Source organism: Cornus florida, unplaced genomic scaffold, assembly GCF_030987335.1.
Source record: "Cornus florida cultivar Cherokee Brave unplaced genomic scaffold, ASM3098733v1 CherokeeBrave_3.0.0_Hap2_Chr09, whole genome shotgun sequence".
Taxonomy (NCBI): Eukaryota; Viridiplantae; Streptophyta; class Magnoliopsida; order Cornales; family Cornaceae; genus Cornus; species Cornus florida.
The window spans coordinates 15,920,006-15,992,094 of record NW_026775579.1 but is presented as its reverse complement, the minus strand read 5'-3'; the positions used below and the strand labels follow the sequence as shown (position 1 = coordinate 15,992,094).

The window sequence follows — 72,089 nt, the reverse complement described above, 5'->3', positions numbered from 1 at the left end:
ATGTATAAAAATCCCCGCTCCCACTCAATTTTTAACAATAACTAGGGTTTTCAATTCATAATTTAATGCATGCAAAATGCCTTGATTTTAATCCATTTAAATTTAGAAAATATATGGATTTTAAATGATTCACTAATATTTAATTTGGAACAAAAATAATTTACAAAAATAATTTTTTCATTTCCCAATAAATGCCCTCAAATTAATTAACAATCTAATCCAATATATCTTTATAATTTAATTAATATAAATCAAGCTATTTAGATAAAAAAATCATGGATCCAATGCATGAACAATTATAATTAAATCACAGACAAAAGCAATTTAAATGGCCAAAGGACTCAGCTTTTAACATTTAAAAACTATTTTTGCTGTACGGGCGTCCTTCAATAGTCTGTAAACACCCATAGGAAGCTTGTACGCGTTAGGAGAAGCAAAACGCCGTTTAAAACGCGCCTAGAGGGCCCCACACGCCCTCGCACGCGCCTAGGGCAGGCTGTAGGGCAAGGCATGCTCCCCCACGCGCTGGCACGCCCTTGGGGCACGTGGGACGAGCTCCCACGCTCCTGGGGCGCGTGGGATGCGTCTCCATGCGCCTTCACGCGCATGGAGGACAAACAACCTTGGCTGGCGCGTGCAATGCACACGCCACCTCCTGGCGTGTGAGGAACACGCGCTAGGCTCACTCTACCTGCACCACATCTGATCCGTGCCTCCTCCAACACCCCTTCTCGCCGCCGGCAAAGCTTCGGCCACCGGAAAAACGCTGGAAAAATTTCAGAAAATCCGAAAAATTCCCAGAAAATTAAATTAAGCCTAAAAAAATTCCAGAAAAATTCGAAAAAATTCCAGAAAATTACTGAAGCATAATTTAACCCTTTCGGACCCTCTTGAACCTTCATAGCATCCTTTGATGAATATTACATGTCTTTAATAAATACTTATAATTTGAAATACAATGGAAAAAATTAAATTACATCATTGAATTTTCAAACGGCTAAAACAAAGCCTTAATTACATTCATCCAAAAATAAAATTACATTCTATATACCTATAAGTTTCATCCATGGCCCAAACATACATTGTCATCCATTCACAATTATACATACATCATCATGTATTAATATATATCAACATAATAAATCATACATCAACATATATCAATAATTCTATATATGTATATATAATTTGGATCCATGAATATGATTTTTATAAACATATGATCTCTAGTAATGAATCAAACCATGCGCTCTGATACCACTGTTGGGAAACGTGCAAGTTTTTAAAACTTTTGAGGGATTTGCAATCATGGATCTTGATTCATCACATAGAGACAAGTTTTATGTAAAAACAAATAAAAGATGATGTATAATTCAATAAACAAATTGAATACTTACATCAAAAGTTTGAGTAAACCTTTTAATCTTTCATTTAAAGTGAATGTTCTCACTTATTGTAGATCCCTTTAGCAAGATCATTTCTCCTTCTTTTTTATTATAATCTTCCCTTTAGGAATCACCAATATGCCTTGATGAATGACCTTAGAATCTAGGCTTATGGTAGCCTCCTTTTAGAAGAGAAAACAAACCCTAAAATCTAGAGAGAGAAAATGTATTCCTTTTTCTTGAAATAAAAGTCACCCCTAAAATATGCATGGACCCATGTATATATAGGCAAAATAAAAATAAGAATAAGGAAACAATAAATCATTCTCCATCTCTAATTCAACTTTCTCAATTCTAACAGGACTTCAATATCAACTTAGGCTATTGGTGAGAATCCTTTTGGGCTTACTATTTTCTTAGCTCCTATAAATTAATAATTGGTCCGGTCCATTAAACCATAGACCCAATTCAATTAATTCATAAATTAATTTCTACTCCACTAAAAGAAATTTATTGCACTCCAATTAAATAGTAAATAACCTCTAAGTCAATGTTGTACTTTGACCTTTGTATGCTTAATTATTTATCGGATAATTAAAGCCATCAATCCGACAAATAATTAATATAATTATTTTGTTACCTTTGATTACTTCTGGCTTGATCACAATAAAATATTTATTTGACAAAAATAATAATTTACTAAATAAATATATATAGAAAACATTTGTCTAAAATATATGAAGGCCTTCGAATTTAATTTGTGATCAACCATAATCAAAACAAAATAAATACAAATAGCACTGATGCAAATATTGAGAATATAGACCTCTAACTATTAATTACATAACTCCCAAAGTGTCAATCTAAGGATCCCGAGGTATTCGCCGAGCAAATTAAAGTAATTATTAATTAATAAAAGAGTCTATACTTTTCTCATGCTTGAAAGTCAAAAACCATGACCGTGATAGAGAACAATTGCATACGACAACTCTCGCAATATATCTCGATCTATCGTGGACTCGGTTCAAGTCTTAACTAATTAAATGTCCATCCATAATTACCGACTTTGAACCATTTATGATTACTAATTTATAACTCAGTATTAATTGCCATTACATATATATATAAATTTATCTTGTAATCAAGTGGACACAATCAATTCCATAATGAATCGAAAAATAATACATTCCATTCACCAATTGTATAATGCTTTAATAATAATATTCAGATAAGGAACCATGACTTTTACAATCCAAAATAAGAATTTGCTATGCTAGGGCACACATATCCCAACAAGCTTATCAACCCACACATCAACTAGGTAAGAGTTGGACAATATCAACAAAAATACAGACTAGCAAAAACTCTCTCAAATTTCTGGAAGAACAAGAATTTATTATTATTTTAAAAATAAAAATAAAGAAAAAGAAAAAGAAAAAACATGTCTCCTAGCCTATTCAATCTGTAACCTGATTTGGGAATGAAGATGAGTCATTTAAGAATTGCGAACTTCATGTTATTGTTGATGTACTTTCCTTTAGTATGAGAAGATATTAAACCCCTTAATTTAGAAATTCAGAAAATAAAAATCATTGTAGTCAAACCATACCTTATAAACAAACAAGATGCCCTTCCTGTTGTGCTTTTAATAATGGTAGCAGGCCTGATGGTAGAGATGATGGCCACCAAATCCAGAGGAAAAAGAACCAAAGGCTCAAAAAGGCTTTCGAATGTTTGATTTAATATCAAATTTATTGCCTTTTAATTAGGTTAAGTCATCTGAAGCTTCAATCTAATTATATTGATTTTATTTTGATTTTCTTGATTTCCCATTCAAGAATTTGTTAGAACCATTTCATGAGACTTAATTAATCATAAAAATATTGAATTAGACATTCAAGTTCAAGAATTTTTAAGATTATCTTGATTAAAAGATGTGGGGGTTCGTTTTTGTAACACAATAAAATACATATAAACGGTGATATCATACACAAATTTGAGTGATCCAGACAACATATTAGAATCCGAAGTGGACTAAGAGAGGTGGAAGCACAGGCAAAATTGAGAGAGAGGGTGAAGATAGCAGTGTCATAGCAAACCATTGACTCCCTTAATGAAGATGTATGGAGAAAGCATGAGAGGTTATCTCCTCCTCCCTTTTTTGCTCTACTCCTGCTTGGTCTTGGAGCACGTCCTTATATAGGCCAAGTGAGAGGTTGGATGATGTCATATGATATCATATGCGGGGCCCATTAACATTATAAAATAATGTTAATTAAAATGGGTCTAAAATATATGGGAATCAAAATGGTATCTCTCTCTACGAGTCAGGTCGAGTGTCAACTCGATAAGCCCTGAACTTCATCCACCAAACCAAGAACCTCCTCGGATCCCAAGTAATCCTGAGTCCTGCTCCCAACTCAGTTTTTCAAGTCTTCGATCTTGTGTTCGAAATATATTGACGTGGTAAGTGTCACGCAAATTAGACCGTTTGACTGTTTGACTTGTGGGCCATCATTTCTGATGTGGCGTCGCATGTTGACCATTTGACCAAGTTTTGTGGGTCATTGTTAATGATGTGGCATAGTCCATTAACCGTTTGACTAAGAAATGTGGGCCATTTAAAGTGAGATATATTCAACACCTACAAAAAAGAACTTGAATCTTAGGAGCAAAGTTACAGTACAGATCACATGCTTCCAAAGCTTGAGAAAACAGTCAAAATTGAGCTCAATTCTCTTTCAAAGTTCTTTCTTCGCTAGTGTGATGTGATCTCATACACTTTTAACGATGAGAATCCAATAAACCTTTTTCAATAATTGGCAAAACTATACTCCTTGATAAACAAAATAAGAAGGAAATCTCCATTCATTGTCTTCTTATATATCCAATCTTACTTTCTTGAATCTTGTGTGTTCTTTTGTTTCCCGAAATGCATTGCCACCCACAAATTATACCAAACAATTTTCTTTAGTTTGATAAATTACTAACACTAAATAATGCCTCGCCTAACCATACTGTAGAACACCCTAGTTGAGAAATAGGTAATTTCAATTTATAGACCATTTAAATCAGTAAATGCATCACTTCTCTTCTTGATGTTGGAGAAGAAACCAAGTGAGAGAATTCTTAAGCCACCACCCACTATGAGCTTCTCTTCAATGCACTAACCTGTTAGAAAATTATAATATGCCATTAAAACAATATGGTCATCAATTTTTTATGCAACAAGAATGATTAAAACCCAGATGTTCATTGAACAAGAAAAATACTGGGATAAGGATCAAAGGTCCTGAACTGAACCACAATGTTAATAAAGTTGTTAGGAAATTGTGTCGTGTCATATTACCACAAACCCAGCCAACTAAGAACAAAACAAGAATTGCAAGAATATAAAGATTTAAGTGGTTTGGCGTAAAATAGGAGAAAGTTTCAGCCCCAAAACCCTAGCACTCGTGCGCGCTCTCTCTCTCTTTCTCTCTCCCGCGATTTTCAGTGTTCTAACGTCACCCACGCTAAATCCTAAACGCCCTTATATACTGGGCTACAAGAGAGTCTTAAATAGGGTCCAAGACCTGTAAATGGAAAATGGGTCATATTTTTTTTTCTGAGGCGCTGCCCCCAGGCTCTCGTGCCTTTGTTGGCTTTTAACCCATACAAAGCCCATTTTCTAACCACGTTGAAATGTGACCCAAGCTGAAACACAATTTGGGCCACAACATCACATGTTGTCATATTCCATGAGGAAAAGTTGTGTCATGGCCAACTGTAAATTGAACTATCCATGTGTCAATCGATTAAAAATTGGTGATCTTGGCTCAATCGATCGAACTAGCTGAATTCAGTTTCCAAATAAAATTAAGGCCTTGCTTGGATTGCATTTCTAAAAACAGTTCTTGAGAATCAGAATAGAGAACAGTTTTCAGTTTTTTCATATTTCAAACCTGGTTGGTTAAAAGAATTTATAAAACAATTTTCAGAAAACAAAAATTCATAAAACTATTAAAATAGTTTTTGAAAATATTTATAAAACATTAAAGAATTGGTTATATGAGTTTTTGAAAATAGTTTTCTGAACTAATAAAATAAATAAAAATATTATTGTACCTCACTCTTTTATTTATTTAATTTATGAAATTAACTATTAATGTAAATATATATATATATATATATATATATATATATATATATATATATATATATATATAAAAATTATGGTATCAGAGCCATCTGGTGGTGATTAAGCCCATTTAACCTTTCTTCATTTCTGTTTCCGGACCTGGATCCCGTTTAGGCTAGGTGTGCCACTTTGGGTTGGTCGGTCGGACGAATGGTCATTTAGGCAAGGTTCAATGAGTTTTTTGAACCGCAGCATGTCTTCGACATCGTCAGCTCCTCTCGGAGGAAGAGTGATAGTTAACCAAGAAGAACAGCATATTGATAGTGGTCAGAATGATCAGTGAGATACTTGGAATATACCCAAGGTTCCCATTAGGGATATTTACAAATCTTCGACTTTCAATCTCAAAATAGGATACTCCATCAAAACTGTTGAACAAACTATTTCTCTCAAAAACCCTTTTGAAGTTATCCAACTTTTGCAAAGAAGAGCCATAGTTGAACACAAAAAGAAGTACAAATTCCTACATATAGGGCTTGTCCAAGTTGCAGTTAAACCTCTTACATCAAGAGGACTTAACACTGCTATCATGCTTACCCTAAGGGATTGTAGGCATCTCGATTTTGAAACCTCTCTGTTAGGAGTTTGCCAAACTAGTCTTTTTGATGGCCCACAATACTTCAATTGTTTTCCAAATTATTTAGTAGCTCTTGATGACCCAACAATCCTCCATACTTTAACCCTCAATGTTTCAAGTAGTGGTTACAAAATGATGGATAGAGCCATACCCGTCAATGTTGTCTACAGAATTCACTACAAAGTCTATACAACCCAAGTCAGCCCCCATGCTCTTCGTGAGTCTCCTAAAGGAGAAACCCTTCTTCTTCATGCTAGTGACGAAAATTCACAAACTTATGTTCCGAGGACCATCACTTGGAATGAAACTTATGTTCCGAGGACCATCACTTGGAATGAAGTCACCTTCCCGACAAAGTGGACTCTCGAGCATGCAGCCCCTCCTTCAAAGATCGAGCATAAAAGGTTGGAACAAATATCTCAATTTTCAGATGGCACGGTAAAGGTTAGATTTAACTCCAATAGGCCCAATAGACTTACTATCCAAGAAATAGAAAGATCTAGACCTTCTATCCAAGAAATAGAAAGTTCTAGATCCTCTTTCTCTCATGCTACTCCCTCAAACTATTCAAAAGCCCCTTCCCGAAAATCATTTTCAGGAATGCCTACAAGGTATCCAAACCTCGTTGGTGTCAAAAACAAAGAAGTTGCTAACCCGATTTACCAAGACAATATTAGCATACAGACTGAGGAAGAAGACATCCATCCTCTTCGCAGCACCCCTTTACCTACACAAATTAGTTCTCAAAACAAAGGTCTGCAAAACCCTCCCCTAAATGAAGATCATCATGATTCCCCTCCATCCCCAAATGATTCTCAATTTGAAGATCCTGATCATCAGGTTCATCAGCTCTACATGATAGAAAAGGTTTATGAGATCGATAAAGTTTTTTTACGCAAAGATTTCTACTCTGCGACTAATGATTCGAAAAGACAATGGTATTTCCAAACCTTTTCAGCTCAAAAAACCATCCTTATTAGAGAAAAGTGGTATACTTTCTGCATACAACACAAGTTCTCAGCCCCTTTCTTCACATGGTTTGAAAAATATTGTCTCGACAACAATATTGATTTTCCTTTCTCCACAATCAAATCCCTAAATGTCACAACCAAATCCACCATTACCTGGCAAACATCACGTGGTGAGGCTCTTGAAGCCATCCATCCCCCAGCCGAGGCAATCGAATTCAAGACAAAGGCATCAGGAACAGTCACACTTACTGCTTTTCCTTTCAAGACAAAGGCCACGTCCCGTGATGTCAAAAGCATCATGGAACAAAATAACTACACAGACCAACACCTCTAGACACTTGGCGATCAGCTTTCTCGTGTAGAAACCTTGCTTCAGAAAGAACAAATTATCCCCATTCAATCTGATAATGCTCCCCCTTTCATACCCCATGAAATCCCATTACACTTGTCCAAACAACTATCAAAACATAGTGCCATTAAAGAAGCATAGGACAGGATTAAGCATATCGAATCCCTTATGACCTCCACAACTACGATTCCTGATACGCCAGACAGGCCTCTTAGAGCCATCAATACTCTTGACCAAGAAATTGGTACTGATACTGAAATTGATGAAATTACTGAGGTCTTCCAGAACCAACACGTCAATACTTTAGAGCCAACTTCTTCCCGAAATTATTATCCCAGGCCAACTTTCCCTGACCTCCAGATTGAAGAACGAGGCCAATTTTCCCAAGCTGCTTATCATGGTGGTACCATTTATGAATGGAACATAAATGGCAAAACTGAGTATCACATTCTCAATACACTTCAAGAGATGACAATGGTCAGCACTGCTTACAAAACCAAGAATGACTCTTCTGATCATGCTATAGCACAACTCCTTGTAGGAGGATTCACAGGTCAACTCAAAGGATGGTGGGACAACATCCTCACTCCAGATAAACGCCAAGCCATTCTTAACTCTGTCAAAATAACTCCTGAAGGAACAATTATCAAAACAGAAGAAGGTGCAGATATAGAAGATGCAGTTGCTACTCTCATCTTCTCTATCGCCAAACAATTCCTCAGTGACCTCTCAATCGTTAGAGACAAGACCTCAGAAATTCTAGCCAACCTTCGATGTCGTAAACTTCAGGATTTCAGATGGTACAAGGATGTCTTCCTCTCAAAGGTCCTCACCAGGACTGATTGTAACCAAGCCTTTTGGAAAGAAAAGTTCATTGCTGGACTCCCCAATCTTTTCGCTGAGAGAATTCGCAAGCATTTCAGATCAAAACACAATGGCCATATTCCTTATGACTCCCTCACCTATGGTGACATCATTAGTACCATCACAGCTGAAGGAATTGCTCTCTGCACCGACTTCAAACTCCAACAGCAAATCCAGCATGAGAATGCCACTAGCCGAAAAGAATTAGGAACTTTCTGCCAACAATTCGGCTTCGAAAACCTAACCCCTCCTTCCAAACGAAAAAGTCACACCTGCTACCGCAAGCCTTTTCCCAAAAGATACGAAAACAGGTCCCGATATAACAAGGGCAAACCCTCATTTGCAGATAAATATCTCTCCTCTGAGAAAAATAGATAGAAAAATGCCCCTCCTCCAAAACATTTTCAAAAGAAACCTCCCACCTCAAAAGCAAATATAAAATGCTTCAAGTGTGGCAAGATGGGCCATTACAAACGCGATTGTAGAGCCAAACAGAAGATCAATGAGCTCGATCTCCCTGAAACCGTCAGGAGCCAACTGATGCAAATTCTTTTAAACTCCTTTGATGATGAATCCGACCATGATATCAATGGTATTCAAGAAGATGACTATCATGCTGATACAGATTATGATTCTGATTCTTCCAACCCATCTTTGGATGACCAACCTATCAAAACCAAATGCATCTGTATGATTACTAAAGATCAAGAGTTCATGTTGGAACTCATTGACAAAATAGAAGATCTTAATCAACGCAAGGAATGCTTGATTAAATTCACCAACAGCATTGGCCAAAGAAATGACAAAGCTCCCCGTTGTTATACCAAATACTTACAACCTTACTGATATCTTTGAAAGATTTGGTACATAACCCCAGATGCCGATTACGATTCAAGATCTCCATAAAGAAATCAAACAAACCAAGCAAGAGATTTCACTCCTAAAGCAAGAGGGCAAGGTTTTGAAAGATTCTACTGCTCATGATATTCTTACCCTCAGAAGCCAAATCCTTCTTCAACAATCCCAGATAGATGCCTTACTACCTAAGTCCTCTGCAAAACTTGAACAACAAGTTTCTGAAAATCCCACCAAGGACAATGAAACTTACATCAACCTTCTAACCCAGATAACATTCCAGAAATGGCATGTTAATCTAAAAATTGTCATCAACAAAGACTATACCATTCATACAGTGGCTCTCATTGACTCCGGTGCTGATCTCAATTGTATCAATGAAGGACTTGTCCCTACGAAATACTTTGAGAAAACCAAAGAACGGCTTCAAGGTGCTAATGGTTCAAGACTCACTGTTCAGTACAAGTTAACCAAAGCCCATGTTTGTAATCAGGGTCTTTGTATTAAAACACCTTTCATCCTTGTCAAAGACCTCAATACTCCTGTTATTTTGGGAACTCCATTTATTTCTCTTCTTTACCCGTTTAAAGTTGATAGCCAAGGCCTTTCAACAAGTCTAGTGGGACAAGAAATTTGCTTTCCTTTTGCTCATCCTATAGACACCAAGGATCTCAATACCATTAAGGATTCCTATGTTACTCAAATCCCTGCTGTCAACAGAATTGAAAGCAAAACAAAGCATTTAGACTTTCTCAAACAAGAACTAATCTTCAAACAGATTGATGAACGACTCAGTCAAAAAAGTCTCCAAGACTCTATTCAAAGGTTCCGATTAAGACTTGAAAGTCAGGTTTGCTCTAAGCTACCAAACGCCTTTTGGCACAGAAGACAACACATTGTTGAATTACCTTATGAAAAATCTTTCAATGAAAAGGATATCCCTACCAAAGCCCGTCCTAGCCAAATGAGTCAAGAACTTCTTAATTACTGTATGAAGGAAGTACAGGAATTATTAAACAAATCCCTCATCCGAAAAAGCCGTTCCCCATGGAGCTGTGCCGCTTTCTATGTCCAAAAGAATGCTGAAATAGAAAGAGGTGTTCCCAGATTAGTTATCAATTACAAGCCCCTCAATGAAGTTCTTAAATGGATCAGGTATCCCCTGCCCAATAAAAAGGACCTAATCCAACGTCTCGTTCATGCAACCGTTTTTTCAAAGTTTGATCTCAAGTCAGGATTTTGGCAAATCCAAATTGCTGAAAAGGATAGATACAAAACAGCTTTCATGGTTCCTTTTGGCCATTACGAATGGAATGTGATGCCTTTCAGATTAAAAAATGCCCCTTCAAAATTCCAAAAAATTATGAATGATATTTTTATTCATCTTACGAATTTTTCAGTTGTTTATATTGATGATATACTAATATTTTCTTCTTCTATAGATGCTCATTGGAAACATCTCAATGTCTTTGCTCAAACCATCAAGCATAATGGATTAGTCCTTTCTTTATCAAAGTTAACTTTGTTTCAGACCAAGATTAGGTTTTTAGGTTTCCAGATCCACCAAGGAACTGTCATCCCAATCAACAGATCCATCCAATTTGCTGATAAATTTCCTGATGAAATTAAAGACAAAACCCAGCTTCAAAGATTTTTAGGGTGCCTAAATTATCTCTCTGAGTTTTTTAAGGATCTTTCCCTTCTTTGTGCTCCACTACGCCAAAGATTAAAAAAGTCCCCTCCCCCATGGTCCGATGAGCATACAAAAACAGTCAGAATCCTTAAAAGCAAAGCAAAAAACCTTCCTTGCCTATCTATTGCTGATCCAGAAGCCTTCAAAATTGTGGAAACTGATGCATCTGAATTAGGATATGGAGGTATCCTAAAACAAAAAATAGGTGATAAGGAACAACTAGTTCAGTTCGCCTCTGGCACATGGAACCAAGCACAACAAAATTACTCTACAGTCAAAAAGGAAATTTTATCTATAGTTTTATGCATTTCAAAATTTCAAAGTGACTTACTAAATCAAAAATTTTTGGTTCGTGTTGATTGCCAATCTGCAAAAACTGTTTTAAAGAAAGATGTTCATAACATAGCCTCAAAACAAATTTTCATCAAATGGCAAGCTATTCTTTCTGTATTTGACTTTGATATTGAATATATAAAAGGCGAAAACAATTCTCTTCCTGATTTTCTCACCAGGGAATTTTTGTAGGGAAAAGCAGGAGCTTAGGGGTGGTTACTATGCCTCCCAAGACAGGTAGAGGAGCCTCAGTTGCGAGCACAAAACCCCACAAAACAAAAGATGCATATGCTCAATCATCCTCTTCTCAGAACCCTTCCAAAAAAACCTGGTATGATAAAGTCAAGGAAGATGAAGAAGTTATGTGTGCTAGTCCACCTCCATTAATTACAAACCAGTTTTCAGCCCTAACCACAATTCCCCAACATGTCATAGACATATCCCCAATCCAGTATAACCCCATCCAAGCATACTTACAATCCCAACAACCAGTTTTTCCTCCCCTTCAAAAAACTTATGTTGCAATTTCTTCAGCATCAGATAAACAAATTTCCTCAAGATCTGTTTCACAGCAAGTGGTGGTCAACAACCCCACTCTCAAAAAATCTCGTTATTTTCAAAAACCAAATACATCAACCATTTGTGTGGTTGAAAAAGAGCTTTTTAACCAAAACCCAGTTTTACATTCTCAAAATCATTTTGTCAAAGGTTTTCATTATCCAACATCAGATTTTCGGAAAACACAAAATTTTTATGAGTTTATTTAAGTGGACACTGATTCCATCAAAATTCGAACTCATTCAAAACCAGGTGATAAGTCTTTCATTTCTCACACCACATGTACCATTCAAAAAGTCCTTACTCTAGCAGCCTGGGGTAAAAACATCAATGCTCCGAGGCAATTTTCTCAGCCTCGCAACCCTCAAACTTTCAATTACTGGGACTATCAAGATGCCTAGTATAATACCTTTTATTTCTAAAATCAGGATTATAGTCATTCCTGGCTTATCCTTTTCCAAAAGAATTTCAATCTAAATGTCCCCAGATGGTTCATTGACTAGTGGCATATGTTTGGTCCCTGCCAAGAAATCATCCCTGAAACGGTGTCCAAGGGATTTTCAATTTTCAATGAAAAATTCCATGCTCCTCCTGAGCTTTCCGAATTTCCCAAATCATTCTTATTTTTTGCAAATTTCGCATTGTCATGGATAGTTCTATGGCAATTCCAAATCCTCAAAACCCCTTCTAATCTTCCTCTTCTAGGAAGGATTTTCAAAGTCAAATGGTGGGACTAATTCTCTATCAAAGATGTTACTCCAGAAGCAATTTCTGAATGGTTCTCAAAGCACCCTGCAATATCATGTTCTGGCTTAGGAGAGTCTTCGGCTTTCCTCCTATCCAAAAGTCAGGCCCAAGCAAAGCTTTCTTCAGCAAAATCCCAAGATGAGTATGAAGCCTTCCTCATGGAAGCTCTAGCCCAAGTCAATCCCATAGCCTTCTCAAAGTTGGGCTCCAACAGAAGTGAAGGCTCAGGTTCTTTCCATGGTTCCCAAACAGATCTGGCCCAACCCAATGAAGATGACTGTTTTGGTATTTTCACCCAACAGCTCTAGTGAACATTATTCTCAAAAATCATCATTTCAAAAAAAGCTTCTGACCTCAGTCATTCAATGCCGCTGTATAGCGACAAAAAAAAAAAAAAAAAAAAAAAAAAAAAAAAAAAGGAGTTAAAAACTACAGTTTAAAATTTTATTCAACAATTCTCCATTTTTAGGCTTTTAGCACCTTTCGGTGTTCATAACAGACAAGCTTTTCAAAAAAGGAATCCAAGGCAAGACAGTGACCATCACCTCAATTCAGCCTTTCAGACTTTGCACATGGCTTCCAGCATCATTCAGAAGATATCACCTCAATTCAGCCTTTCAGGCTCAGCACATGGCCTCCTGCTGCATCCTTATCTCCAAGGAATCCAAAGCTCCCCAAGGCTCCTTCGAGGCCCTATAAATAACAGCTCCTCTAGACATTGGAGGCAGGCTCAATTTCAAGTTTAGATTTTAGTTTCCGTTTCAAAAGTTCTCAGATCAAATTGTAATTTTTAAGTTTAAGTTTTTAGTTTTACTTCATCCAAGGAGCTCGGCTCAGAACAAAAGTGTTGTATTCAAAGATCAAAGTTGTAAGTTCCATATTTTAATCAAAGTTCTTCAAAGTTATTCATGTTCTGTTGTTAACTTGCATATTTCAATATATATATATATATATATATATATATATATATATATAAGTGCATTCAGTACCCCAATATTTAGTATTAAGACGTGTGTATCATGCATGGATTGAAATAGAGACATTTAATAAGATGTGTGTATCAAAAGACCCATTCATTCGTAAATTGCATCATAAAAAAATAATAATAAATAAATAAATAAAAAATAAACTTTCTATAAAAGAAATTGAATCCAATATCTTGATATTCAAATACAATTTTTTTTTTTTCATTAATGAAGATGTTATATTGAACCAAAGAAGAGAACAACATTTTCTAAACTTCTTGTTTGATATTATTATCAAATTATATCACCAAATCATGAAGAGTTGAAAAGGAAGGTCAGGCCCAATGAAGCAACTAACAGAACTAAACCCAATTGACAATAGCCTCCCCACAATTGACACAAATGGATGCCAGTTGTAAAATACTCCATCATAGTTACAAGCACATGCATGCCTAGCTGCAAAAGAAAATAAAAAATAAAATTAAACAAAATCATGGAAGTCCAGCAATAAATTGAACATAACACATTGATAACAGATGATAAAACATTCCTAAATTGAAAACTACAAACTCAATCCTCAACTCTATCCCCCGAACTAAACCAGATCACTTAATCCAAAATGAATGAAAACTCTTATGGTAAACAACATCCTCAATCTTCATCTTTAAAAAATTGAACTGAATAAAATTCATTGAATTAAGATGACTAAATGTAAAAGCATAGTTAGATGTACCAAATCAAAGCAATCAAAAAGAGGGATGTGTTTCCTTTTAAATAAGATCAAATAGAAAAAATGCTAACATATCATACTATCATGTAATGAGTTACCTATACAAAGTCCAAAATTTTATATGAAACAATAAGAACACATTTCTATAAACAACAAGAATGCACAGTACATGACCAAACAATCTAACATACCAATCAATGGGTTAGGATACTCAAATTGAATATTTCTACATTCTCATAACTAAAGTTATAACCATAAAATATTGTGAGTTTGATCCATTCAATGGTTTAGGATATGGGAACCATAAAGTACTGTGAGTTTGATCCATTCAATGGTTTTGGATATGGGGAGGAAGAAATTAGAAAATTCCAAACTAAAAAATAATTGACACATTCCAATCCAGTAAAAAATTTCAAAAAATACCTAGAAAAAAGTTAATCGGAAGTAAAATCTTTTAAATACAAACAAGGCAAGACCAATTTTCAAGTGGTGATGACAAATTTGTATTTTATTAAGTCCTGAAAATGTCAAATGTAGATAATAGGAATCACCAACAGAACATATAAGGTTTATTTGTCAAAAATAAAAGTCTAAACAAGGTATCATATTCAGTACTCCTAATACACATCAATGTGCCAAACAAAGGGAGCCATCATATTCAATCCTAATACACATCAATGTGCCAAACAAAGGGAGAGAAAGAAGCACTTAGAATAAACTCAACCAAAAACAAGTGATGCCCTCTATAATGAATTTAGATATTTAGAATCAATTTTCCAAAGAGAGAAAAGATTCAGTACTAAACAAAATGGGATCTAACCAAATTTGTCATTTAAAAAGTGGTGTAACCAAAAAAAAGTCCTTCTGACAACATAGAACGGAACACTAGTTTAAGTTTCATTCTCCAGAATAGCAAGAGGACCACAACAACTATGTAGAAAGATCAAATAAAAATTGCTCATCAAATTAACAGGGAAAAAAAAAAAAAAAAGAATTTCGAGTCCAAGATTGAACAAATAGAAAATAACAGGGAAATCAAAAGCCAATAAACGATGTAAATTAATTATAAAAAAATAATAAATAAATAAAAAGAACATTATCCAATTCACATTCAACAGAGAACCCAAATTTGAATAATCAGATACCAATATCAAGAGAGATTGGGGAGAGTTCAAATCCTTAATGGGTTTTTAGTGTTGTTTATTATCTAACCCTAATTAAATAAGATTAGAAATTGTAAACAATCAAACCAAATTGAAAGTCTTAAAAACCAAAGTAAATAATCAAACCTCAACCTAACACAACCAAATCCAACAGGTCAAATAATCAACCCTTAACCAAAGCGCAAAACATCGGAAGTGTAAACAACCACAAAATCCAACACAACCAAAGAAAATCATAAACCCTCAACCAAAATCGGAAGTGTGAACAACCACGGAATATCAATGAATCTGTGAGAGAGTTTTACCCGAACAAAGAGAGACAACTGCAGGCAGAAAAGCGTAGATCGAACATCATTAGACGAGTTTCAAGAAACTGAAAGATGGGTTGAAGAGAGACTGTAACCAAGAAATCTGAGAGAAAATGTTTGAAGAGAGACTGTATGGAGGGCTTGCATGGCTGAGGTTATAAACGAGAAGGGTCCGTCATTTTTTTTAAGCGAACAAAGTGTTCTCTGCATTTTCCCTCAACTGAGAATAGGTTTTAGAAAATTTAGAAAACAGCCCAAAGTTGTCCTCCAAAAACCTTAACTCATTTATCTCAGTTTTTGAAAAATAGTTTTTAAAAACAGAACCAAGTAGACCAATTTAGGAGTTTTCAGTTTTTTGCAACTATGAAAACAAAAAAACTGTTTTGGGAGAATCAATCCAAGCAGGGCCTAAATCTCTTTCTAACCGAGTCTCTATAGGCTTTTAAACTCTATAAAAAGGTCCACATATGTTCAGAAAACCTAAGCAACAAAAAGAAAGCAATCTCTAAGCATAAATAGAGCATATTTGAGTGCATTCTAGCAAAGTGTTTGTGGAGAAAAATATGCTTGTGAAGAAGTGAATATCTTGACGAGCAAATCGGTAGACAAAACAGCTAGCTGCCTAGAGACTCGAGTGGAGTAGCATAAGTATGTGGCAATAAGTGTTCGAGTTTGTGAGAGAGAGAGAAAGAGAGAGCAAAATCTGTATTTGTATATTTCTCACACACTTACCCTTAAGCCTATAGTAGCTTATATAAAGAGAAAACAAATAACTTAATTATACAAGGTTACCTAATTACACAGTGATCCTAACAACTATGGGTATTTACATAATGACCCAACATGAATATATATATACATAAACATTCTAACACTCCCCTCAAGCTGGAGAATATATATCAAATAATCCCAGCTTGGAATAAATAGTCCTTAACCGGTTATAACCCAGTGCTTTGGTAATCATATCAGCTAGTTGATCTTCAGACTTCATAAATGGAGTAGAGATACTCCCACCTAATATTTTTTCCTGAATGAAGTGACAATCAACCTTAATATGTTTGGTCCTCTCATGAAACACAGGGTTTGATGCAATGTGAACAGCTGCTTGGTTATCACAAAACAATGGAGTAGGAGCTTCAACTGTCAACCCAAGTTCTTTTAAAAAATTTTGTATCCATGTCAACTCATTAGTGGTATGGGCCATTACCCTGTACTCAGCTTCAGCACTAGATCGAGCTACCATCGTTTGCTTTTTACTTTTCCACGTAACAAGATTTCTGCCTACAAATATACAGTAACCTGTAGTAGATCTCCTATCTGAAGGAGAACCAGCCCAGTCAGCATCTGTAAAACCTTCCACCCTGAGATGACCATTTGATTTGTATAGTAACCTAAAACCTGGAGCTTGCTTGAGATATCGGATAATCCAAAGAACGGCAATCCAATGTGGCATTCTAGGAGCTCCCATAAACTGACTTACAACACTAACTACATATGAAATATCAGGTCGAGTGATAGTGAGATAAATTAATTTCCCAACAAGGCGACGAAATCTGCCCGGGTCATTATATAGATCACCCTCATCAGACACAAGTTTTGTATTTGAATCCATAGGAGCATCAACTGGACAACCACCTAACATACCCATTTCTTCTAGCAAGTCTAACACATATTTTCGTTGAGATAAACTTATACCTTCCTTGGATCTAGCAACTTCAATACCCAAGAGTACCTAAGTTTACCCAAGTCTTTAGTGTGGAATCGATTTTGCAAAAACAACTTCAACTTAGCAATGCCTGCAGAATCATCACCTGTGATCACAATATCATCTACATACACCACAAGAAAAATGAAGCCAACTTTAGTGCGCAAGTGAAATACCAAATGATCGGTCTGGCATCTGTTAAGACTAAATTCTAATACCGCCTCAGAGAATTTTCCAAACCAAGCCCTTGGAGATTGTTACAATCCATACAGGGCCTTTTTTAAGACGACAAACAGTGTGACGATACTCCCCCTGAGCAACAAACCCAGGTGGTTGCTCCATATAAACTTCTTCAACCAGGTCACCATGTAAGAAGGCATTTTTGACATCCAATTGAAACAACGGCTAGTTACAATTGACAGCAATAGAAATAAGAACCCGAATAGAAGAAATCTTAGCAACAGGGAAAAAAGTCTCATCATAATCAACACCATAAGTCTGAGTGTACCCCTTTGCCACTAGATAAGCCTTCAACCGCTCAATAGATCCATCGTGAAGGTATTTAACTGTGTAGACCCACTTACAACCAACTGTTTTGGAGCCCGAAGGTAAGGGAACAAGATCCCATGTTCCATTACGGTGAAGGGCATCCATTTCATCCACCATGGCTTGTTGCCAACCCAAATTAGAAAGAGCATCCTGCACAGTCTTAGGAACAAAAGTAGCAGATACTTTAGATAAAAAAACAAGATAAAGAGGATGAAATATGATGGTAGGAGATAAAGTTAGAAATGGGATATGCAGTAACACATGACCCAATACTTTTACGGAGAGCAATAGGTAAATCATCAGGTAAAGGCGTTGGATCCGAAGACTCTGAAGGAGATGGAGGAAGCGAAGTAGGAGGTCGAGGTCGTCGAGTATAAGCTTGCAATGGGACAGCAGAGCGAGGAGGTGCGGAAGCAGGAAGCGGAGATGCAACCATTGGCAAGGGTGGCTTAGAAGTAATATCGAAAGGAGTAGAATCAGTAAAATATGGCAGAGACTCAGAAAATGTTACATCAGCACTAGTGAAATAGCGTTGAAAATGAGGACTGTAACAACGATAGCCCTTCTGAGTGCGAGAATACCCAAGAAAAACACACTTAGTGGCACGAGGATCGAGTTTATCAAGACCGGGTCCAAGGTTATGGACATAACACACCCAACCAAAGACTCGCGGAGTCAGATTAAATGATACGGAGTCGGGAAATAGAACAGAATGAGGAGATTTACCTTTTACCACTGACGAGGGCATCCGATTAATAAGATGACATGTCGTAAGAACAACATCACTCCAAAATCATTTGGGAACATCCATATGGAATAAAAGGGCACGACAGACTTCCAGGAGATGACGATTTTTACGTTCAGCTACTCCATGTTGTTGCGGAGTATAAGTACAAGAGGATTGATGAATGATGCCTTCGGCATAAAAATAAGTCTCAAAATGATCCGAGAAATATTCCTTGGCATTGTCAGAACGTAAAAATTGAATGGAACGCCCAAATTGAGTTTTGATTTCTTTGTGAAATAGTTAGAAAATAGAAAACAACTCAGAAAATTTTTTCATTAACAACAACCAAGTCATCCGAGAATGATCATCCATAAAAGTCACAAAATAACGAAATTCATTAATAGAAATATGTTTTGTTGGTCCCCATACATCTAAATGAACTAATTGAAAAGGACTAGCAACACGATTATTAGCTCTCGGTCTAAAAGATACACGACAATGCTTACTAAGCTGAAATGTTTCACAAGACATGGACTCAATACGACTAAGACCGGGGACTTGATGCTGTAGAAAGGATAGTGATGGATGGCCGAGACGACAATGCCACTGAAAAGAAGACAGAGATTATTGAAGAGCTGTGGGAGATGGTGCAAGATCGAAGTAATACAAGCCACCTACTCCATGTCCCGTACCAATCCTCTTCTTCGTCTTGAGATCCTGAAAAAGACAATATGTGGGATAAAATGTAATGAAATAGTTAAGAGATTTAGTAATTTTGCTAATGGACAATAAATTGAAAGGGAATTGAGAAACATATAACACAAAGGAAAGGGACATAGAAGAGGTAAGATGAATAGTTCCCAAACCCAAAACTTTAGTTAATGATCCATTAGGAAGAGTGGCATTTTGAGAGGAAGGAACAGACTGAAAATTAGAGAAGAGATGAGAACTACCAGTCATGTGATCGGATGCGCCAGAATCAAGAATCCAGGGACTCTGACTAGAGGACAAAAGACATGTAGGGGCACTACCTGATTGGGCCAAGGACCCCATGGAAGATGAGGTGGAAGGCTGTTGTTGAGACAGAAACTGAGCATACTCATCGCGGGGAATCGTGACCATAGCAGTCTCAACAGCCACATGTGGAGCAGTGGGTGTGGCAGAGAGAGGAGAATCTCTATCATTAGAAGTCACTTGATGTGCATAGGAAGAAGGTGGCGGTTTCCCATGAAGATCCCAATAGTAATTGACAGTGTGATTAGTAAGACTGCAATAAGTGCAAAGCTTGGAGTCTCTGCCTCTACCTCAACCACTGCCCAGGGTAAAATGACCACCACTGCCACGAGAAAACTGAAAGCCACCCTAGTTCACAACTAAGGTAGAACGTTCACTACTAGGAGGAGCAGTGACACCACTTGAAGCACCCCCTGAAGCACCACTAGATAAGGTGGCACTCCGAAGTCTAGATAACATATCAGGTAAAGAGGGAAGTGCAGGGCTACCCAAAATCTGTGCACGAATAGGTTTATACTCTTGTGACAATCCTGTGAGAACCTGAACAACATTAAAATCCTCACGTTACTGTTGCATGCTTTTCACATCAAAGGTAATGGGTTGATACATATTCATTTCTTCACAAAGTCTCATTGCCCGTGAGAGGTACTCTTCTAAACTGTGAGTCCCTTGCTGGAGGTCAAAAAATTGTCTACACACCTCATAGATTCTGATTATATTACCAGCACCGAAATATAACTGTTGGAGTCGGGTCCATATCTCCTTGGCAGTGTCTAGATATAACAAGTTAGAGCTAATATGAGGTTCAATACAATTCAGCATTAAGGAGATGATCTGAGCATACCTTTGTTCCCATGAACTGAAATCAGTATCACTGCTTTCGGGTTTATCCTTAACCAAATGAGAGCCAAAGCCTTTGGCTTTCAGAAAAATGGCCATTGACTTGGCCCATAAAATGTAATTTTTGCCATTAAGCTTGACTAAAGTCATGGGAGGATTGAAGGAGGCAGAAGATAACAGGTCTGAACTAGAAGCCATGGAAAAGGTAAAAAAAAAAAAAAATGAACCTAGGAAAAAATTGCAAAATCGTAACCGAGTCGAGTCTGTAACCGGGTCGGGTTTGTAACCAGGTCGGATCTGGGACATCCTGGTTTTAGTAAACCAGTGTTGGAATAGCTATCCCAGTTTGAGTAATCCAGGGTTGGAATAACATAACCATGTAGCCAAACACGGTTCTTCTTCTTCACACCTTCACGGACGCCGGGAAACAACACAACGGAGGCTTCGGTGACTCAGTTACAAGCAACAGAAGAATCGACCACACTGAATCAAAACCTCTACAACATCCGGCCAAGAAGGAACCACGAATCGATGAACTCACCGCTGCAAATGACAACGGTAGGTGTTGGCGAGCTCGCTGACAACTAAAACGGCAACGACACGAGCAGTAAAACAAGCTTCAGGTCTGACGACAACTAATGAGGCTTTAGATTTGAGGACGACGAATGAGGAGCTCTCAATCAGACCGGTGACCAAACTTCCAGCAGAGAGAACAACACCACAATCGCAATTCTGATCTTATACAAGAACAACACACTTGACGTTTCCCACACCCATGAATTCATATTGCTCTGATACCATGTTCGAGTTTGTGAGAGAGAGAGAGAGAAACAGCGAAATCTATATTTGTATATTTCTCACACACTTAGCCCTTAAGGCTAGAGTGGCTTATATAAAGGGAAAACAAATTACCTAATTATACAAGGTTACCTAATTACATAGTGATCCTAACAACTATGGGTATTTACATAATGACCCAACATGAATATATATATAAATAAACATTCTAACAAGAAACAACTAGGGATTTCTATGGTTTGGGAAACTGGTCAACCTAGTTGTAATACTTAGTGGATTTGATCAGCCTGGACTAGGTCCTACGATTTGTCCCCTTGAGTTTTCCATGTAAAAATTCGCTGTGTTTTTTGTGTGATTGCTTAACTGTACATAATTTATATGCTTTAGAACATGATGAATGAATTGATTTATATGCTTGTTAGTTGGTATAAGTTTTGAATTGTCATTATTATAGTTAAAATTTTAAGAAAATAGTTAAAGTTAATTGAAGCGATTGAGATATGTTCACCCACTCAAAGACTAGATCATGGCCTTATGCTTCTCTATATCAAAACCAAGACAGTATAGTAACAACCGATTATAGTCACGCACAGGTCATTCTGATCACGTTCACCTCTAATAGACCTACATTGAGGGAAGGGGTAGGGGGTGAATAGGTCTAGGAAGGAAACTTTAACAATTTAAATCAATCTTAAATTCCAATTAAAATTAATCTAAAATTCAATAATTATCTAAAAATTGCTTAATAAAAAAATAAAATAAAGATATGACAAGGATGTCAACTAAGAGATAAATCATAAGCAATGTAAAGTGCAATAAAAGTGATGAGATTAAGTAAATGATCACCAGAATTTTAACGTGGAAAAACCCTCCTTTCGATGAGTTACAAAATCATAGGACAGCAAACTAATCCACTATGAAGAAAGAGATGTACAACTTAAATTTTTTTATACCCTCGAACACTTAATTGATCACTAGACATAGCAAGATACCAAACCTTCAGTCCTTTAAAGATCTTTAGGTCATCCTTCTGATCTGTATACAACATTCAGTACACTCAAACACTGCCTCTCCACTGATTGATCTCCAGCACTAGTCATCCAAACTTGAGAATCTGGTTGATTGCTCTATACAGTATTGAGTCTATTGACTTTAACTTTATAACAAAGCACATTAGTATCAATACTTGATAAGTGCCGAATATTACATATTCAAGTGCCCTTTCTTGCATTAGTTAAGTCCATTATTAGAAGATAATGTACAGTTTCAATTCATTTGTGTATTTCTTTCTGATTTCAGGTATTTTGGCTGAGAATGATTAAAGAAGTGGTTTTAACATCATTTGTGTTGAAATATGTGCGCCGTGTCAAGGAGTCGTCTTTTGGATCAAACCTTTTCTGTTGCCGTTATTGTGAAGACATGGCATAGTGTTTCAGAGTGGAAGTGTGTCTTTGCTCCAGCCTGAAGAGGCTTGCAACAAAATAAAGCCTTGATGAAGTGCAGCTGCAAGCTCCCGCGTGCGCCCGCCAAAGCACCGCGGGAGCCCGCCGAATTCCACACCTCACTGCCAGGTTTCGCTGATCCTTGCTGAGCTCTCGCAGAAGCCCGGGCGCCCGCCAAACACACCAGTAGCATCCTCGCAAGGCCAAGCCACCGCGGGCGCCCACCAGCGCCTCGCGAGTGCCCGCGGAACTGCAGAAGGCAGTTCAGCTGCCCCTGATTTCCAGCTTTTTGGTCCCCTTATCTTTCTTTTGTGTGGTCTAGCTTCATGCAGAGGGGGGAGCTCGGGATTGTGAGTATGGGGATTAGGTTTTGGATGGATAAAGGAGGGAAGGTGATCTCATATCATATATCTAACATTTTTGGGGAGATCTAGAGATGAGAAAGAAGTGTTCTTGGAGCAAAGGTGCAGAAATGGAGGGATATTCTTCTTCCTCTTCATTCCTTGTAGCATTAATGGGTAACTAAACCTCCATCTAGGGAGGTGATGAAACCCTTCCTTGTAAGCATGTTTAATTTTTGATTTATTTTGGGGAATGAAATGTATGTATGGCTAAGTTCCATAATCTAGAGCATATTACAATTTGTAATGAATGTTTTTAATTATAAATGATCATGTTGAATCAAATGTTCATGTCTTAGATTATTTATTCTCATGGTTGTATGGCTAGTATTTTCATAGTGACAATGGAAACAAGATTATGAAATGGTTTTAATGGCATGGTTTTTGAGAAATTTGTTAATCCATAGCTTAAGACTTTCTTTTGATGGGTTAATCTTGCATCTTGATTCCATGTGCTTTTACCATTTAATTAAGGGTTTGATAATCTCTATAGCGAGCATGCCTAAGGTTACACCATAGTCTAGGTAGCTCAAGCATGTGAAGCTTTGATATGTTATTCTTACCGTGTGATTAAATGAATTTCTTGAAGATATTGTAGTAATTATGTGTTGCTATGTATCATGGTCATGTATGTACATTAATTCCCCAAATCAATCATATACTTAGCATGTGTAAAAGGTAGGAGTGGATTCACTTCCCTAGACCTCTCTATCTAGATCTTTTCTTTCTAAACTTCTTGCAATTTACTGTTTTATGCATTTCTCAATTCAAAACTTAAGTGACAAACCAATAAATCCTCGTTACCCCTTTATCATTCTAAAAATGATTCTAGACACCTAAGTTGCCATAAACTAGCAGTCCCAGTGGTTCGACTTACCTGACTAATAGCCCTATTTTACAATGATTTGTGCTATTGCAAAAGGGTTGAATTATAATTGATAGTCCAACCTTCGATCAATTTTTGGCACCGTTGCCGGGGACTGCACACGGTTTAGCAACCGAAGTTCTAGGGTTAATTTTGATTTGATTGTCAATATTATGATTTGTGAATATTTCTTGTGTGGTTTTAACCATGTTGGTGTTGAAAGTTGTTTATAAGATTCTAGGGACTTGATGCTCGCCGAGGGAACGCTAGCAAATTTGTAAGTCTAGAGGACTCCAGGTAAGTCTCTTGACCTTCTAGTTTCGAAGTTGTTAATATCGTGCATGTGTTAAATTTAGAGATAGGTAAATTGTGAAGCCCTTGTCGAGGCTATTTATTATCAATTGCAAGCATCGGTCCTTGTCGTGGCCATTTACATTTCTGTCTTGATAATTGAGGAGAAAGGGAACATCGTATGTGAAGTTGATGGTGATGAATTATTGTATTGAATATGGGGTGTGTTGTTGATGTTTGGCCGTAGATCACTTTCCCTACCAACTCTAGAATCTCCAGTTGACATAAATTCACTCGAAAGAACTCATAGAAGAAACCTTAGGGAATCTATTAGCATAAGAGAGCTTGAAACTGAATTTAACACAATGGCTGACAATGTAGGAAATGTCAAAAATGAGGGAGTTAGTAATGATAGGGCCGAAATTCCAAATGTGGTTCCCATGACTCTTAGGGACCACTTCATCCCTACCACTTATGTTTCTCCCTCTTGCATAGTGATGCCAAATATTGAGGCCGCTCAATATGAAATCAAATCTAGCACCATCCAAATGCTTCCATCTTTTCATGGCTTTGAAAATGAGGACCCTTATAAGCACCTTGATGAATTCCTTGAAATATGCTCTACCATTAAGCTGAGGGGCTTTCCTGACAATGCTCTCCATTTACATCTCTTCCCATTCTCATTAAAAGAACGGGCAAAGTATTGGTTGAACTCCCTTGCTGCAAATTCCATCACCACATGGGCTCAACTGCAGCAAGAATTCTTAAAGAAATATTATCCAATGAGTAAAACCAATTCAATGAGGCGTTCCATTCTTAACTTTTCACAAAGCGAGGGGGAACAACTCCATGAGACTTGGGGAGAGATTTCAAGACCTCTTAAGGAAATGTCTGCACCACTTAATTCCAGAATGGCAATTGGTGCAAGCCTTCTATGCTGGGTTAACCGACTCACATAGATTCATGGTTGACTCATCTTGTGGGGGGATGTTCATGTCTAAAAGTGCGGATGAGGCATGGACCTTACTTGAGAATTTGAGTGAAAACTCGTTGCAGTATAATTCTGTAGTGGTCCAACTTCAACCAATACAAAGAACACCAACCCTTGTCAGCCAAAAACAATGAGGGAGGAATCTTCCCAGGTGGATGCCATAGCTCATTAATTCTATCAATTGATGGCACCACATCTCTCCCCCTCTTTGTCTCAAAATTCGGCAAGTCCGGTTTGCGCATCATGTACTAGTCCATTCCATCTCTCGAAAGATTGCCCCACATCGGAGCAATTTTCCAATCCCAATTAAAAGCAAGCAAATGCAATGTTCTCAAGGCCCGAGAATAATCCATATTCCAATACTTACAATCCGGGATGAAGAGATCATCCGAATTTCTCGTGGAGGCAACAAGCCCCACAAAATTCATAATTTCAAAATCAAAGGCAGCAAAATCAGCCCTCTTCTCAATTTTAAAATCGGTCATTTCAGGTCTCTTCAAGTTACCGTCCTCCTTATAATCCAAATGTCTCTACTCATCCTCCTGTGTTTCCAACCGATGAAATCTTGGTTGCAAACAAGCAAATGATGGAATCATTAAATAAGCAAATGATGGATTCCAACAAGCAACTCTTGACATCTTTGCAACCCACTCTCCAAATGGTTCATTCTCATACTCAGTCCATAGCTAAGCTTGAGAATCAAGTGGGTCAAATAGCTAACTCCATCAATCAATTGCTCCAAAAGGTTAAGGGTAAGCTTCCTGCTCAACCATTTAAAAATCCTAGAGGGATGCATGTGATTGATGAAACCCCTCCTCCGAATAGGCCAATTCATGAACAAGTCCAAGCAATCACCACCCTTAGGAGTGGTCGAGTTGTTGACAACAAGGTTGATGGAAACAAGGATGAGAAAAATTCTCCTCCAGAAAATCCAAATCCCAGCTCCTCCAATCCAAAAGTCACTCCTAAAAATCCAAATTCTAGCACTAATGAAAATCCCAAACTTGTCAACCCAAATGTGGAGGCATCTTACGAGCCTAAGGCTCCGTTTCCTCAACGTCTCCAAGAGTCGACACATTTTGGGAACAAGAATTGCAAAATTCAAGACATGTGGGAAGTTTTCCAGCAAGTAAAGATCAACTTACCTCTCTTAGATGCTATAAAACAAATCCCTCCCTATACAAAATTTCTCAAGGATTTGTGTACTCAAAAGCGCACTTCCAAAAATCATTTGCCAAAGAAGGTGAGATTGACTGAAAATGTGAGTGCAATAATTCAACATAGTGCTCCTCCAAAGTATAAGGATCCGGGCACCCCAACTATCTCGTGTGTCATTGGCGACAAGAATATAGAAAGGGCCCTCCTTGACTTAGGAGCTAGTGTCAATTTGATTCCATATTCAGTTTACTTACAGATTGGGTTGGGAGATCTAAAGCCAACCTCCGTGGTCTTGCAGCTTGCCGATAGATCGGTCAAGCACCTATGAGGCATTCTTGAGGATGTTATTATCAAAGTGGACAAATTCCACTTCCCGTTAGACTTTGTGGTTCTTGACACGGAACCGATCCATGACCTAAAGAATCATATTCCCGTGATCCTCGGTAGGCCATTTTAAGCTACGGCTAACACTTCAATTAATTACTGAACCGGGGTGATGGATATCGCCTTTGGAAATATGCAAGTCAAACTCCACATCTTCCATGCAACTCAACATCCTTCCGATGAGGATGATTATTTCCTTATCGATGTGGTAGATGGAGTGGTCGAAGAATCTCTCCCCTTCATTCTAAGCAAAGATCCTTTGGAAACTTGCATGTCTCATTTTAACTTCTCAAACTTTGATATTGACCAATCAATCCAAGAAGTAAACTCCTTGCTTGACATTAATGCTGTCATGGATACTCCTCCTTGGAAAATTCCAAAAGAACCGCTTCCTCAACTTTCTTCTACTCCTCCGGTCCCTTCCTTGAAGTTTCCTCCACAACTTGAGCTAAAGCCACTCCCGGCTCACCTCAAGTATGTATTTCTTGGTGCAAATCAAACTATTCCAGTCATCATTGCTTCTGACCTTTTAAAGGATCAAGAAACTAGCCCTTTAGCGGTGCTGCAAGAGCACAAAGAAGCTATTGGCTAGGCAGTGGTTGATTTGAAAGGAATCGACCCTTCTATTTGTATGCATCGCATCCATATGGAGGAGGACGCTAAACCTTTTAGAAAGGTGCTGTGCCGGTTGAATCCCAACATAAAGGAAGTGGTCATGAAAGAAGTGATCAAATTACTAAACGCAGGAATCATCTACCCCATATCCGATAGCAAGTGGGTGAGTCCCACTCAAGTTGTTCCTAAGAAATCCAGCCTCACTGTCTTTGAAAATTCTGTGGGAGAGCTCGTGCCACAACGCACCACCACCGGGTGGCGTGTGTGCATTGACTACCGGAAACTTAACTCTACCACTAGGAAAGATCATTTTCCACTCCCATTCATTGATCAAATCCTAGAGAGGTTAGCCGGCCAAAGCTTCTATTATTTCCTTGATGGTTATTCCGGCTATAACCAAGTGGCAATTGATCCACAAGATCAAAAGAAGACCACATTCACATGCCCCTTCGGAACCCTTGCTTATAGACGCATGCCTTTTGGGCTATGCAATGCACCGGCCACGTTCCAAAGATGCATGATGTCCATATTTTCTAATATGATTGAAAAATTCTTAGAGGTATTCATGGACGATTTTTCCGTCTTTGGATCCTCCTTTGACTCGTGTCTCCAAAATCTATCTCTTGTATTTCAAAAGTGCAAGGAAACAAATCTCATTCTAAGTTGGGAGAAAAGTCACTTTATAGTCCAAGAAGGCATCATTTTAGGACATGTCATTTCAAAAAGGGGAATTGAGGTTGACAAAGCCAAAGTGGAGTTAATCTCTAATCTCTCTCCTCCAAATTCGGTCCGTCAAATCCATTCCTTCCTTGGACATATCGGTTTCTATCGTCGCTTCATTAAAGATTTTAGCAAAATCTCTCGGCCCTTGTGTAATCTTCTTGCCAAAGACGTTCCATTCAATTTTGATGAAGCTTGTATGGAAGCTTTCATGAAACTTCGCACTCTTCTCTCATCCGCCCCAATCATGAAACCGCCTAATTGGTCTCTTCCATTTGAGATCATGTGTGATGCATCCGATTATGCATTAGGTGCATGTTGGGCCAACGTGTGGAAAAACTACCATATGTCATCTATTATGCTAGCAAGACTCTCTCCAATGCTTAGTTAAATTACACCACCATTGAGAAAGAATTGCTAGCTGTGGTGTATACCTTGGATAAATTCCATTCCTATCTTCTTGGATCCAAGGTCATTGTCTTCTCGGATCATGCCGCTCTTAGGCATTTGCTCGCTAAAAAATAGACCAAACCCCGTCTAATTCGATGGATACTCTTACTTCAAGAATTTAACATTGAAATCCGGGACAAAAAAGGGACCGACAATGTTATCGCATACCATTTCTCTCATTTACTCATTGAAAAATCTTCTGAATTTGCTGCAGTCCGTGATTCCTTTCTGGATGAGCGACTTTTTTAGATTTCCCATTCCAGTCTCCCTTGCTATGCGGATATTGTCAACTATCTAGTGATAGGCAAAATTCCATCCAATTGGTCCAAACAAGAGAAAGACCGGTTCTTCTCCCAAGTTAAACATTTCTTTTGGGAAGATCCGGAGTTGTTCAAATATTGCTCCGATCAAATCATCCGGAGATGCATTTCCGACAATGAAACCACAAGTGTCCTAAATTTCTGCCACACTCTTGCTTGTGGGGGACACTTTAGTGCCAGAAAGACCGCCGACAAAGTCGTTCAAAGCGGATTTTATTGGTCATCCTTGTTTCGGGATGCAAATAATTTCTGTAAATCTTGTGAGCGATGTCAACAGCTCGGATCCATGTCCCGAAGGGACATGATGCCCCTCACTACCATCTTAATCATAGAAATTTTTGATGTGTGGGGGATCGATTTCATGGGACCATTTCTATCTTCTTATGGCTATGAGTACATCCTTGTAGCGTTGGATTATGTTTCCAAAAAGTCTTTGGTCATTAAGACTAAGACTTTTTGGAACTTAAAGTAGTGAGCAACTTCATTCAGTCCAACATTTTTAGTCATTTTGGTACGCCCCAAGCAATCATTGGTGATGGTGGATCTCATTTCCGAAATCGTTACCTTAAATCTGTCCTCTACAAGTACTCCATCCTTCACAAGGATGCCACACCTTACCATCCTCAAACGAGTGGTCAAGTGGAAGTATCTAATTGGGAGATTAAGCATATCTTGAAAAAAACGGTTCGACAGGACCGCAAAGATTGGTCATTAAGACTAAACGATGCGCTTTAGGCTTACCGGACAGCTTATAAGACACCCATTGGCATGTCGCCATATCGACTTGTCTTTGGCAAGGCGTGTCATCTCCCCGTTGAACTAGAGTACCGTGCTTATTGGGCCATAAAAAAGCTCAACTTTGATCTCAAACAAGCCGGCTCTACTCGTAAATTACAACTCAATGAACTTAAGGAAATTCGAAATGATGCATATGAAAGCGCCAAAATCTATAAGGCAAGGACCAAAGCTTTTCATGACAAGCACATTGTCAAAAAGACTTTTGCCCCTGGACAAAAAGTTTGGCTTTTCAATTCTAGATTGAGACTTTTTCCCGAAAAACTTCGTTCACGATGGGATGATCCATATGTCATCACATCCGTCTTTCCTCATGGTGCAGTCGAACTCCTAGATCCTACCAATGGATCTCTCTTCAAGGTTAACGGCCAACGGCTTAAGCCTTACGTCGACAGCATAGTCCCTTTCGAAAAGTTGAGAAAGTCCTATTGACAGACCCAATTTACGAGGATTGATGCGCCATGCAATGCCTGGTTCGTCTAGCTATCGACATTAAATTTAGCATTCGTAGAAGCAATTCTTCTGATTTCTGAGCTTCTGCTTTCTACATGTCCAATACCAAGCATTTCCTGGGAATTTGTTAAATTTGACCAATCGTATGCCTGCTTCTGGAATTGGTTCATCTGGCCTTCCGGTGGTTCCAATTGGTTATCTTTATCATTTCCAAATCCTTGTTCAGTCTCTGGACACTTCCTAAGTCATTGGGCATGTCTCCCATCCTATCCAAAATTCTTTTACTGTTCGAATCTCATAGCCATCCTTTGTGAATTAATTCGTTCCATCTCATTCTCCAAGGTTAATGAATCTTCATTGCACCTCATTTCATGTTTGAAGTCCAATTGATTCAATCAGGGGCTTGTATGTTGCACAAGGCAACATCTCTAGAGCTCCCGCGGGTGCCCGCCGCGCATCCGCGGGTGCCCGCGAAACCTGCCAGTGTACTCAGCCATCTGGCGGCACCCGCCGCGCGTCCGCGGGCGCCCATGGATTCCCTTCGCTAGATTTTAAATGGGCTTTCAAGCCCATTTATGCTCTTTTAACTCATATTCTCCCTCTCTACTCTCACCCCCATCCTTCTCAAAAAACCATCTCACTCTCTCTCCCAATTCCTCCTTAATCCTCTCATTCATTCATCTCACCCATCATCATCTTCCAATCTCCATCCTCATCATCCATCATTCAAGCTTGAGGGGATTGAGTCTTACACTTTGGGTAAGTGTTTCTACCTTTCTTTTTCTTTAAATTTTTGCACTAAGGAGGATGGGATTCTTGTTCTGAGGGATTGGTGATTGTTGGGTTGTGATTGAATGTCCATTATAGGTTAGAATTTTGGGGTTTTTGCATTTCTAACCTTATTTGTGCTCTCTTCCCAATTCTGTTGCACACCAGGTGTTCGATAGAAGTCCTGAACCAATTTTCTTCCTTCCAATGGCTCTTAGGGTTGTTTTCAAGCGTGCTCGTTCATCTGAGGGCCCTTCTAACGTGCCTCCGACCCCAAATTGGGCTGACTGGCCAATTGAACCGAAGCAAGATTCGACATTGCAAATAATTTCGAGAGCAATTCGGAAACTGCATGGTCCGTCCGCGAATTGAAGGCCCGTGGCCTCGACTCTCTTTTCAAACCACGCGCTCATTCTTACTACCCATGTGTGGTCCATCTGTTCTACGCCAACATGTTCCACTCATGTGCGGAACCGGACAAACTCAAAACCACCATTGATGGCTATGATTATGAACTCAACCTGGATGACCTTGCTATGGCTATAGATTGCCCCTTGGCTTCGCTGGTGGATGAGGCGGGCCTCCCCCTTTATGTTGAAGGTCCCGATCAGCTTACCTTGGCGGACATTGTAGGAGAAATTTGTCATGGTATATTCACCGGCAACAGAACCACAAGCACCAATAAATCCTTCTTACCATGCCGGCTGTGGTTCCTTGATTCGGTCCTGGCCAAGAACGTCCTACCCGTGCCAGGCCATTCCGAGCGTAAGGGGGTTTCTCTGAAAACCCTCTACCATGCTGAAAAGGAGAATTGGTTTTATGTCCCACAGCTTGTCTAGGACCAATTGCTAAAAATCTACAATGAATTAATCTTGGTTCGGTCGCGCACCACCACCACCTGGGCATTCCCATTTCCATACCTTATTACAAGGTTGCTCAAAAATGCGGGGTTCCGAGCTCCCCGTGGTGAGAAGAAAGAGAAAGATGTGTTGAACTTCAACCTTGGGGTCTAGAAGTCCAGCACAGTTCAGCTTCAGACGTCCCGTCAGGCCCGCATTGGTGGCGAGTTGGATTGGGGTGCTCCGGCTCCCCCTATGGCTCCTACCCCTCCTGCTCATGATGCCCCCGCTGCTCCAGCTACCCTTTTTGTACTGCCGTCGGATGTCATGACTCACGCCGACTATCTCGCCTTGAATGCTCGTCTCGATGCATTTACCTTGCGCTTTGAGGCCATAGAGGGTGCCATCCAGAAGACTTAGGAGAATCAAGAGATTCTGCAGGCTATGCTCCAGTCATTAATTGACTGTGCACCTGGCGCACCTAGTGCTTCCTCCTCTACTCCGATGGTGGAGTGATTTCATGTTTTTCGTTTTATTTCCCTTTTCAATAGTACTTTTTAGACTTATTTTGGGTCCGTGTTTGGCATTTGCTTTTCAGTTTTTCTTTTGAACTTATAACTGCATCACTTTTGCTACTTTGCATGGATTATAGTTTTTAGTCGAATAAATTGCAGTTATTTTCGTTGAATTTGGATTCATATGATCCTTGCTTTGTATAGATGTCTTTTGACAGGTTTTTGAAACCAAGTTTGGAGGCATGCTCATGGAATTCACGAGGTGGCCTATTTTTGCACCGCCACTCCAATCCTCGCAACTTGGTACTATTGTTCCTTTCCCCCTTTGTTCATTCTCTTTGCTTGTCCCTTGTCTTCTCACATTAAGGACAATGTGACATTCAAGTTTGGGGGTGCATGTGCATGCTATTACATTTTTGGTGCATGTGCTTGTTATTGCAGTTTTGGTGATTTTTGCTTATTTTTTATGCTCGTAAGTTAATAAAATCATATTGTTTAAAGCAATGATAGTGTAATCATGGAACTTTTTAAAGGTTGAAGCATGTGTTTAATACTTTGTGTATAGAAGTCAAGACAATTTTTGAAAATAAAGAAACTTTTGAAATAAGCATGTTGATTCATAATCGGTTTGTATAAAGACTTCAATACTTAGTGAATTTGATCAGCCTGGACTAGGTCCTGCGATTTGCCCCCTCGAGTTTTCCACGTAAAAATTCGCTATGTTTTTTGTGTGATTGCTTAACTGTACATAATTTATATGCTTTAGAACATGATTAATGAATTGATTTACATGCTTGTTAGTTGGTATAAGTTTTGAATTGTCATTATTATAGTTAAAATTTTAAGAAAATAGTTAAAGTTAATTGAAGCGATTGAGATCTGTTCATCCACTCAAAGACTAGATCATGGCCTTGTACTTCTCTATATCAAAACCAAGACAGTATAGTAACAACCGATTATAGTCACGCACAGGTCATTCTGATCACGTTCACCTCTAATAGACCTACATTGAGGGAAGGGGTGGGGGGTGAATAGGTCTAGGAAGGAAACTTTAACAATTTAAATCAATCTTAAATTCCAATTAAAATTAATCTAAAATTCAATAATTATCTGAAAATTGCTTAATAAAAAAAAAAAATAAAGATATGACAAGGATATCAACTAAGAAATAAATCATAAGCAATGTAAAGTGCAATAAAAGTGATGAGATTAAGTAAATGATCACCAAAATTTTAACATGGAAAAACCCTCCTTTCGGTGAGTTACAAAATCATAGGACAATAAACTAATCCACTATGAAGAAAGAGATGTACAACTTAAACTGTTTTGTACCCTCGAACACTCAATTGATCCCTAGACATAGCAAGACAACAAACCTTTAGTTCTTTGAAGATCTTTAGGTCATCCTTCTGATCTGTATACAACATTCAGTACACTCAAACACTGCCTCCCCACTGATTGATCTCCAACACTAGTCATCCAAACTTGAGAATTTGGTTGATTACTCTATACAGTATTGAGTCTATTGACTTTGACTTTGTAACAAAGCACATTAGTATCAATACTTGATAAGCGCCGAATATTACATATTCAAGCGCCCTTTCTTGCATTAGTTAAGTCCATTATTAGAAGATAATGTACAGTTTTAATTCATTTGTGTATTTCTTTCTGATTTCAGGTATTTTGTCTGAGAATGATCAAAGAAGTGGTTTTGACATCATTTGTGTTGAAATACGTGCGCCGTGTCAGGGAGTCATCTTTTGGATCAAACCTCTTCTGTTGTCGCTATTGTGAAAACATGGCTTAGTGTTTCAGAGTAGAAGTGTGTCTTCGCTCCAGCCGGAAGAGGCTTGCAACAAAATAAAGCCTTGATGAAGTGCAGCTGCAAGCTCCCGCAAACGTCCGCCAAAGCACCACGGGCGCCCGCCGAATTCCACACCTCACTGCTAGGTTTCGCGGATCCTTGCTGAGCTCTCGCAGAAGCCCCCGCGACGCCAAACACACCAGTAGCATCCTCGCAAGGCCAAGCCACTGCCGGCGCCCGCCAGCGCCTCGCGGGCGCCCGCGGAACTGCAGAAGGCAGTTCAACTGTCCCTGATTTCCAGCTTTTTGGTCCCCTTATCCTTCTTTTGTGTGGTCTAGCTTCATGCAGAGGGGGGAGCTCGGGATTGTGAGTATGGGGAGTAGGTTTTGGATGGATAAAGGGGGGAAGGTGATCTCATATCATATATCTAACATTTTTGGGGAGATCTAGAGAGGATAGAGAAGTGTTCTTGGAGCAAAGGTATAGAAATGGAGGGATATTCTTCTTCCTCTTCATTCCTTGTACCATTAATGGGTAACTAAGCCTCCATCTAGGGAGGTGATGAAACCCTTCCTTGTAAGCATGTTTAATTTTTTATTTATTTTGGGGAATGAAATGTATGTATGGCCAAGTTCCATAATCTAGAGCATATTACAATTTGTAATGAATGTTTTTAATTATAAATGATCATGTTGAATCAAATGTTCTTGTCTTAGATTATTTATTCTCATGGTTGTATGGCTAATATTTTCATAGTGACAATGGAAACAAGATTATGAAATGGTTTTAATGGTATGGTTTTTGAGAAATTTGTTAATCAATAGCTTAAGACTTTCTTTTGATGGGTTAATCTTGCATCTTGATTCCATGTGCTTTTACCATTTAATTAAGGGTTTGATAATCTCTAACTTAGCGAACATGCCTAAGGTTACACCATAGTCTAGGTAGCTTAAGCATGTGAAACTTTGATAGGTTATTCTTACCTTGTGATTAAATGAATTTCTTAAAGATATTGTAGTAATTATGTGTTGCTATGTATCATGGTCATATATGTACATTAATTCCCCAAATCAATCATATACTTAGCATGTGTAAAAGGTAGGAGTGGATTCACTTCCCTAGACCTCTCTATCTAGATATTTTCTTTCTAAACTCTTTGTAATTTACTGTTTTATGCATTTCTCAATTTATTGCTTAAGTGACAAACCAATAAATCCTCGTTACCCTTTTATCATTCTAAAAATGATTCTAGACACCTAAGTTGCCATAAACTAGCAGTCCCAGTGGTTTGACTTACCTGACCAATAGCCCTATTTTACAATGATTTGTGCTATTGCAAAAGGGTTGAATTATAATTGATAGTCCAGCCTTCGATCAATACTCAATGGCCGTCAAATCGCTATGCAAGAATGCACAATGTACGATGAAAACAAATAAAAGTTTGCACTCTTCTTTTTCAATCTCACAAGAAAACACTCATATGAATATGTATTTGAAAAACACGATGTTCTGATCTTGTGGAAAAAGAAAGTTATTTACAAACTATGATTTCATGCAAAAGAAAATTTTCTTCATGCATATGTTGATATCTGTGTATATGCTTGTCTCTCTATGTATCGATGCCTTTTAGGGTTTGTAGAACATTAGCATTTATAGACAATCTTAAAGAAGATTCTAAAACGTTTTTGGTAATAGAAAACTTGTAAAACACGATTTTGAAAAACAAAGCTTTTGCGTGTGTCGATCGAATTCTTAGCAAGGTCAATTAATCAATAATACAAGGTGCTTCAATTAAGCCCTAATGGAACAATTCTCTATTGATGTTGAGCTAAGTCTCAATCAATCAATACATAATAGTACTAAGATAGGTAGTTCAATTTCAAGCTTCGATTAATTTATAAACACCCTTGATCACTTGATTGATCGATCGATCGATGAGTGCATAACAGTTAAAAGTTGTTGCAAACTGAATTTTGAATCGAACATGCATATTTTAAAAAATGTTTATAAATGGTCAAGTTTATAAAACTTTGAAACTTGATTAAATAAACATGCATGCATGGTCCTAATATGATGAAGATGATAATCGGAGTGATTTACCTTTATCCCCTTAGTTTTGACGAAGTTAACAAATATGACCGTTGTAGTAGCTTAGCTTCATCCAAACATTAACAAATCATCTAAAACCAATACTATAAACAACTCACATATATTAAACATAGTCTAAAATAACGAAATTTGCCAACCTTGGTCTATGTACCTAACAACAATCTTAGATTTGATAATTAGGGTTTTAAGTGTCTCAAATCAATTTAAAAATTTTCCTTCACAGAGTTCAATCAATCAAACCTATACCAGTGAGCATTGATTAATCAAAGGCCCTGCATTTGAAGACTTAGGTTTTTAAACTTAAAAACTTTTTTATGTATGTAGAACATCTTTTTAAAGATCAAAACTTATATGCAATGTAACCTAGCATGAATAATGATGAGAATGGACAATTAGAAACCTATTTTGGCAAGTGAGTATTTTTAGAGGTGTAACCCATTGTTGAATTGTCCTTAAAGTGCTTGGATTGGGCACCTAACTCAACTTTTAAAAACATAAGTAAAAACTTAAAATTGAAAATTACATATTTCGTACGAAATTTGTCAAACCTAAGTCCTATTGATGTAATTGTAATGACCCGGTCATTTTCCTTCCTTTCTTTTTTTCAGTAATTTCCTTTTTCGTCATTTTCCCTTTTTCGTCTTTTTGCCGTTTATCGCTTTTCCTTGCATAACCTCACTTTTTGTACTCGAATTTGATTCCGGCTTTACATGCATCCATGATATTTAAATTCCAAGGTATTTGTATTTTTACTTTTGTAGAAAAGCATGCTAGTTGTTTTCTTTTTCGTAAAAGGCATGGATGCATAGTTTCCTTGAAACATTCTTGACTTTTGAGTTTTAGTGTAATTATATAAAATAATTATTTTTCGTCTTAGGGACCATTTTGCAATTTAATTTGGAAGATATTTTAGAAAATGACCTTTTTGCAATTTTTAGAAAGTGCGACAAGTGTCACACTCTCATGGAGCCACTTGTTGGCATTAGGGTGGAGTCACTTGGAAGCATCATCTTGTGACATGTGGAGGGTGGAGATTCACCCACTTATTGGCCTAGGATAGGTGCACTTGTTGGCTTAGATGGTTGACAAGTGTAGGCTTAGGATTAAGCCTAGAAAGGAGCCATGGATTGGTGACAAGTGTAGGCACCAAATTGAGTCTTGCATTGTGTGTGTGTGTGGAGAGATAGTGTAAGAACACCTAATGAGTGGATGAATACTAGATCCTCCACTCACCACATTTCATTTTATCTCTTTCATTTCCCTTGTTCTCAAAACCAAAACCTAGCCTCCATTGAAGAAAAGCTTGGTTTAGAGCTTATTACTTCATTTTGGCCTCCTTCCACTTACCTTAGACCTTTAACCTTAGGAAGTAAAAGTTTCCTCTCACACTCCTCTATAAAACCATAGTTTTGTTTTCCATTTTGAGCTTGGTTGCTTTGGATTATAGAGATTCAATTATCTATTGAGGTAGGGGTGGTAGTATGTTTATGTTTTGAGTATTTTATGATTCTTTGGGGTTTAATATATATTGTGTACATGCTTTTAATATTATAGTCTTGCATATTATAGGAAATCCTCACATGTGACTTAAGATTTATTGATTTAAGCATATATGATATATATTTATATTGTGTAGAATTATTGATGTCATATACAATTCTTATTGACTTAAATTGTTATATTTATTGTGATGATAATTTTATATTATTGTTAAGGCATGATTTAATTGATAAGTTGGTGGTATTGTATTGTACATTATATCATGATGAGGACTTGTCATTTATGATGCTATTTTAGACTTGAAAACCTAAGACATGGTTTGTGTGGTTTTAAATTACTTGTGCATGGAAGGTAGGTTACATGCCTTGATTTTGTATATAAGTTTGGGACATTGTCACGATTTTTATGGCTAGAGTTTGGCTCTAGTGCGGGAGGTACGAGCTCCCCATTTTATATAGTGCGCACTAGAGTGGTATTCCCAGCGGGTTAGTACCCGGAATAACCGTTTAGGTCTTGGTTTACTCTGAGATTTGATGTCCAAGTTTTCCACTAATTGTTTTCGCATTCAATTCCAAGTTGACAACCAATGTTTAATTGTGACTTGTAATTTTAGTTATTTGCGATTTGATGTTGTTAAGTACATTGATATTGATTTTGTGTTGTGATAGAATCATTTATGTTAGTTTCAGATGATCCTTTAGAACACCTTGAACAAAGACGTTAAGTGGAATAATCCATTATATTCATCTATATTAATCTTGCAATGATATTGAAACTTTAGGGGATATGCTTATACTTCTTCCTACTAGTAACTTGATTACTCACCCTAGTTGTTTGGGTTATTTTACAGGTAAGGAGACTATTTTCGAATGCTCATCATCCTTAGTGGCTTATGAGCACTTTGGAACATTTTTGTAGATTGCCATGCAAATGTTTAGCATGCTTTACTTTTGATGTTATATTTTTGCATACCATGGATGTATGGTATTTTAGAAGCTAAGATGGCTTCCTTGATGTGTAATGTGTATCTAAGTATACTTTTTGATGCATATTTTGTATGTACAACATGAGGCCAAGAGCCATTAATTTTGAAGTTCACAAGTATGTTTTTAAACTTGTTTCGGATCATTTGGAATGCATGTATAGCCTTAAGGTCAGCCTTAAACTTGTTTCTGTTTCGTCGTTCGGCTGATTTCTTGTTTCTGTTACATCGTTCGGCTGATTTCTTGTTTCTGTTTCGTCGTTCGGCTGATTGTTGCTTTCTATTTTGTCGTTCAGCTGATTGTTGCTTTCTGTTTCGTCGTTCAAGTTCAGTTTGGGCCATAACCCTTCCGTCAAAATGTCTAATCATGTAAGTTCGAACGTTTGACCATGTAGGTCCGAACGCTTGACCATGTAGGTCAGAACACCTGACCATGTAAGTCCGAACGCTTGACCATGTAGGTCCAAATGCCTGACCATGTAGGTCAGAACGATCAACCTTATATGAGTGCCGAACGGGTGCTTAATGTTGACGAGTGCCGAACGGGTGCTCAGTGCTAATAAGTGCCGAATAGGCACTCAGTGCTGATGAGTGCCGAATAGGCACTCAGTGCTGATGAGTGCCGAACGAGCGTTCGGTGCTTTGGCTTTGGACCAGCGCTCGTCCATGCCTCAGAACCTTTCTTTTCTTTTGCTTTGTTTATCTTTCGCTTCCGCATTTCGGATCCGTTATTGAGTCATCTTTTGGTCATCACTGACGCACCGGGTTTTACTAAACTTGGGCCGTCACAGTAATAGTATCAGTATTTAAAACTAATAATATGTATCTATTACTTTTTAAGCATATCAATAATTTGAAAATATTTTTATATTTGGATGCAAATCTAACATAATTATAAATGTAGGTAAAAACATAACAAAGGTTTCATATACTCCGCCAGTATTTTAAAGGAGAAGAATTGAAATATGATAAGGTAAATTGTGTTAGCTTAGGTTCCAAACCAAATATGTGCAACATAACCATCCATTCCTCATATGAACTTTAACATTATAAGTTAAAAACTTAAATAGTTGTTAAATTCATTAAAAAAATGGCTACATTTCATATTATGTTCATGTAATTGCAAACTTTGTAAGTGTATCAGCATATGCATATATACATACACACACAAACAAACAAATAAATGTATATATTGACGTATCTTTGCCTATGCATATCCCGTATTCATAGCGTCTAATTGTATTCCAAATTCAGAGTAAGGAAATCCGACACACATTTTTATTCCTTCCCTATGCCAACATGTGCAACTCTAAATGTATTGTGCAAAGCCTACAGTGCGCCTCCTATTTAAACAATGCCTGTTTGCAATTCTACCATCTCTGTTATATGTTAAAAACTATGTGCAAGCATTAATATCAAATTGATCATGTATGAACTAACCAAGACTTTACAATGCCTGGAGTCACTAAACTTATTGATGAACAGTATAATGTGTCATTTCATCAAGTTCTCCTTGACAAAGAAATTGAAGACAACCTTTATTCAGATATAAGCCCACACAATCATCTCTCTAGTCCCTCAAGAGCTTTTTGCATCATCCTCAATATCCGTATCTGTTACAACTTTACGACTTACGATAATAGGGAACCAAGCCTACATTTCCAAATTCATTATAGTACGCATGATTTTCAGTTCTTAAATTTGCCCAGATTGAGTGGTTGAATGTATGCTTTTTATGTTTAATCAAAATCTGAAAACAGATATAACAGCTGGGATCAGAGAGTGACACTGGGGTTTCTAAGTAAAAGCTGAAGCTCTCCTCTAAGTCGGTGAATTCTAAAAAGGAATATAAATAAAAATAATAATTAATTAAGACAAAACTAAAGAATCAGACTCTACTAAACCTTATTAGGATCAATTGGGCAAGATTCACTAAATCGTTAAGAAAGGCAGTCACATATGCGCAAAAAAGAGGATATTTAGAGAGTACAGAACATGATTAAATAAACTAAACTTCAATATGGCTAGTGTGCTTTAACATAGCTTATAATTAAAGGAAAAAAGGTGATAGTTATCAAGTTCTAACAACCAATATCAAGACACAATAAAATATGTTGATAAAAGAGCACAATACATCACTAACCTTGTACTCCACAAGAAATATTGAATGCCTGGAAAGATCTCTGAATCCTTTCATTTCAACTAAATAGCACCGAGAATCTGGTTACAAAAGTAATAAGAAACTTGAGACTCAGCCTTGGAATACAAGCTCTCATGGGTAGCTAACTGTTTGGGCACAATAAAGAATTCAATACTGCATATGTGCTACACCCAAAAATCAAATTGAACCAACAAAACGGAAAATGAAAAGGTATACAGACACACCTGACTGGGTCAAGCAACTTCTGGAGATAAATAGGTCACATTAAAATCTTGTGTAGGTCGTTGTCCCAACAAAAATGCCACCTCAGCAATCATTAGGGGATATGCCAATAGATTAACGAGGACTTCACCTATAGGTCTCTTCACTCTTACGGAAGACCACATCTTACACAAAGCTCAACAAGTAATAATTGACAATGATGATTTCACAGGTGTCTGATCAAGATCTAAAAATGCTTCGAGTTGCAGAAATCCTACAACCAGACATCCTTCAAACTCTCAACCTGCTTCCATTCCATTTAGATGCTTGAGGAACAAGACATCACCTGATAGAAGCTAAACTGAACTAAAATTTCCAGTAGACCACACCATAAAACCTTGACAGCTTCTATTGGACCTCCCTACCACCAGAGCTCTCCTCCATAAACTATCAACTCTCCAGTTCTCCAGAGCCATTAATCCCAAAGAGCTTTGTTTTACTAAAGGAACAAGTCCCCAAACTACCTTATTTGCATGCAGACACTTTTTCCCCAATCGACATGATTAACACTCATCACCTCTCCACACTGAGGAAAGCTTTAGATTGCGGTAGACTAGTTAAGCATTCCTGAGAATAACTTTTCACTTATTTACGTATAATTGGAATTCAGTGAGTTGATTTCTCTCAGTTTGCTCAACCACTAAGCTTAACCAAAATTTTCCTGAAATTCATGGCCAAGGCAAAGCATCTGACTGAAAGAAAATGACCACAACAGCCACGCAGAAGGGTGGTTACCAAAGTATTAGGGACCTTACCAACTCCCCATTTTAATTACAGCATCTTAGTTTTGAAACATATGTTATATTGAACTTGAGAACAGATTTTAAACTTATATTCAGAATTTTTTTCTCTTATTGTTTTATGATACAAAAGTTTCAAGCAGCAGGAAGAAATGCCATGGCAGACTGCACTACCAAAAAATTCTGAAGGCAACAAGGATGTCAGTTCCTCCCTCAAGTCTTCTACAATTACAAAAGCTATGCCCATTGACTATTGAGTTCGCCAAAAAAGTAGCAGTGTTTATCATCCCTTTCCAGAAATTTGGGGTTCAATGAAGCACGAAAATCTTAAATCAGTATGTTAGAGGAATTCAATCATGTCACTCTAACATTTTCAATGAATCTCAACATTGGTTAAAACCATATTAACTCCCCTGCATCAACCTTATGCTAGAGGAAACTTTTCATGTGCCTTCAAGCTCAGCCCCACTGTTGAAGCAGAATCCCAAAGGAGCGGGATAACCTCTCAACCATCTACCGTCCTTGGTTCAAATTATGCCCCAAGCTCCTATAATCAGTAAGTTGCCTTCAGAGCATCCATCAGTACAAACCTTGAAGCCAACCTAATCTAGTAAAGAACCAGGAAATCAATTGTGGTAAAGGATACCATCTCTGAAATGAAGGACTAGATGGATTGCAATGGATAACAAGCTAAGAGAGTACCTCAAAAGTTTCTAATTTGCTAGGTTCTCATCAGCCATAACTTCCCAAAAGCTGATCAACCAAGGAATATCAGTGACAACTGATAAAGCATGGTCAAAAGTATTTCAGGCTCCAATCTAACAATTTCCAAAGACGTGAAAGACGCGCCGCGGGCGGGGGGGGGGGGGGGGGTGGCGGCGGGCGGCGCGGTTTGGTGGGGGAGGGGTGGTGGTATCAATCCTATATTTGGGAATTAGGGCAGTAAAAAATTTAATTGCTCAGGTGGCGAAGACATTTTTAACATGTGTTGAGGATTTGCACCTCATGTTAAGTAGCTGATTAGAAACCAATCAACCATGAGTAACCTTTTTGTATTCCCTCCCTTTGGATAAGTATTTAACCTTGTCTAGGGAGCCCACGGAGCTTCGAATTTCAGTCATTATGGAGGCAAAACAGCTGATACATACTGTACTTATGCCCCTTGTTATTCTAACACATCAAAAACATCATCATAATTCAAAATCAGCCTATTAGCATTTATATCTTGCTCAAAGATTGAGACCCTGAAATACTTATGGTTTTCCCCCCTTTTTTTATTTTCTTTGCATCAGTTGAAGTTAGAGACGTCGAACATAGAAAGGAAGTAACACAAATGGAAATAAGAGTGGAATTTAAACATACGAATGCTGCCAAATAAATTGCAATTTTTGGTTTTCAAAATATCTTACGAAGTTAACAAGTTAGTATGATATGTATTCAGCAATTTGATCCTAACATAATGCAGGTTCAAAAATAACTTTGAACATAGATAGGAAGTAACACAAACGGAGATAAGAGTTGAATTTAAAAATACTAATTCTGCCAAAAAAATAAATTGCAATTTTCGGTTTTCGAAATATCTTACAAAGTTAACAAGTTAGTATGATATGTATTCAGCAATTTGATCCTAACATAATGCAGTATAAACTAGACAACATTTAATATTTAAACAACAGTCTCTAAAGCCCACATGAAGCAGAAAACTAGTTGAATATTAGGTTTCTTTCTATAATCAAATTAGGGCAGTACAATGGACGCCTATCTGTCAACCAAAAAAGAATATGAGAACATTAGAAATATCCTATTAACACCATGTTCACCTAGAGTGGTTCTAAACAACCCCCAAACCACACACCCCCCCCCCCCCCCCCCCCCCAACACACACTACCAGGTTAAGGATTTTAAGGACTGTAAAGCGTGCAAGCAGGATGAAGCTCCTCTGTTATATAGAGATTCCACTCAGAGATTATTTGTTGCACACTATTTCTTTGAATAATTTCAAGAGGCTGCCCATCAAATACACAATCCAGCAAAGAAAAAGCAAAAAGGAATACTGAATTGCAAGTTAGCACGCACAAAATACAGCAGCCAAAAAACCCATTGTTGCATGATATTGGGAAAAATGAGGCAAATCCACTCAAGCATTTTAAATTTTAAAATTCTACTTGCAAGCATAATCTGAATCAAGTGATATGGAGTGTTGGCGGAAAAGTAAAAATAAACATGGATATTTCAATTTGTAAATAGAACCTCAAGTATGCCAAATTCAATGTTAACAGAACATGCAGCCTCTTAACCATAATGGAGTGAAAAGTGAAAACAAGAACCCGAATGGGCGTACAGATCGTTTCCTTGAGGATGACAAGTCAAAAATAGATGTTCAAAAGTTACAACTTTGGAACCCCAATAAATAAGGGTGCAAAAGAAAAGCAGACAGTTTCAGGCCACAAAATTCTAGACTTAAAATTGCAAAACCATTTCATTATAGGAAAACCAGAGAAAACTGAAGTTTGTCCTGTTGATACAGCGTATGTGGAACATGACTTCCATCAAGGTTTCTCAACCAAACTGTCATACAAAAGAGAAGATCAATGGCAGCTTACCAACACAAAAGAAACTTGTTACACGCCAACTCCTCGCTAGTAAAACTAATTTTGATAAGACTAGCCATTTAGTTACGGTCAGCACCTATCTCCTTTTGCTTCAACTCCAATGCCATACGCTCATTCTCAAGTTTCATTCTCTCATTTTCCATCCTCATCATTTCCAACTCCCGGTCTCTTTTCCTGCAAATTCTCTGCCACTTAAACCGCTCTTTCTCCAATTCCAACATCTGTGCCTGAACTTGTAGCTTCTGTTCTTCTAACTGGACTGAGTGACATTCCATCCTTTGCTTTTGTAAGAGGTTTGCTTTCACGGCTTCAGGTAATACTTGAATAATGTCAGCATGAGCAGTTTGTGGGTAAGAATTGAAATTTTTGTTATAGTCCAGAGAATTCAAGGAATTCATAAAGCTAAATTCTTCATGACCCTTCCATAGTTTCAATTTTTTTCCTGAGCTCCCAGGCAACCCATATGTTCCCCTGAGATCCCCACATAAAGCATGATTCTGCTCAAATTCATCACGATCATCAGTTTCTGCATCTTGATCATCCTCGTCGAAATCATCTTGTGGATGCCTCCCCACATCAGTGTCTTCACTATCGTCTCTACTTCTAAGAGCCAACCGCATGGAACGCTGCAATTCAGGATCAGGGGGCAAATGTAACCGATTCCCATTATGGTAAGAACACATCTCTTCATAGAACAATTGCTTTGAGCTGAGAATTTTCCTGACCTCCTCCTTACCTTTCTCTGATACGTGACCCAACATGTCCAAAAGTTCTGGTCTCTCAACAACCTCACATGAAGTGCCTCTCCCAAGGATTTCATTAAGTCTTTTGTACCTTTTGTTGAGGTCATTGAATTTATCCTCACATTGCTGAGGCGAAACATAATGACCCCTTTCAGCCATGACCTTCGAGACTGATTTCCATTTACCCTTTTTATGTAAATTAGCATATTTCCTTCGTGGCCTATTCTCGTACTCAGCAGCAGCATCCTCAGCTATGTAAGAGACAGCAGTGATCAGAAGTTTCACCATTGTATCAGTCCACTTCACACGCTGCCATGGTGACCCCTTCTTCCCTCTATTCGCATCATTCTGACTATCAATCATATCTTCCGTAAAGCTCGGTTCATCCTCATCACTTGCAGAAGTTTTCCCCCTTTCTCCCTTGGGGTAATCTGCCAAAGAAATGTTGTGATCACTGTCATGCATGCTTCCTATTCTGAGGGCGAAACCCTCATGAATCGAAGGATGAACCATCGACCCTTGTCTAGGAAGAGAATGATGTTGTTGATGGACGGTAAGTGGGTGTCGCTGTGGATTGTTTCGTATTGAGCCTTGCAAATCAATACCCCCATAAGAACCACCACCAATAATCATATTTCCAGATGATAAATTGCCTTCCATTGTTTGTTAGAAAGAACAATTTATATCAAACCCATCAATCCATTTCCCTCAAAAACCCTAATCCAACAATAAATCTCACTCTGTAAAAGGTACTTTCCTGAATTTAGATCAGACCCAATAACCTAATCTCCTTATAACGCCAGTCCAACAGCAGTTTTTGCTCCATGGAAGCCATTTGTCTGTAGTTCTAGGACTCAACACCACAGAAATAACCAAACACGTTTCAAAACCTCCTAAAGCATCTCCATGTCCTTCCAAAGCTATCTAAAAGACTAAAACATTATATAATCAACACTATATGCAGATACACAGTAATAAATGCACATAGAGAGAGTGTGTGATAGAGGAGTACACCGCCAAAAGCAACTTCAAACAGAGAAAGCCAAATACAAAAGCACCACCAACACATAAAAAATTAAATTAAATTAAATAAATAAATAAAAAGTAAAATACCTAATAATGAATCAAAGGATTAAAGAAAAAAAAATAAGAAAAAATAAATAAACAAATGGGTACATCAACAGAGAAGCATTGCAACATGTCTGGATTGAAAACTTACTTGGCTAAGTGCCCAAATAAGCATACGAGACTTCCCTGAAATTAAGCCAACAATCTAGGGTCGAAGCTTACGAATGACAACAATACAGCCATGAAGGGGTGAAGAAAAACCGGAGAGATTTTTATTTGCATGTATGTGCGGGTGGTTACATAGGACAAGCACACGCCAGAGGAGGGTTTTGTACACATTCAATGTATGGGAGGATCTGGTAGGTCCAATTTGGTATTTTTCCGATGTCACGCCCAGAAAGAGGGGACAAACTAACAAACCTCGTGACAGCATAGAGGTGGCATGGTACAATGCCTATGTGTGAATAATATGGTAGTTGTGACTAGTGAGGGTCCATTATTGGAGCCTTCAATCGCATCTAGGGCAAAATTCATGTATTAAATTGTTTTCACTATAAATGAGGGACACATTGAATATATTCTCTATAGTGACAATTCCACTTAGAAAATATCTCATGACTTTTACCCATCAAATTAGAGATCTCATGACTTTTCCCCTTCTCTAATGGCTTTTATCTTGATGTGATTATTAGTTTTTTTAATTTTATTCAAAATAATAATAATAATAATAATTTCATCTAATACATTCAAATTTTGACTCCCCTAATAATTTGATTAGTGGTGACGATTGTTCTTTCACAGTTTGTAATCGATCACAAACTTGACATGTTTAATTTTTTGTTTTTTTGGTTTGTTATTACATTTTTTTTTTATATCCTCACTTTTTTTATTTGACCTAAGGCAGATGGAATTACCTTCTTTCCTTTCTTTACATAATATTGTGGAGTGATTCATAGCCAACACCAGAATCAAAACCGTGAAGTCCATTATTTTGTGCTCCATTTATTCTTTTACCATATGGAAGATTTGGACACTGGAATGCTCTGTTCACTCCGGACCAGAGACGTGGGTCAAACAAAGTGACTAGTTTAGAGACCAAACTTTTTATATTGTGAAGGTTATCGTTTCGGATTTGCTTTGCTTTCTCAACCTTAGCTTGACTGATTTGTTAGTTGTGGTTATCACCTAATGTATAAATAAGGAGGCCGCCTCCATTTTTTATACTTATTTGATTTATATATAAAAAAAAACACACCCCATTCAAAAAAAAAAAAAACAACAGAAAACATAAAACAAAAACAAAAACAAATTATTACATGTACTACTATTACAAAAGTGAAAGAATATTACTCTCATTTTTACAATGCCAATACTTGTAATATTTTGGAAAAGTAAGGGAATAAGAAATTTGTGATAAGAAGCTAAAAAAAAAAAAAAAAAAATGAATTAACATCCTAAGGCCCTGTTTGGAAGGCTTCCTAAGGTGAAAAGTCCTTTTATTATAATTGGTTTACAAGAATCACTTAGTAGGAAGGAATTTAGAAATAAAAAAGACGTTTGGGTGCCTTACTTTTGAAAAGTCCTTTTATCCCCAAAAGTCATTTTACTCACATAATAATGTGTTTGGTTATAAAGTTCTTCGGCTATTAAATAACTGCAAATTTATATAAATACCCTTATAATATTTACCTACATTATTACATTTGACACAATACTGAATCATATTAACAACAGTTTTGTAATCAAAAATAAAATAAAATTGTAACATTAATGAACAATTAGGTAAAAAACTTCTACCACTAAAAAGTAAATGATAAATATGTTAATTATTATTTTAAAAGGATAATAAATTCCAAATGACATATAATGTAAACATGCCCAAGATTTTAAATACTAATTTCAAATAAACAATAATTGTCCAAAATAAATAAATAAAAACTTTAACAACAATCCAAAGACATAAATAGACTAAGAAACGATTTATCTAGTTGATTGCCATACTGAATTAGCAATTCCATCACGTTTTATGCTCATTTCTTATTGTTGGTCCTCCGTTACACTAGATTCTAATGGAGTGGCACGCATGTACATATCATCATTGTCACAAACATAACCTTCATCGCCATCATATCATTGAAATTCGACATCAGCTATTGCTTCTTCTTGGATATAATTGCGCAGTGCCATTGATGCAATTATAATCAATCTTTATGTTAGGAATGGAAAAGAAGTCATACATTTTAGAATTGTCCATTGAGCCTTCCAAACTCCAAAACAACGTTCAATAACATTTCTAAGTGATGAATGAGGATAATTAAATAGTTATTGAATTCCTCTTTGTTGACGATTTCTTTGAAATTCTTTTAGATGATAACGTACTCCTTTATATGATGCCAAATATCCCAACATGTTAGCATATCTAGCATCAACAACATAGTATTTACCTACGATATATATATCACAAAAATTAAGTTATACAATAAAATAAAAATATGATGAAAAAAATTAACACGAACCACTTGGAGGTTTTGGAAATTCAAATCTGGCCTACTGATAGCTTCATTAATTTGTAACGACCCGAACCCGTGGGTCCGAACCATTAACTGAGTCCTTAACCGAACCTGAGGTCAACTAAGGACAACACTGTCATTTCCTACGTCAATACGTGACACATGAGTTAGTCCAAGGTCCAAAATGCTCCAAGAACATAGTTTTGCAAGGTAGTTAAATGTACAGGTCAAAAGGGAAGGGTCAGCTGGCTAATAGCCTTTGGTTGGCCAGCTGACGGGGCAGTTTCGGTCGACTGACCTATATGGTCGGCTGGCTGAAACGGTTTTCAAATTAACATGCTCTCGGGACTTTGCAAATATGACCTGTCGGTCGGCTAGTGAAGAGGGTTCAGTCGGCCGAACCTGGGGTTTCGGTCGGCTGATAGTGAAATTCAGCCGGCCGAAACAAGGCTTCACACCCCTGAACTCTCTAAAATGGTCTCCAACTGTGCTAGCTGAGAGTCAAACTATACTAGACCTGTTATGAAATCAAATTCTGAATTCACGGCAATAGAGCATGACATTATACAATTAAATGGCTTCTATATCTGGTCAAAATATAACTTCATTTCCCATCCATCATGAAATAATTACATAGTCTCAACTTTCCATCAAAATGGTACTAAGTGTTGTAGTTACAATACATAACCAAGGTTTGCAAAAAATGAATACAATTTACTAAGGTTTGAGACTTTTAAAAAAGAATGGATCCAAATGCACAAAAGGTAACAAAAATGGATTTCTAATCCTCCTTAGCCTTGTGAAGGGTCTGCATCTATTACTTCCTTTCCGAGCCCTGAAAAATATTAAATAAGGGGTGAACAAAATTGCTTAGTAGGTGGTGTCTAAGACACACCTCTTGTAACCCCGTAAATCCAAATAATGAATAGAACAATAGGAAATGGGATCATACTATGCCGGGAAAAAATACAACAAGCTCAAGTCATAATAAAATAAACTCGTGCCATGAAATGCAATGCCATGAATGTTGCTCCCCATTTTTAGAAAAATCACTTCCATTCTCCATTTTTCAAACCGTTAACATAACCTGTCCCTCAATAACTCCTCGGTGACCGGGTTTTCACAAAATCACTTTGTCAAAATCTTTTTTCAAATCCCCTTTTTCATATCAAATCACATCATTCCCATTCCCTTCCCAATGCTTATGCATTAATGCATCATGCTATATCGATATTCATCATTCTACAACTAATTCAAACTTAAATATTACAGCATGTTTTACAAGAAATTCCAAGGAAACTGCAACATGATTTTATACAATCAAAATCGAACATAGTAGGCGTATAAAATCAACACTTGAACATGTTTTTCACACCAATCAACATATACACATAATCATGGACTTTGTACACCTTAATTAAATCATTTTAGGGTTAATCAACACCAATTAAACATGCTAGTAACAATTAACAAGGAATTAACTCACAAAGGCACAAGAAAACATGAATTAAAGACCCCTACCTCAAGAATTGCAAAAAACCCCAAATTATCCAATCCAAGCCCTAGAATTCGAAATTCCTAGGGTGCACCAAAACCACTTCTGCTCTAATCAAATTGAAGATCTCGATGCGCTCTTTAATTTGCCGCAAACGGCACTTAAAAACTCCAAAAGATGAAGAAGAAATCAAGGTTTGAAGATTTGGAACCAAAAGAAAAAAGAAAAATCTAGAAAGAGGAGGAGAAAGAGAGACTTACGGGAGAGAGAGATAAAGTGAGGCCAAAATGTGGCCTCCTTACCACTTATATGTAAAGTGGTGGGTCCCACCATTTTTAATAAAAATTTTCTTTTTATTCTTTCTTTTTTTTAAACCACAATTTTATATATATATATATATATATATATATATATATATATATATATATCTACACATAATAATTCTCAACCACGTATAATACATTAAATAAATGATTATGATGCAAATGGACCCAAAAAACACTCCATACGCAACGGTTTTGGTAGCGGGTCTCATATGGGACCATTTGGCCTGAAAAACTGAAAAATACAAAAATGACAGCCATTGCATTCCAAGGAGTCCTGAACTCAATAAAATGCCCCAACCAACTCTCGGACACAATCGGCACACCCCACGGTATCCGGCACATAAAACGAGAAAAGACGAAAATGCTCTTGAAAATTCAAAAATTCCAAAAAAATGAAAAATGGGAAAAATCAGAAACGTCACATAAGTATACGAGAATCATGAGCTGATCCTTCCCATCTAGCCCAAACAAATGTGAATTTCATATCAAATGAGCAAACAACCATCACATTTTATATTCAATATCCTTTACGTCCACGATAAGCAAGTTGTTGATCCATTGGAATCATTGCATGAACATGTGTTCCATCGATTACACTAATGCAACCCTAGAAAACATTTATTATGAAGTTAACCATTAAATAATAATAAAATACACAATAAAATATAGTAATATAATCAATTGTAAAATAAGTATAAAAATTACCCTAAAATGAGGCCAATACTTAGGATTGTTGCGTATGTAAATAAGGATATCATCAAAAGAAGTAGGCACAATCATTGACATTGAAAAGGTTACTGGAGCTTTTAGAACTATGTTAAAATGCCTACTAATCATCTCACTAGAATGTTGAAATCGTTCTTGTAGCATTCAGTTGCTAGCATTATAGATAATTGTCACAAAGAATATGGCTATTTACTCCTCAACAGAAATTTCACGACTATCTCTTAATAGATTCCTTCATTTGAGCTCTTGACAAAGTTGAAAGAATACATGTTTCTCTATGCGAAATAACTCATGACAGTGTGTATGATGTCTAACTAATACGTCCATTACAAATTGATGTCCTATATAACCCGAATTTCTGCATGGTTCTTTTATAAAAAAGGTGGTGTGATAATTTGTTGCAACACAAACCACAACACCAAGCAATGCATCTATCACCACTTCATCAAATTCATCCTCGGGGATTGAAATTCTTTGTCTGAATCCATACCTGCTAACATAATGAATATAATTTGTAAAAATCTATACATTAAATGAATTATATGAATAACAAATAATATATAAGAATAGGAACCACATTCATAATGTCTAAAATAAAGCATTGCCATCAATAAATGAAAACAGAAATATGATCTTTATTCTCTCAACATAACTATTTGAGTATCTTCAACTGTTAGTCTTTTAAGAAAATGAATGAAAATTCATAACTGTAATTTTGAAACTAAATAATAATAATAATAATAATAATAATAATAAAATTATGGATATGGTGTCTTAGAAGCCATGTATCGATTATGAAGCCAATTAAGACATAACTCATGCTCCCAAAGCGCCACGAATAACTCTCGTAGTTCTCTTTGTAAGAACAATGTGTCGCAAGCAAACATGTAAAGATGCCTCCTTTTGGTATTTCTGTCATTTGGTTCAACAAGTCTATACACTCCTTGATTGTATTGTTTCTATCACCACGATTAGAATTTGATGCCCTTCACTCAACTGCATTGCATATTCTCTCAAGCATGTTGTTCATATTAATTGTCGGGGTCACTTTTCGACGCTTCTCAGGTGGTGGAATGAAATCCCCTAGTTTTTTTACAACATGTATCATCATTATCCCTAACACCCCCAGTTTCTTGATTATTATCATATTCCCCATGTTCTTCTTCCTTATGACATATAGTATCTGCACCCATGTCTTATTGAGTATCCCATATATCTTGCTCAATTCAACAAGGTCCAACACTATCTTCTGGTAAAATTCCTTGTGAAGGTGCGTAAGTCAAATTATCTGTTGCTACCCCATCTTTAAAAAGAGTCGTTAATTGATGAGAGTATTCAATTCCCTTTTCACGGAACTTGCTACATCTAAATTGATCTGTTAACAGAATAATTTTTTATTATAACATATAATTGCAAGGTAGTACATGCATATTTATATAATTAAACAAAAATATGGGTATATACCTACAAGTAATTGGCCCACCAATCATCACTAGCCACGACTGTGTCTTTCTCATTATCTCATCCAAGACCAGTCTCTTCTCTCTTCAATTTATACCATATCTTCCATTAACTCTTTGTACTATCCCAATGATTATTCATCTTTTTTTTGTCATATTTTTTCCCAATTCTCCTTTGGAAGTTCTGCATTACATAATTCCAGCCTTCCTTAGTAAGGACGGTCCCCTTTTTATTCCTATTTAACTGATGATAGCATAGTTCTAGAAAAATACTATGCAACTCATTATTCCAAATTGTTTTTCCCTTTTTTTCACTCTTTTGACTTTGGAGTGACATCCCACCTGTTTCATTATTTGCCATCTATAACATAATAGAACTAATTAGGTTGGAGAATCATAATTCCTGGTACAACGTGTGAGTAAGTAAGACACATTAATAAGCTGCAAACATGTAAGTATGGAACAATCATAAATTGATATTTATGTACTAACATTCCATTCCATTCTATTTGATGGCTAATAAAAATAAAAAAGAAAATAATTAAAAAAAATCCACCTCAATGACTAAAGTTTGGAAATGAAGTGCATCTCCAAATGTATATTTTATTTTTTCCTTGTTTAAGATTTTGAACATAACGGATTCTTGATAATCACTTGTATTTTCAACATGCAAAAAATAAAAAATAAAAAAAAGTTATTTAACTATTTTTAGTACAATGAATACTATTAAATAAGCATGAGAATGATTGATTGTATACAAATTGTCATACCAAATTAGGCTCCTCAGAAAATCTCATTTATGAAAAAAAATAATTTATTAGAAGTCAAGTGCATTGGCATTCACCTATTGATAAACCCATATCACTGTCCTGAATATAGATATCTCAAAAAAAAAAAAAAAAAAAAAAAAAAAAAAAAGAAAGGAAGAAGAAAAGAGAGCCACCTTTTCATAATAGTGTACTATTAAGGCCAAGTCCCTCCCAAACCAAGGTTTGCACCCAAAAATTATTATATTTACATTGGGATATGGTGTGGCTCGGACCTTGTGCTCAAAATAGTGTAAAAAGTGTGAGTGTGTGAAGTGGCCACCACATTTAAAATTTATAAAAATCACTTAACACTATACTATATACTATGAGTAAAAAGGAATCGTCCCAAGGGATTTGCAAGGTATTACGGAATCAAAGTTGGATTAGTAGGTCGAATGATCAAAGTGAGTGGTTTGTTGGTTGAATTATACTACAATTTAATTAAAAGCAATCCAATATAAAACAAGCTAAAGTAAATGAGGTGTAGAGAATGAGAGAGGGGTCTTAGGACATAGAGTTTACCACTAAGCTTCACCTCACTAAACATCAAATATTTATCAAATTAGGGAGATTAAATGTTGCAAAATTAAATGTGTGTGTGTGCGCGCTACCAATTGAATCAACAAGTGTGGATGGCAATAACAAGTGTAACTTGTCTACCTAGGCTAAGGTATAGTACAAATTATCAAGCTAAAGCCATTAATCCATTCAATAAACCAACAATTGGAGCACACAAAAATCTAGAAAAATGCACTACTTGCATCATAAGCATGAATCATCAAACAATGAGCATGGATTGTCTACCTGTGACGGCCCAAGTTTTTCAACCCGGTACGTCAGTGATGAACCGAAAGTGATCCGATCACGAATCTGAATTGCGGAAGCTAAAGGTAAACCAAGGTTTCTAGAGATAGGAGTCACTCCTAAGACACAAATGTGACCCTCCATGAGGTCACGAAACTTAAAGAGGACAAAAACATAAACAAAGGTCAAAAATGATAAAATTTGCTATCCAAGGGGCAAAAAGGTCAATTCATTATTAAAAGGAGAAACTTGACTCTAAACAAATCAAACAAGGTTAATACAACCTAATCTAATCATTTTGAAACATTCCAAGAGGTTTCATAGACTTTGGCTAAGAATCCCACAAAATGCCCCGTCCCGGTTGAAGTGAAAACTGACACTGCTTCACTAAAACATACATAAGTCCCACTGTGTTTGGAATTTGAGAATGGCATTGGTACCATTCGAAATTTGACTCAAAATCCTTGAGTTTAGGCTCAAGAATCACCCCATTTGGATTAGAAACGAAGAAGTTATGACCTGTTGAAGTCGGATGATCAGTGCTGAAACTCAATAGAGGCAAGGCTCGGGTTCTAGCTATTTCGGTTGACGACGACCGAAGTGAAGATGCTAAGACCTGAAATCATGAAGAAAAGGTTCCAATTGCTTCGGTAGACCGAAATAAAGGTTCGGTCGACCGAAATGACCCTTGAACAGTGTTTTTGGCTACTGGAATGTGAGATTACTGTACAAACACAAAACCATTTGACATCGGTCGACCGAAATGGAGTCTTGGTCGACCAAAACACCTCAAAAACTTGCTATTGAACCTGCTATCTGCTGAAGGTGCTAAAGTTCCACTTCCACTTGAATCCCATGATGTTTTAATTCAAAATAAATGCACAAAACTAATTGCTCAACGAAAAATGGATATGTGAACATGCTAACATCTTTGCTATGGATATTTGAGTACAAAATAATGACCCATGGCCTCATACACATCATTTACAAGATTTTTACCTCCCAAACCTCAAATTTTGATTAAAAGACATATAAAGCAAAACTTTGATACAAAAAGTGTCTAAGTACAAAAATAGACATGTTTGGCCCTTGGCCTCATTACATACATGCTTCAAATGTCAAAAGCAAATATTTGAGTGTCATTACATATCAAGAAAGTTACTAAAGCTCCAAAAGTACCATACACCCATGGCATTCAAAAAATGATATCAAAAGTCAAGTCATGCTAAACACTTGCATGTTAATATATAAAAATGTTTCAAATAGCTCAAAAGTTTCTAAGGATGATGAGCATCCATGAACATGGTCTCCTTACCTGAAAAATAACCCAAACCACTAGGGTAAGTAATCAAGTTACTCGTAGGAGAAGCATATGCATATACCCTAAAGTTTCAATATCATTGCAAGATCAATATAGACGAATACAAGGGAGCATTCCACTTAACGTCTATGTTCAAGGTGTGTTAAGGGATCATCTTAAGCTAACTTGAATGATTCTTTAGCAATTCAAATTAATATCAATGTACTTAACAACATCAATTTGCCAATAACAATAATTTCAAGCTACAATTAAGCATTGGTTGCCAACTTGAAATTTAATGCGAAAACAAGTAATGGAAGACTTGGACATCACGTCTCGGACTTAACCAAGAACAATACGGTTAGTTCAGGCATTAACCCGCTGGGAAGACCACCCTAGTGCGCACTATTTCAATTGGGGAGAACTTATACCTCCCGCACTAAAGCCAAATTTTAGCCATGTCACATGTAACAATGTCCCAAGAGATTCCAAAATATATATATCAAGTTCAAAACTTATATATATATAATAAGGCATACAAACCACCTTCCATGCACAAGTATTTTGAAACCATACAAACCATGTCTCAGGGTTCCAAATCTAGAACGGCATGCCAAATGACAAATTCACATCATGATATTATGCACAATACAATATCACAAATTTATCAATTCAAGTCATGCCTCAATAACAAGCTCTATATACTAATTATCAACATCATAGCAATAAGCTCCTAAATAATTACAATTAGTAATTCACAAGGGCATAGAATTATTGTAACAACAATTATAGCAATTCATATCAATAGAGATTGCATATAACATCAATAATCCTACAAGTGTCCCACATCACTAACACATGTGAAATTTCTAGAATTTAGCATGCTACTAAATTATATAATCCTCCTACACATGGTTTACACATATCATACATGCTTAAATCAATAAACCCTAAGTCAAGAAGTGAGGGTTTCCTATAATATACAATACTATCATATCAAAAGCATGTACACAATATATATTAAATCACAAGGACTATAAAACACTTAGAATATAAACATACTACCACCCTTACCTCAATAGAGAATTGAATCTTTATAATCCAAACTACCAAGCACAAAATGGAGAACAAGGTTAGGATTCTTGAAGAGGAGAGTGAAAGGAATCTTTTCTCTCCTAAGGTCAAAAGTTTAGGGTGAGTGGAAGAGTGCCAAATGTGAAGTCAAAGTTCTACACTAAGCTTTCCTCTAATGGAGTCTTTGCTAGGGTTGTGAAGAACAAGTGTAAAAGATGAAGAAGAAGGTGAAAATGGTGAGTGGAGTATCTAGAGAATCTCCACTCACTATATGCTCTTACACTACCTCTCACACACATGCATGCAAGACTAAATCTTGAGCTTACACTTGTCACAAATCCAATGCCTCTTCCAAGACTTAATCCTAGACCCATACTTGTCAACAATCAATGGTTACATGTGCACCAATCTAAGGCCAACACATGGATGAATCTCCACCCACCAAATGTCAAGAAGTCATGGTGCCAAGTCTCTTCACCTAAATGCCAACAAATGGCTCCATGAAAGTGTGACACTTGTCACTTGTCACACTTTCCAAAAATTACAAAATGGTCCTTTTTCAAAATATCTTCTAAAATAAATTGCAAAAAGATCCCTAAAACAAAAAATAATTATTTTACATAATTATACTAAAACTCCAAAAGTTATAAATAATTACACTAAAGTATGCATTCATGCCCTTTACAAGAAAAGTACTAATCTAGCATGCTTTTCAAGAAAAGTAAAAATACCAATGTCATGGAAATCAAATATCATGAATGCATGCAAAATCGGAATCAAATCTAAGCACAACAAGTGAGGTTATGCAAGGAAAAATGAAAATTGACTAAAAGACGAAATAAGGAAAAGACAAAATAGGAAAAAGACGAAAAAAGAAAATCGCCGAAAATGGAAAAGGAGGAAAAAGACCGAGTCATTACACTACCTATCTAGAAAATTAAAGCAATTATACTACAATTATACTTATGACAAGGAAATTAAACTAATTGAGCTAAGGAGGTAGTAGCACAATCTATCAAGAAATAAGCATAATCCATCAAATAAATCACAAGAGTAGTCAATTAAGCACCATGCATTGACCAACACTAGACCCATAATTTTAAAACACATAGACATGCATCAAATGTAAAGAATTAAGTGTAAGCACATAACCATCCATTCCATCACACATAGACATACGAATAGAATTGAAAGAATATTTGGAAGCATTAAACCACACAAATCATGTAGAAACAAGATTTATAAAAATACGAGTTCAATACAATATTTGCAAAATAAATCCCTACTAATTACAGAATACTAAAGTTTAGGAGGCAAGCCTAGGGCTATCTCTAGCCTCAAGAGAATGATCTAGCCACTTATGGTTGCTGTCATCCGACCCTTAAGGGCATGTCCAAGACCAATAGGTTAGCTAGAAATCTAAGTCTATCAATATCTAGTGTCACAGGCCCATCACTCTCATGCAAAATAGAAGTAACACCTATAGGTGTACCAATACTACGGGGTCGATCACATAACTGTGTAGTCATCCCAGATAATGCAACAAATGAATTAGACACAAATAAATGTGTAGCACCCGTATCAAACAAAATACACCCATATCAGGAAACATACTCTCAATAGCCTGAGGATTCTGAACGTCCTGTGGTATGTGGTTATACACCCTACTATAATGTAACTATTGCAGTACCTATCCTTGTAGTGGCAGTGGCACTGGTAAAGCCGGGAACGCCTGTCCCTGAATGCGTGGCACTCGTGGAGCAAGTAAAGGAAATTGTGGTCGCTGCCCCTGCTGCATATGATATCCTTGCATAGCCCTAGGACACCTCTTAGTTGTGTGCCCGAGCTCTCCACAACCATAGCAAAAGCCTCTGAAAGTGCCAAACTATTTTTTCTGCTGGTTACCTTAAGGTTGACCCTGTATTGTTTGTGATACCCCATTCTGCTGCCTCTGAATAGGTGCCTTATCTCTTTGAACATCTGAACCACTCTTGTGATTCTCCTAAGGTTGTTATCCCTAGAATTTTCCCTTATTATTCTGCCTCTGCCTATTGCCATTTCCTTTCTTAGCTAGTTTATTAACAAAGTCTTTGTCACCCCGCTTCTCACCCCTAGTCTGTCTGAAATCCACATTCAACTAATAAAGCTGTAAAGCGGCGTCCACCACTTGAGCTAGGCTGGACTACATGTAATAACTTGCTTAATAGACCAGATCAGCCTATTAACAAAACTAATACGTTTCTTTTCCTCGGTATCCACCTCTTCTGGAGCAAATAGAGATAAGCGTGTAAACTGCTGCTCATACTCTGCTACTGTCATGTTCCCCTGCTGTATGTTAAAGAACTCTCTTTTCATCACTTTTCTGATTGCATATGGAAATTATTTCTCATTAAAGCGAGTACTGAACTAATCATAAGTCAATGAAATCCTCTCCTCTGTGGTGGTAACTGACTCCAACCACTGGAGGGCATCCCTGACAACCTTTGAAGGTAGTAAGCATCTTTTTGAAGATAATATGACAAAAATGTATGGGTCTAGACTTATTAGTCAGCCCGTATGTATCAGTGTAATGCCCCTAATTTTAAAAGGATAGTCTCGGTATTTATTTTATGGTTTTATTGCATTTTTAAATTCATTATTTGATTATTTGGTTATTTGTTTAATTATTTAATTGAATTATTTGTTTTCATTTAAATTATATGCGTATGTGGAAATTGAACTAATTGTTTTATTTAAATAAATTGATTAATTAAATAATGTAATTAAATGATGTGTGCTATCTGTTTTACGTGCTAAGTGTTTAGTAGTAATTAATTGTTTAAATTAAATATTTATTTTATTTTAAGGAGTTAAGCTTGGATAGTATGGATTACTTGGATAGGAGATTAAATAGGTATAGTTATTACCCATGGATCATTATACATATATATATATGGGTATCTATGCATATAAGGTTAGTTTTAATTATTAATTATTATTATTGGTTAAATTAGTAGCATTATTCAGTATATAAGTATTATATAGTTTTAGGATTTTATATATATATATATATATGAAATCACGTTGGGGGATAGTAGAATTATTTTTATATATTTATTTTATATTATATTATATTTTTCTTTTCTTTTTCTTTTCTATCTCCTCATATATTTAGAATTAGGTTTTTTAAGCCTATATATATGTCGTTATATGTATACCAAGGGTTTTGAACCCTATTCACGTAACAGTGGATGTAGAGAGAAAGAACAGAGAGTTGTGAGAGAACGGAGAGAGAAGGACGAGAGAGATTGGCCAAAAACCAAGGCTAAACCAAGGAGAAGTTATTGAAGTTTGCTCGTGGGTTAAACCAAGGGCAATAGAGGAGTTGAGAGCAGTCAAGGATTGCCAGAAAATCTAGGAAGATGACCTTGAGATTTTAATCCGAAATCTCAAAGGCAAGTTATTGCTCTTACTCCTTCCCTTAGACTTGTGTCCTGTGCATGCCTAGATAATCTCCAAGATTTAATTGGACATTAAAATTGATCTTGTATGCATATTAATTCAGAGTTTTAACTATATTATGTGTTGTTAATTGAAATTGATTTACTGTATCAATCGTTTCATCATATGTGTTTTAATTGTTGTTAATGATGCATATTGCGTTTATATGAGTTTCTGGGATTATTTGGGACATAGATTGGATCCCTAGGAACCGTAATAAAACATTACAGAGGGTTCTGCACATCACTGGAGACGAGGAAGATGATGGGTTTCAGCATACGGCTCTCTAGGAGAGAGAGAGAGCCAGCTCTCCAAAGGAGGGAGCCAGCTCTAGAAGAGAGAGAGCCGGCTCCACAAAGGGGAGAGCCAGCTCCCTCTTTTGGAGAGGCGGCTTCCCTGCTGGCAGTACACCTACGGGTGTATTTTTGATATTTTTGGAACTTCAGGGGCTAAAATGTGGTTCTGGACTTTAATGGGGGGTTTTAAATGATTTAAATAAACATGTTAAAATTCCAGAATTTGTTAGTCTATGCTATTATGCTAAGATATTGGACATCATGAAATTTTTATTATTGAATTGCATACTGTCAATGGTTATGGAAGATTTAATTGCTTGTGGTTGTTCTAACAAGTTAAATGGATTAGTATGAATATACTCTTGAATATTCAATATAATGTGCTCAGTTATTATCTGATTTTCATTATATCATTCTCTGGATTTTAACTGATGAACTACTTTATTCTATTTTATCAATTATTGGATTGTTTTGTGGATTATATGCATCGGTATGGGACGGTGGCATATTAGGGACGGATTAGCTCAAAACGCTAAGTCCTACCTATTCTGGAATAAGGGAATAAATTAACTATAAGAGTTAAGTCCTACTTATATTTGTATCAGGTCAATAAACAGTTGAATGACATACCTTGGTTTTGGATGAATTTATATATATATGATTATGGTATCATGATATGAGCATGAGTCTCAGGATCATGGTTAGGGTGCGTATATTGCCTAGGATGGATAATTGGATATAGTAGATATCTGGGTACCCTGGTAGGTCTAGGTATACATGCCCACTTTATGTGCGATTTGCATGTTGCCTTCTATTCAGGTTGAGACAGACCTAAAGTTCAATGAGCGTCCTATAATATGTATTTATATATATATGGACTTTTTAGCTATTGTTGAATTGTCTAGGATGTATCTGCGGATCGAGTCTCTGTTTGGATTGTAGTAGAGTAGAACTTATTCATGGGCTTGACCCACTATTATTTTCTATGATACCCCTCAATTCTAGAGCCACGGGTGATCAAGTCCGAGCACAGATCCGAGGGATACCAGACAATTAATATATAAACAAGCCGGAATACAAAAGAATTAAGAAATAAATTTAAAGCTGAAAAGAATTCTAGATATGCAAATCCTCTAAAAAATCTTACATTAATATAATTTAATTTTCCAATCCGTACAACTCGGGAATCCATCCAGTGGACCCCAATAATCCCCCTAATAAACAATAAATTACATAACCAAAATCCAAAACTAAAATAAGAACGAAAATCCTATGTAGTCGGAAGAGTGAGTGACTGTATCTGCTTCATAACGATCAAGCTCTAAGCCTGGTACTGACGAACACCTGAAAAATAAGAGTGGGTCAACCCCACATGCAAGTTCCATCCTATTACAATCCATACATAAACCCGATACGCAGATACATCCTAGATAGCTCAGCAATAACTAAAATAGTCCATATAGATATAGATACATACTATAGGACACTCACTAGCCTATAGTGTAGTTCAGTCTGAATAGAAGGTAACATGTAACTCACACATTACGGTGTGCATGTGCCCTAGACCTATCAGGGAACATCAGCATTATCTAGTTACTTATCCCTTGCGATATACGCACCCTAACCATGATCCTGAGACTCAAGCTCATATCACGGTACCATAAGTATATATAAAATTCTTCCTAATACATAAAAATAAACAACCATCCGATATGTCGTTCAACTGTTTTAGTTGACAGGACATGTATCCATGCTAGATTTAACTGTTTTAGTTAATCCATTCCGTATGTATGAAGGGGTAGGACTAAGCATTTTGATCTAATCCATCCCTAATATGCCACCGTCCCATACCGGTGCATATAATGTATATTATCCATAAATGATGCACACTCATTTGAATATCAAATCCATCCAGAGAAAAACATAATAGCAATCAGATATAAACAAGATCCTATTATGCATCTAGTATAAGACTATAATCATATAATTTCCATTTAAATTGTTAGAGTAATGATAAACAATTTAAACTATCCATATCCATCCAATTGACAAAACAGAAAAACACAGTTTATCAATTATAATCCAGAACAATATAGTGATAATTAAAATCATCACTGAGCACATTATAATGAAATTCTTAAACATAAATTTCATAAAAATCCATAAATCCACCAATTGATGAACTTTAAACAGTTAAAACATCAATTAACTCCATATAAACATACTACAGTTTTAGATAGTCAATTATGCTTATTACCATGCTTAATCATGATTAATACTGTTTAATCATACATAGACAAATTGCAAGAATTTTAGTAAGCAATTAAATCCTTCAATTAGCCCCTAAATTGATACAGTTTATAATATATTAAAAACATCAATTTAATCTAACCCAAACACAGCTATTTCCAGATAATCCCTTACCCTTATAACATTGTTGGAATATGATTAAATATTATTAAATCATATACAAAAGGTTTACTAAGTTTCAGTAAGCAAACAAATTAACAGAACATTATTCCACTTGTAGGCTTTTCTTTCACTTTATGTTGCTCTATTCCTTAATACATTAATGTGATAATGCTTCCTAATATTTTCATAGGTCCATCACATCTATTTTCATCCTTCAGTGCAATTTAAACAGTTTGGAAATACTCCAGACAGCCCAAACAGCCCCTAAAAACCAATTCTGCGCGTTTTAGAGCGAGAGCAGGCTCTCATAAGTTGAGAGCCTGCTCCATTAACTTGGGAGCCTACTCTAAGGAGTTGGGAGCAGGCTCCACACTCCTTGGAGCCAGTTCCATCAATGAGGGAGCTGGCTCCCTCCTTTTGGGAGATTGCTCTCTCACTCCCTAAAGCCGTTTCTCGGTTCTGTTTCGTCTTCCTCGCCTTCGGCGATTCCCAGGGCCTCTGTAATTCTTTTAATACTTGTTCCAATGTTTAATCAATATCCCAAAACATTTATAAGGCATCAACATGCATCAACGATATCAATTAAACCAAGCTTAAATGCAAAGACAGCAAGAACCAATTAACAGAACTTTAAGAATTTGCAAACCAGTTTAATTCAACGAAATTAAATAAGTTTTAAACATGCATAAAAGATTTTTTTTTAGCATTAATTAAATCCCTGGAGTCTACCTAGGCATGCACAAAACACAGGTTTAAGGGAAGGAGTTAGAACAGAGACTTGCCTTTAGGTTTCGGTTTGAAACCTTTCAACGTCGTCTCTGAGTTTTCCCCGGCGAGTTCCGATTACTGTCAAGCCTCCTATTACTCTAGGTCTCACGTAACAATCAACCTCTTCCTTCCTCCTTGGTCCAAACTTTAATCCACGGCAGAAACCCCCAACCCTTTCCCTCTGTTTTCCTCTCAAAACTCCCTTTATCTCTTCGCCTCCACTGTTACGTGATTAGGGTTCTAAAACCCTTGGCAGACTTTTACAAGTATATATATAGGTTTAACTAAAACCTGAATCTTATAATACGAGGAAACGGAAAAGGAAAAGAAAGTAAAATACTCACCTTGCGCCGACTAAGATAAATATATATATATATATATATATATATATATATATATATATATATCTTTTAGTCAGCGCAAGGTGACCTCCTAAATACATATATAAAACCCTAAAACTGTATAGTCCAATTCTATAAAATAAAATAATTATCTAATTTAAACAATTAAGTTCACCGAAGCATACAAAACTAACACAAATAAATTATACAAGCTGTAAAATAAAACACGTTAGTAAAAACACCAATTAGCTAACTAAGCAAATTAAATAACAATTAAACAAGTAATTTAAAATAAACAACTAAATAATTAAGTTAAATTAAGTTCACAATTAATCAATTAAGCAAATTAGCACATAATACTTAAAAATGCAATAAAAATCTAAAATCATAAATTAAAATACCAAAACTATCCTTTTCAAAATTAGGGGTATTACATTTTCTATTCAAGTGTTCGACAGTTCCAGGCTTAGAGCTTGTTCGTGCCGAGCAGAGACAGTCAGTCACTCTTCCGACTACGTAGGATTTTTCTTCATGTTTTAGCTTTGGACTTTGTTTCAATTATTTATTTTCAGTTGGGATATTATTAGGGGTCCACTAGATGGATTCCCGAGTTGTAATATTATTGGAGGTTTTGGAAATTTTATTGGAGGATTATTTAATTAGTATTTCAAGGATTTATTATTTAGTTTTCTTTCAACTTAATTATTTATTTATTCATTATTTCTTTTATACTCAATGCTTGATTATATACTTAATTGTTTGGTATTCCTTGGATCTGTGCTCGGACTTGATCACCCGTGGCTTTAGAATCGAGGGGTATTCTAGTTAGTATCAGAGCACTCCATGTTCAAATGTCTCTAGGGTTATTTCGTAATAAGACTTCTGCGTAGCGTATTATCTTGTTTAGAGCTTAAGTTAGGATTCGTTGTATTCCTTTATGGTTCATTTAAAATCATGCTGATGTCTGTCTTTCTATATTAACAGAATGGTTAACGCTAAAACCAGATGGAATAATAGGCATTGAAGGGAAGCGGCACATAGGTAGCAAGATCTCCTACAGCGTCAGCTAATGGAGGAAGAGCAGCAATTGCCTGGGTTTCAGGAAAATGGTGGTCAGTTGCATGTAGAGCAAGAGGAAGTTCAGTAGACTCAGGATTAGGGAAGAGATCCAGAGTATCCTCTTCATCTAAATGACCTCATTGCTCGGGCTATAGAAGTAGGTGTAACAGCTGTACTTCCGAATTAGCCACAGGTACAGCAGGTACCTATATCAGCACCAGTGGTTCAAACTAATCCTTGGGAAAAGGCTAGGAGTTCTTTCACAAAGGGGAGCCCACCTGAGTTCTCAGGCTCCACTAATGTGAAAGTAGCTCACCAGTGGAAGAAGGACATCAAGCGACATCTTCGCATGGTTCAGTTCACAGAGGTTCAGAAGCAGATGATTGCTACCTTCAAGCTTGTTGGGGATGCGTTATAGTGGTGGGAGTTAGTTACCACCGTAGAGGAGAGGACTTCATTGGCCTATGAGCAGTTCAGTATTCACTTCAATGAGAAGTAAGTTCTATATGCAGTCAGGACAGATATGAAGACAAAGTTCCTTAATCTAGAGCAGGAGAATATGACGGTGGTAGAGTATGAGCAGCAGTTCACGCGCTTATCTCTTTTTACTCCAGAGGAGATGGATACATAGGAGAAAAAAATGTAATAGTTTCATTAAGGGTCTAATGTGTTCTATTAAGTAAGCTATTACAGGTAGTCCAGCCTACACTGCTTATGCTCAGGTGGTGGACACTGCTTTATAGTAATATCAGTTAATCATGGACTTCAGACAGGCTAGGAGTGAAAAGCGGGGTACTAGTGACAGAGACTCTGCTAATCAGTTAGCTGAGAAAGGGAATAGCAATGGACACCAACATAATGATACGGGCAAATTCCAGGGACAACAGTCTTGGAAGAAGCACAAGGGTAGTTCAGATGCTCACAAGAATGGGGCACCTATTCAGAGGCAACAAGATGGGGGATTACAGGCAGGACAGGGTCAGCCATAGACTAATCGACAGAAGAGGCCGTTTGGCTCTTTCCAGGGCAGTTGCAACACTTGTAGAGAGTTTGGTCACACTTCTAGACAGTGTCCTAAAGGAGGACAGGGACAGGGACAGGGACAACATATGCAGTAGGGACAGAGGGCACCATTACCTTTACCCGCTCCACAGATTCTACGGATTCAGGGATAGACATATCTGGCTTTACCAGTACCGTCACAGCCTCAGGGACAGGCACCGCAACAGTTGCATTATGGCAGGGTGTACAACCCCATGCCATAGGATGTTCAGGTACCTCAGGATGTTGAGGGTATGTTTCCTATTCATAGTACACATGGTCGTGTTTTATTTGATACGGGTGCTACACATTCATTCGTGTCTAAATTATTTATTGCATTATCTGGAATGACGACGCGAGTATACGATACACCTTATGGTATTTCTTACACCTTTGGACGATACTGCCATTCTATATGAGAGTGATGGGCCTGTGACACTAGATATTGGTAAACTTAGATTTCTAGCAATTTATTGGTCCTGAATATGCACATTTATGATGTGATACTTAGGATGGATTGGTTATCTCACTACCATGCCCAAGTTAATTGTTATGATAGGTCTATTGTTTTCACTATACCTGGTCAAGATATGTACGTCGTCATTATGCCACGTTCTAATAGGGTTACTAGCACATATTTGTTCTATGTGGAGGAGGAAACTGAAGAGGAAATTACTTTATCACTAGATAGCATACCAATTGTACAGGAATTTCCCGATATTTTTTAAGAAATTCTAGGGTTGCCACCTAGTCGAGAGATAGACTTTATGATTGACTTAGCTCCAGGTGCTACGCCTATTGCTAAAGCACTATACAGGATGGTACCAGTGGAGATACAAGAGCTGAGGGATCAGATTCAGCAATTACTCAGTTAGGGTTTTATTCGTAGGAGTACTTCACCCTGGGGAGCACCAGTTTTGTTTGTAAAGAAGAAGGATGGTTCATTTTGCCTGTATATAGATTACAGGAAATTTAACAAGGTTACTATTCGTAACAAGTACCCATTACCCAGGATCGATGATCTTTTTGATCAGTTGAAGAGAGCTACATATTTCTCCAAAATTGATCTATGTTCTAGATATCATCAACTTTGGGTTAGGGAGCAAGATGTTCCTAGGATAGCGTTTCTCACTAGATATGGTTCTTATGAGTTTCGTATCATGCCTTTCGGATTGACTAACACACCAGCAATATCATGGATTTAATAAATAGAGTCTTCAGGGCTTACTTGGATCAGTTTGTCATCGTGTTCATTGATGATATTTTGATCTATTCTAAGTCGGAGGACGATCATGCTAGACATTTTCGTATAGTGTTGTAGACGCTTCGTGAACACTAGTTATATGCTAAATTCGAGAAGTATGAATTTTGGCAGCGAGAAGTGAAGTTTCTGGGTCACATAGTGTCAGAACGGGGAATAGTGATAGATCTAACCAAGGTTTCAGCAGTGGTAGAGTGGGAATAGCCTACTTCACCTACCGAGATTCGAAGTTTCCTCGGATTGGCAGAATATTATCGTAGGTTCATTCAGGGGTTCTCAAAGATAGCGGGACCACTCACTCATTTAACTAAGAAGGGTGTATGGTTCGTGTGGGATGAATACTGTCAGAAAGCTTTTGATGAGCTAAAGAATAAGTTGACTTCTACACCAGTTTTATCTACTCCACAGAGCGGGATAGAATACCTAGTGTACACAGATGTTTCTTTGCAAGGTCTTGGGTGTGTTTTGATGCAGGATGAATGACTAATTTCGTATGGATCTCGTAAACTTAAGCCTCATGAGCTTAATTATCCAACACATGATTTGGACTTAGCAGCTGTGGTCTTTGCCTTACGTATTTGGAGGCATTATCTGTTGGGAGAGTCCTTCAGATTATTTAGTAATCATAAGAGTCTGTAATATTTGTTCACTCAGCGGGAGCTGAATATGAGACAACGCCGATGGTTAGAGTTTGTGAAAGACTATCATTTCTTTATACAGTACCATCTAGGGAAAGCGAATATGGTGGCAGATGCACTCAATCGTCGACCCTATGCGAGTTTTTCTGCTTTATTCATCACTGAGCGGAATGCTTTGAAGACCATTGACGAGTTGTCTGATGCTTTTATGGCTTGTATGATAGTCACACCTTCTATCATTTACAAGGTCCTGAAGGCAAAACTCACGAATCAGCAGTGCATTGACAAAGATGCAGAGATAGCTTCTGGGGAGGTTCCATTTTACTATGTTGGGACTGATAGAGGTTTGAGGTACAAAGGGCGTTTAGTAGTACCTTCTGCTAACGATTTAAGGAAGGATGTGATAACTGAGACTCATCTTCTGAGATTTTTGTTTATTCAGGAGGAGACAAAATGTATCAGGATATGAAGTGACAGTTTTGGTGGGCAGGTATGAAGAAGGACATTGCTATTTTTGTCTCTCAGTGTAGTAGTTGTCAAATGGTCAAGATCGATCATCAGAGGCCGCCAGGATCTCTACAGCCACTACCTATACCAAAGTGGAAGTGGGAGAGCATTTCTATGGATTTTATAGAGGGATTGCCTAATTCATTCAAGAATCACAATTCCATTTGGGTCATCACTGATAGGTTAACTAAATCAGCTCATTTCTTGCCTATTCGCACTGACTTCACTTCAGAGTAGTTGGCGCGACTTTACATTACAAAAGTTGTGAAGTTACATGGCATTCCGTTATCAATTATATCGGATAGGGATTCAAGCTTTGTGCCAGGATTCTGGAAGAGTTTTCAGCAGGCTTTGGGTACAAAGTTACATCTTAGCACTGTTTATTATCCTCAGACAGATAGACAGACCGAGAGGGTTAATCGGATCATGAAGGATATGCTTCGTTCTTGTGTTGTTGATTTCAAAGGTCACTGGGAGAATTATTTGCCACTTGTGGAGTTCGCGTATAATAATAGCTTTCAGAAGACTATTGGTATGGCACCGTTTGAGGCATTGTACGGCCGACCATGTCGCTCTCCTATTTGTTGGATGGAGGTTGGAGAGAGCAGATTTTTGGATCCTAAGTTCATTAAGGATACTTCTGAGAAGATCGCTCTTATTAGGGATCGCATGCGTACTGTCCAAAGTAGGCAGAAGAGTTATGCCGATTATCGTACTCATGCATTGGAGTTTCAGGTTGGGGATCAGGTTCTACTTAAAGTATCTCTAATGAAGGGAATAATGCGCTTTGGGAAGAAAGGGAAGTTGTCACCGCGGTTTGTCGGTCCATTCATGATTACGGATCGAGTTAGAGCTGTGGCTTATCGATTAGCACTTCCGGACCATTTGGATTGTGTGCACAATGTGTTTTCTGTTTCCATGTTGTGGAAATTTCTATGTGATAAGAATCAGTATCAGCATATCAATATTGGTGAGATTGAGTTGCAGCCAGGTGCAACATATATGGAGCTACCGTGTTGTATTATAGATCGTAGAGATCAAATTCTTCGCAATAAGGTTATACCTTTAGTGCGTGTTCAGTGGAGTCACCATAATGAGACTGAGTCTACTTAGGAACGGGAGGATGTCATTCGCTAGCAGTTTCCTGAAATAATGGAAGAAAGTAAGAGCGAATTCCGAAGACGAAATTTTTTTTGTTAGGGGGGAAGAATGTAATACTCTTAATTTTAAAAGGTAGTCTCAGAATTTATTTTATGGTTTTATTGCATTTTTAAATTCATTATTTGATTATTTGGTTATTTTGTTTAATTGTTTAATTGAATTATTTGTTTTCATTTAAATTATATGCGTATGTGGAAATTGAACTAATTGTTTTATTCAAATAAATTGATTAATTAAATAATGTGATTAAATAATGTGTGCTATCTGTTTTATGTGCTAAGTGTTTAGTAGTAATTAATTGTTTAAATTAAATGTTTATTTTATTTTAAGGAGTTGGGCTTGGATAGTATGGATTATTTGGATAAGAAATTAAACAGGCATAGTTATTACCCATTGATAGTTATACATATATATATATGGGTATATATGCATATAAGGTTAGTTTTAATTATTAATTATTATTAATGGTTAAATTAGTAGCATTATTCAGTATATATATGTATTATATAGTTTTAGGGTTATATATATATATATATGAAATCACGTTAGGGGATAATAGAATTATTTATATATATTTATATTATATTATATTATATTTTTCTTTTTTCTTTTTTTCTTTTCCATCTCTTCATATATTTAGAATTATATTTTTTAAGCCTATATATATGTCGTTATATGTCTGCCAAGGGTTTTAGAACCCTATTTATGTAATAGTAGAGGCAGAGAAAAAGAATAGAGAGTTGTGAGAGAACAAGAGAGAAGGACAAGAAGGATTGGCCAAAAACCAAGGCTGAACCAAGGAGAGGTTATTGAAACTTGCTTGTGGGTTGAACCGAGGGCAACAGAGGAGTTGAGAACAGTCAAGGATTGCCGAAAAATCTAGGAAGAAGACCTTAAGATTTTAATCCGAATCTCAAAGGCAAGTTCTTTCTCTTACTCCTTTCCTGAGACTTGTGTTCTATGCATGCCCAGATAATCTCCACGATTTAATCGGACATTAAAATTAATCATGTATGCATATTAATTCAGAGTTTTAACTATATTATGTGCTGTTAATTGAAATTGATTTATTGTATCAATCGTTTCATCATATGTGTTTTAATTGTTGTTAATAATGCATACTTGGTTTATATGAGTTTCTGGGATGATTTGGGACATAGATTGGATCCCTAAGAACTTTAATAAAATATTACAGAGGGTTTTGCACATCATCGGAGGTGAGGAAGATAATGGGTTTCAGCATATGGCTCTTTAGGAGAGAGAGAGCTGGCTCTCCAAAGAAGGGAGCCGGCTTTAGAAGAGAGAAAGCCGACTCTCCATGAGGGAGAACCGGCTCCACAAAGGGGAGAACCGGCTCTCCATGAGGGAGAGCCGACTCCATAAAGGGGAGAGTCGGCTCCCTCTTTGGGAGAGGCGGCTCCCCTGCTGGCAATTCACCTACGGGTGTATTTTTGATATTTTGGAACTTCAGGGGCTAAAATGTGGTTCTGGACTTTAATGGGGGGTTTTAAATGATTTAAATAAACATGTTAAAATCCCAGAATTTGTTAGTCTATGCTATTATGCTAAGATATTGGACATTATGAAATTTTTAATACTGAATTGCATGCTGTCAATGGTTATGGAAGATTTAATTACTTGTGGTTGTTCTAGCAAGTTAAATAGATTAATATGAATATACTCTTGAATATTCAATAAAATGTGCTCAGTTATTATCTGATTTTCATTATATCATTATCTGGATTTTAATTGATGAACTACTTTATTCTGTTTTTATCAATTATTGGATTGTTTTGTAGATTATATGCACCGGTATGGGACGGTGGCATATTAGAGACGGATTAGCTCAAAACGCTAAGTCCTACATATTCTGAAATAATGGAATGGATTTACTATAAGAGTTAAGTCCTACTTATATTTGTGTCAGGTCAATAAACAGTTGAGTGACATACCTTAGTTTTGGATGGATTTATATATATATGATTATGGTACCATGATATGAGCTTGAGTCTTAGGATCATGGTTAGAGTGCGTGTATTGCCTAGGATAGATAACTGGATATAGTAGACATCTGGGTGCCCTGGTGGGTCTAAGTATACATGCCTACTTTATGTGCGATTTGCATGTTGTCTTCTATTCAGGTTGAGACAGACCTATAGTCCAGTAAGCGGCCTATAGTGTGTGTGTATATATATATATATATATATATATATATATATATATATGGACTTTTTAGCTATTGTTGAGTTTTTTAGGATATATCTGCGTATCGAGTCTCTGTTTGGATTGCAGTAGAGTAGAACTTGTTCATGAGCCTGACCCA

At 36.9% G+C, this 72,089-nt stretch overlaps 1 protein-coding gene across 3 annotated transcripts; it reads right to left on the bottom strand.

Moving 5' to 3' along the window:
* Positions 1-13,626: 13,626 nt before the first annotated feature.
* On the bottom strand, positions 13,627-46,812 carry LOC132273562 (uncharacterized). 3 transcript variants are annotated; one of them, XR_009470147.1, is made up of 3 exons: positions 46,450-46,812; positions 40,857-40,933; positions 13,627-13,933 (listed from the first exon to the last, which is right to left on the bottom strand). XR_009470147.1 is itself a non-coding variant. In XM_059774527.1 (2 exons), the coding sequence occupies exon 2, from the start codon at positions 45,888-45,890 to the stop codon at positions 44,547-44,549; it is 1,344 nt and encodes a 447-aa protein (XP_059630510.1). In that variant the 5' UTR covers positions 45,891-46,162; positions 46,450-46,753; the 3' UTR covers positions 44,148-44,546. The 3 variants fall into 3 exon arrangements, 2 of the variants coding, with proteins under 2 accessions (XP_059630510.1, XP_059630511.1); XM_059774527.1 differs by lacking the exons at positions 13,627-13,933; positions 40,857-40,933 and adding an exon at positions 44,148-46,162 and having other exon boundaries at positions 46,450-46,753; XM_059774528.1 differs by lacking the exons at positions 13,627-13,933; positions 40,857-40,933 and adding an exon at positions 44,148-46,154 and having other exon boundaries at positions 46,450-46,753.
* Between the last annotated feature and the right edge of the window lie 25,277 nt (positions 46,813-72,089).

What these genes read in the sequence shown, in the direction of transcription:
- LOC132273562 (XM_059774527.1), bottom strand. Translation starts at nt 45,890, where the DNA reads ATGGAAGGCAATTTATCATCTGGAAATATGATTATTGGTGGTGGTTCT.